Source organism: Pieris rapae, chromosome 16, assembly GCF_905147795.1.
Source record: "Pieris rapae chromosome 16, ilPieRapa1.1, whole genome shotgun sequence".
NCBI lineage: Eukaryota > Metazoa > Arthropoda > Insecta > Lepidoptera > Pieridae > Pieris > Pieris rapae.
In genome coordinates, this window is record NC_059524.1 from 9171635 (window position 1) to 9232582 (window position 60948).

General features: G+C 34.4%; 7 protein-coding genes and 1 long non-coding RNA gene across 8 annotated transcripts; 1 reads left to right on the forward strand and 7 right to left on the reverse strand.

Annotated features, from left to right (window-relative positions):
• Positions 1 to 4713: 4713 nt before the first annotated feature.
• Positions 4714 to 8869, reverse strand: LOC110996831 (carboxypeptidase B). Its single transcript, XM_022264693.2, has 5 exons — positions 8739 to 8869; positions 8104 to 8313; positions 6499 to 6595; positions 5930 to 6241; positions 4714 to 5372 (listed from the first exon to the last, which is right to left on the reverse strand). The coding sequence occupies exons 1-5, from the start codon at positions 8801 to 8803 to the stop codon at positions 4764 to 4766; spliced, it is 1293 nt and encodes a 430-aa protein (XP_022120385.2). The 5' UTR covers positions 8804 to 8869; the 3' UTR covers positions 4714 to 4763.
• Positions 8870 to 10441: 1572 nt separating this feature from the next.
• LOC110996828 (carboxypeptidase B-like) lies at positions 10442 to 13707 on the reverse strand. The gene is made up of 5 exons (XM_045631589.1): positions 13596 to 13707; positions 13116 to 13325; positions 12797 to 12899; positions 11887 to 12198; positions 10442 to 11083 (listed from the first exon to the last, which is right to left on the reverse strand). Exons 1-5 carry the CDS (start codon positions 13658 to 13660, stop codon positions 10487 to 10489), a joined length of 1287 nt encoding a protein of 428 aa, XP_045487545.1. The 5' UTR covers positions 13661 to 13707; the 3' UTR covers positions 10442 to 10486.
• A 1662-nt stretch (positions 13708 to 15369) lies between these two features.
• Positions 15370 to 18754, reverse strand: LOC123689859 (carboxypeptidase B-like). The gene is made up of 5 exons (XM_045631588.1): positions 18615 to 18754; positions 18046 to 18255; positions 17790 to 17892; positions 16873 to 17184; positions 15370 to 16580 (listed from the first exon to the last, which is right to left on the reverse strand). Exons 1-5 carry the CDS (start codon positions 18677 to 18679, stop codon positions 15921 to 15923), a joined length of 1350 nt encoding a protein of 449 aa, XP_045487544.1. The 5' UTR covers positions 18680 to 18754; the 3' UTR covers positions 15370 to 15920.
• Positions 18755 to 24054: 5300 nt separating this feature from the next.
• On the reverse strand, positions 24055 to 30153 carry LOC110996847 (carboxypeptidase B-like). The gene is made up of 6 exons (XM_045631549.1): positions 30035 to 30153; positions 28313 to 28522; positions 27669 to 27768; positions 26749 to 26868; positions 25102 to 25290; positions 24055 to 24725 (listed from the first exon to the last, which is right to left on the reverse strand). The coding sequence occupies exons 1-6, from the start codon at positions 30103 to 30105 to the stop codon at positions 24123 to 24125; spliced, it is 1293 nt and encodes a 430-aa protein (XP_045487505.1). The 5' UTR covers positions 30106 to 30153; the 3' UTR covers positions 24055 to 24122.
• Positions 30154 to 32282: 2129 nt separating this feature from the next.
• LOC110996827 (carboxypeptidase B-like) lies at positions 32283 to 38729 on the forward strand. The gene is made up of 4 exons (XM_045631550.1): positions 32283 to 32401; positions 33157 to 33220; positions 33404 to 33715; positions 38104 to 38729. Exons 1-4 carry the CDS (start codon positions 32343 to 32345, stop codon positions 38695 to 38697), a joined length of 1029 nt encoding a protein of 342 aa, XP_045487506.1. The 5' UTR covers positions 32283 to 32342; the 3' UTR covers positions 38698 to 38729.
• Positions 34321 to 37599, reverse strand: LOC123689855. Its single transcript, XR_006750729.1, has 3 exons — positions 37216 to 37599; positions 35234 to 35543; positions 34321 to 34635 (listed from the first exon to the last, which is right to left on the reverse strand). It is a non-coding gene; the product is annotated as an uncharacterized LOC123689855 (long non-coding RNA).
• Positions 38730 to 42585: 3856 nt separating the features above from the next.
• Positions 42586 to 48333, reverse strand: LOC111000056 (carboxypeptidase B-like). The gene is made up of 5 exons (XM_022269392.2): positions 48200 to 48333; positions 47370 to 47582; positions 46551 to 46629; positions 45824 to 46129; positions 42586 to 44538 (listed from the first exon to the last, which is right to left on the reverse strand). Exons 1-5 carry the CDS (start codon positions 48286 to 48288, stop codon positions 43999 to 44001), a joined length of 1227 nt encoding a protein of 408 aa, XP_022125084.2. The 5' UTR covers positions 48289 to 48333; the 3' UTR covers positions 42586 to 43998.
• Positions 48334 to 49177: 844 nt separating this feature from the next.
• Positions 49178 to 55440, reverse strand: LOC111000057 (carboxypeptidase B). Its single transcript, XM_022269393.2, is given in 6 exon segments — positions 49178 to 49829; positions 50597 to 50785; positions 51764 to 51886; positions 52185 to 52284; positions 54242 to 54451; positions 55325 to 55440. Coding segments are annotated over 6 exon segments (1272 nt in total). The 5' UTR covers positions 55393 to 55440; the 3' UTR covers positions 49178 to 49247.
• Between the last annotated feature and the right edge of the window lie 5508 nt (positions 55441 to 60948).

Here is a 60948-nt window from a genome sequence, read left to right on the forward strand (position 1 = left end):
GTGTGAAGAGGCACCAACCTGCCACCACTGTGTCGGAGACAGCCCGGATGACGCCCAGCATACGCTGAGAGACTGCCCAGCATGGGACGTGGAAAGGGGACCGTTGCTGGATGCACTCCAGGGCGAGGACGCAACACTTCCAAATGTATTGAAGGTTTTAGTGAGCGCGAGAAATGACGGCCCGTGGAAAATATTTTATAATTTCTGCGAGGCGGTCATGAAAATAAAAGAAGAGGCGGAAAGGACCAGGGAGCTTTGTCCCGATGCCCATCCGCGACGGCGAAGAAAACCGCAGGCCCGTCGCATAAACGCGCGACGCGCTCACCAAATTCTCGCCGCCTAAAAAGTGCCTAAGCGGGGAGCAGGGGTCCATGCGTCTAAAAGAAGGGATGATGACCCATCCCTGCAAGTACTGGACCCGATCTCCCCTAGCTATTTGTAAATGCGTATGGCCCGGTCTGTGAAAGATGCTTGCTGTGTCAAGCATCCTCACAAATCAACAATGGGCGGGAAGAGGCGGACGCAACCGCCGCATCGCGTGTTGGGAAGCGGATAAGGCTCTGCTGTTACCGCATCCCGCATAAGGCGATTGTTGGTGGCACCTTGGGGTTTTAGTGGGTATGCACAATGGCGAGTCCCACATAATCCTTCTGAACCAAGCAGTCGCGCCGCGGAAGGGTATGCGCAAAGCATTTCCCCAAGTAAAAAAAAAAAAAAAAAAAAAAAGCGATCTATTCCAGGCAACCCTAGATTTTTTAATCAAGGTGGCATTTGTATTTTGGATGACCTAATAAGCTAAGTAATAATTTTACACTGAAGAATAAAGACGCAAGGAAGAAATGGCTATTAGATGCCTTGTATAATGTATGCAAGGTATCAAAAGGTACATTGGGTAATTCTAGGTTAAGACGAGTAGCAATATTTTTGTTTTTATAACAAGCAAAGATGTCAAACAATGGCGAACCTTATCGGGGCAAACATTAGCGTACCAATAATAATTTTCATTAAAATCTTCCTCTCTGTTAATTACCTGTTCCTAGAATGAACTACGATGATTTGGAAAAACTAGATGTGGTATTAAAACATTTAAAATGTCTTTTATATTTTTTAATCTTATTTCTTTGTAAGACAACGTGTATCGATGAAATTATATAAGAATACATTGCTTCACAAATTTTACACGCATATATTTCATCAATATATTAGAACATAAGCAAGCTAGCAAGAGAAAAATTAAAAAATCAAAAAATATGACGTGACAACGTCTTATAATTCGATAGAGCCGGTCGCACGCACGAAAAAACATAACGCGTGCGGCGTTACCTCGCTCTCCTCGCCAAGGCGTTCCATTTAAGGCTTGAAGTGCAAGCGAGAGCGCACGAACGAGCGACAAAGAGGCACAATCGGCCTCCGCATTCGTTCGTTATATTATTGACATAATTGTATTTATGCGTACGAATAAAAGTCAGTTGATCATTTCAATTGTGATTTCCAATTTAGTTCCTTCGCAATAGAAAAACTAAAATGCTAACTTCAGGGTGCCGGTTTTTTGTGGCAGTGTGCGCGCGCATCGTAACAATTTACTCTGATAATTTTTCCCTAATACGGCAAAAGAAAATCCACTTATACTTATAAATTAGAAAATAGAATATTACCCTTACTTTGTTCGAAATAATTTTATTAAATGTTTAACGTATCCAGTACTTTTAATTCGATGACAAACCGAAGATGGCAAGAATTCATTAAAATTTCTCATTTAAAGACGTCGTCCAAGTGGCACAGATGTACTTTACCATTTCACTTCACTTCTATAACCCGAAATATCTTCCAATTTCATTCTGCAGCTCATCTTAGAGACTAATCTGGGATAAATACCGTTAAAGAAAGTACGAATTAAATACTAATTGGAAACGAGAACATCTGTGTGGAATACTATAAAAAAAGATAGGCCAGTATTTATATTTAATTTTTAGTAAGTAGTATAATTTTAACTTCTACCTATTTAACTTGCGGCCTTTTGGGAGAGTCTGAAACATAATGGCTAGACTGCAATCGGGCCTGAATGATTAGTTTTTTTTAGTTGCTTCTAATAATCTAAATTAATAAAACACTGTTTATTTGATGTCATGATTTAGATATGATCAGTGCCGTCACTCTTATGACGTACTTTAAATGTATGAATCTTGCTTTGCATGCAATATACGAGATAGGTTTGAAATTGCTTGAAAAATATTATAATTTATACTGCGAGTTTAAAATTCAAATGCAATAAGCAAGTTAGATACAACGAGATGACGACGATACGATGACGTTCAAATCAATCTATTCATATGCAATTCTGAATGAATGAATCATGGAATAGTCTTCTCCCACCAATAAATACAACTGAATGTGCATAGGTGACTGGAATTTTATGACAGGACTAAGTATTACTTTGTATTCTTCCTGTAGCAGTCTTCTGTCTGCATATTATTCTTTTTTTATGTTACAGGAGGCAGACGGGCAGGAGGCTCACCTGATGCTAAGTGATACCGCCGACACTCGCACTCCCAAATGGCTCGCAATCGCGTTGCCAGTTTTTAAGAATTGGTGCGCTCTTTTCTTAAAGGGACTTTAGTCGAATTCGATCGGAAATACTTCGGTGGGCAGCTGGTTCCACATAGTGCGAGGTAGAAATTATTTTAAGAAACGCTCAGTTGTGGAACAAGTCCTGGTGATACGGATGGTAGTAGTAGGAGGAGTTGTTGGGAATACTATTTCTTTAGGGTCCTCCAAGGCAAGAGCGTACCAATTCTAGAAAGACCAGGAATATCTGCGTTTACGGCACAAGACGCGATGCAGCAGAATTGCCATCTAAAGTTCTACTATGTAACTACTAAACGAATACATCAACCGTGTATTTTTTCTCGATCTCCCTTTCTCACTCTCTCTCAATAGGTCTTAATCGCTCTCTCCCTTTTCTTCGAAAAAACGCTGCACATTTCGTGACGTTTTAAATGTTTGCCCTCATGCGCTTCAAGAAGTTTTACTTCAAAAAATAAATATAATTCTGCGTTTAATAAAGAAATTTGGTTAAATCAGTGCAATTAAACTTAGCGCTACTCCACAATTATAATTTCTATAACAATTATGGTAATGTTGAAAATTATAAATTCGATTCTACAATATGACGAGGTGTGAATTAATTAAGAACAACAGGATAACTTTGTGAATAGGTAAGATTCGCATTTCCATAATAATACTATGCATGTGGATCGCGGTAATTGAAATTTTCCTTTCGGAAAGTTGAAGAGAAGTTGGCCTGATTTTCTATTAACGTATTAAAGGTATTTCTGAATTGACTTTGCGTTATGCTATGATAATACTCTGAAGGCAGCTCGATATTTTCAATACTTGAATGACTTAAGATAAAATTAAATTGAGAGTTTATAGAAATTTTGTTGAAAATATCTGTTTAATTCCTTCTGTAACCATCAAGACTTACTCCTTAGATGTATACAAATTATGTAATTGATTACATATATTAATATGTATTAATAATTATCTTGGATCATCTGCGAGATAACTTTTGTGTTTTGCCCCAGTCTTCACTGAAGTACAGGCTTCCTACGTTATTTATTTAAGCCTTATTTTTATTATAGAACAGAAACTTTTACTTCTAGAAAGCTCGCCAGTGCATTACCGGTCTATTAAGAATTGGAACGCTCTTTACGCTGGTTCCACTGGTGGTGCGCGGCAAACTGCCATAAGAATCGCTCACTTGTGGAACGACGGACATCGAGGTGGTACGGATGATATTTAGTGGTCAGCTTTGACGTCCGATATTGACCCCATCTGTAGATACTAGTCCGAACAACTCCTCTCAACACTCTCCACGTTAATTCAATAGAAAATTCAGAGAGATTATAGAGAAACATGTCTACGCAATGATTATTTATAAATTTTGTGATGACTCACCGATCTATTTACTTTTTAATGAGTTACTGAAATCAGGATTTTTTTCTTTTTGCAATAGAAATACACACATATCATAAAAAAATAAAAATAAAATAAAATACGTTTATTTTGGAACATAGGAACATAATGTATCACTTATTCCACGTCATTAAATTCGAGCCTGTTGGCATCCCTACTCATCGGCAAAGAAGACAGAGGGTGTTGGCCGAGAGAAAAAGCCGGCGTAAAAAACTCTCGGTACTCTTTTTATCGACTAGTTAACAACATACATCCTATTTCAATTCTGTGAATAACTTATCATTTATATATCTTCCGTTTTAGATCACATGTTTATGGTTTGTAAGAATTATAATTACTAAGTATAAAGCATGATGTGTTTTCCTGTCAGAGGGTGTTCCTAGATGTAAGCTTTTATTGTGACGTTGACAAGCATTTTATAAGTAAATAAGGGGAGCGGTGAGCTTCCGCCCAGAAGGCGGAAGAGCATAGACCATATAGGACGAATTTGCGCTTTACACAGTAGCAAGCGAAGCCCAGACTGAAATTGCGTCTTGCCTTGCCTTGCCGAGTATATTAAGACTTGCACGCTAATTTTGCCTTTCCTTCCTAATGACGAGAAACTTCGAAGATACTTCGGGGAAAGAGTGTTATTATGCGGGAAATATACAGAAGAGAATAGTGTTAACAAAACTCAATATATCTTTATAAACTTCATTTAATTTTTGATTTGCAGTGCAAAGAAATAATGGACCATACTCACTTGTAATAAATCAATTTTACTTCTAGCATTACTGTTTACATTTATATTATTGCAGAAACGGATAGGGTCCATACAGCTGCCTTGCGCGCCTTGCACCAACTACAATGCCATCCCATGTTTCGTCTACCACGTGGCTAATGTACCTTGCACTCAGAGAGAAACCCAAAAGTCCTGGACCAAGACCAGGCAATTCATATGTATACGCCAGAGGAAGACCAATATAGTGCGCGTAATCTTGAGAAGAACCAGATGTAGCATATCCAACCACTAACTTAGAATTTCCAGCTGTGTAATTTGGAAACTCCGGTAATTTCTTAACCTGAATTGCCGTAATCATATTAACAGCTGTTGTCTGCTGAGCAAAAGCGTAGTTTGATAGACTGCCATCGTGACCCCAGGAGTACAGAACCATGCTTCCGTAGCTATGCATGCTAAGGTACATGACCATTCTATTCAGGTTCTCATGAAGGATGTCCCGGATGACCCTTGTTTCTACTTCTGAGAAAGCTTTGCGGCCAGGATAGGTGTTCGCACAAGGATCGGAACTAACACCAACAGTATTCCATAAGAAATCAAAATTGCGGTTTCCGTCAACTCCAGGGCAGCGTTCGCCGTCCTCGTGGTCAGTTGAACGGGTTTTGCGCCAAAAACGAGTCTGTTAATTGAAAATATGAGTGAAATAAAGATTGAACAAAGAGCGGATTGAACAGTGTTAAAATTATTACGATTAAATATAAATGATACATATGTTACTTTTTTTTCCTACCAATAACCAAGCGATACTTTCAATCCGTTTTATCGATCGTGTAAAAGTTTGTAATGAATTAAAATCATCTGCCTTACCTTGTATTGTTATTGAATAATGATATAAATAAATAATAGTCATTATTATTACTATCAGGTTTTATTTCTGTAAACGCACTGTGTTCTGTTGGCCTAGTGGTTGAAACCATGGAGTTACACGCTGAAGCGTGCGACTCTTATCCCTGAGGTCGTAGGTTCGATCCCCGGTTGTGAACCAATTAACTTTCCTCATATAGGATGATATAAAACATCGTGAGGAAACCAGATTGCCGTAGACCCAAAAGGTCGACGCCCTGTGTCAGGCTCAGGTGGCTGATTACCTAGGCTCTTAGATCATGAAACCATACCTAATAAGGTTGTATCGCCACTGATTTGTGTTATTATTTATTAAAAAAAACGCAAACTTACACCATTATGAGTAATAGCATATCCATCCGGATTGGCGACAGGCAAAATGATCCAATCAAACTCTTCAATCATATCAGCATTTGTCACATTCTCTACAAGTTTGTGGATAGCATATGTCGCCACTGGCGGAGTTATCCATTCTCTAGCATGAATTGCTGCCTCAATGAAAACTATTGACTTAGATTCGTCCTCGAAGTTAGTGGAAGATATTTTTAGGTATTTAATGGGACGACCTTCGAATGAATGCGCAGGTGTCTCTAGCTTAACTAGATTGGGATACTGCTCCGCAATTCTGTCCAGGTAAGCGTAGATCTGAAAGGCAAATCAATCAACGAACCTAGTTTATTGATAGAAGAGATGCGTGTTTTTATGTCACTAAGCTAGAAGTATCCAAAGGATTTTCATACACGGCCATACAGTAGGGATAGCTTGCCAGTAACAGAAAATTACTGCGGGCTATTAAAGTTTTAAACTGACTGTGTGACCCAGTGTAATACCGGTGTCAAATACGCCCATATTCAAAACTATGTGAGCAATTATTTCGATTATATTTTATAGTTAACACTAACCACTTCCAAACGCTGGTATCTATCATACGCCATTACTCCCTTTGCAGGAGTATTTTTGCTGTGAGTTTCCATGTCCTCATCATCCAAATCCAGTTGACTGTTGGAATTAAATTTAAAATTATGTAGATTGTGTATGATGTTAATCGTATTACAATGGAATCTAAGGTAAAATCTCTGGGGTAAAATCAGAATTAGAAAATGTTTATTTCAGAACTAGTCTTAGTAGTTATTTACATAAAATAGAATCTTATTCGAATTACGTATAAGTAGTCTGTTTGTCTGATGGTTTTTGCTGTACCAGTTTTTTTTATATTTTTTTACTTATTCTATTCATATTGCGATATTGAGGCATCTTGTTGATAAAGGTAAAAGTATAAGGTAAGTATTTTTTCAATAATTTAGCTGTTACCAGAGTTTATTGCGGGCTAGGATAACAAAGCCACAAAGAACAAACAACTGCGCAGTTTTAACTAATTAAAAAGTTCTTTATAAATCAATTGTTGTTGTTATTCAGAAAGATGGAATGCTATGAGTGACGTGAGAAGACAAGCTATACCACCCAGCCACTTGATTTCTACGCCTTAGGGCTGAATTAATTATTATAATATATCTATTATAATAGGTATATTAAATTTCAAACATGTGAGACGTTACGAATAATAAGACGCGCCTTGAGAAGGTCTTTTGAGAAAATTAGGTGTGCCTTTTTTTATAGAACAGGGGGCAAACGGGCAGGAGGCTCACCTGATGTTAAGTTGAGCCTTGATTGTTTTATCTTTCTGACACCTATATAACATATTAAAATTTTAAAAGAAATAGGCAGTAGTGTATTAACATCGGAGTTACCAATACGATTCATGTAAGATACTTAATGTCTCCGACGACTACATTATCGGGGAATTGTCTACAAAATATTAAAAAAAAAAGCATATTAAAATAGACTTATAATTTTGTTGGATTTAAATAATATACTTATTAATCAGTAAATTATATTAATATAGCTAATTTTTTGAATCTATTACCGAGTGCGTGTTATAAAAATACATTTCAAAACATCGTTTTAATGTATTTAGGCCGTAGATTGAGCTAAAAATTGTTCTTGCATTGACCTTGACCTTGTAATTTTTGTTAATAAATGTAATCTTATAAAAACCGGCTTAGTATATTATAATACACTACCTAATGTTGTTAATCTAAGTATAATTAATGGCTTAACTTATCAATTATCGTCAGATTTCCATTACCAACAATTTAAAAAAAATCTTTTATTTTTTATTTGTATTTTAAATATAACACAAATGATATAAAGACTAGCTTATAATAAATTTGCGTTCATTAATGTTAAAAAAGGTTTTTAATAACGTTGAAGGTAATGATAACTTTATTTTATTGTAATGGCCGGTCCCATCTTGTCTGAGTTATTTATGATTTACTTTGAAGAAATAATCTCCCACTGAAACTTTTATTTAAACGGTTAGTAGTTTTTGAATGTATTCGTCACAAATATACAAATGTTTCTCGTTTAATTAAGTGATAAATGTCGTTGATAATAATATAGATTATAATAAGTACGATATTTAGATCAATAAGACTATATTAACTTACGCCTTCACATCATCTACATGTATCCAGTACTGTATGCCTTCACTTTCCAATGCATTTATAAACTGGTCTTGATGTTCTGGTTTCACAAGAACTAGACCTTCACGGTCTGTGGTAGCCCAGCTAAGAAAGTCCAGGTCAAAGCCGGGAATCATTAACCCGAGAGACTCCAGCTGTTCCACAGATGACGGAGCTACGTAGTAGGACTTCCATCTATAATATCATACATATTATAACTTAAACTATTAATAATTTAAAATGTAAAAAAATGATAAATTTTGAGATATGTAAAGCTTCATAATCGATTGAAATAAATTGGTTATATGAAGGTTAAAAATTATCTATTTAAAGTAGATTACAAGACAAATAATTAAAAAATTGTATCGAATAAGTAGAAAAAATGGGATTTCATTAGTATAGTATAAACTATTTTATAAAATTGTGTGTGGACCTTTGTTGGACCTGAAATAATTCTACAAGACATTTTTGTACATTTCATATTTAATAATGTTTCATATTTGATAATCCATATAATAGTTTGCGGTTGAAGCCTGGTTCATCCAGCTAAACTCCATACAGGCTACCAACAAAGCAAAATTTTACTATACTTTTTCCACAGACGATAAATTAATACATACCCTATATATTCTTCGTGCTTGGCGAAAATACTGGACACCAAACACAAAAGTATTAAAGCGTTCATTGTTCACAATATACAACTAATTTTCATTTGTAAATTTGAAATTATATTCAAAACATGATAAGAAATTATCAAATATTTTTATCTATAAAAGTTTTAAATACGTTTAAATTACCAACTACTTTTATTTATGATTAACACCTCAGTCATCAATATTAAAAAATGCGATAAATTTGAGATTCCATTCAATTCATTAACATAAATGTACTGAGTTAAAATTATGGCTAAATGGCGCTATGGATGATAATAACACAATAATATTTTAATTTATTTAAAGTTACCTATAAGTTACAATATAGTACTTTTAGATAGAACCCATGCAGAAACTCAAACTCATTCTCGAAAGTCAGTCAAATATGTAAGGGTAATAGCGCACTAGCGGCCAGACGCGCGGCCCGGCCGCAGGGGTTGCGATTTGCAACGCGGCCAAAACTGCGGCTACGATAGTCAGTTGCTTATACAGCGCGCTTCAAAATGGACGTTGAGGAAATAGCAGTGCTTTTGTATCTTAGTAAGAAGCAGAAAAGGAAAAGGAAAAAATATTGGGTCCATCCCTTACTACGTGAAAGGCGAACAAAGGGATTATTTCATACTTATTTCACCGACCTTCAGCAATATGATGAAAAGTTCTTTAATTATTTGCGGATGAGCAAGTCTTCATTTGAAGAACTGTTAAGAAAATTAAGTCCATCAATACATAATAAATAATAATCAATAAATCAGTTATAAATCGCTAAACACGCTGTAGTTCCACAATACGCGCGGCCGCCGCGGCTAGTGCCCCCACACTGCTTATTTAACTACAATGCAATTGATCCCAGTGGCCGCAGCGACCAGCGACCGAACACGGGCCGCAAATGCGGCCGCTGGCCGCGTGCGGCCAGGTGCGCGTGCTATATGGCGATTTCATACTATGGTTTCTATCTCGATGGCCGCTGCGGCCTGGCCGCTAGTGCGCTATTGCCCTAAGAGTCATGCTCTACCGCGATATGTACTTAATAATTTATAACTGTATGATACTTAATAATTTATAATTTAATCAATTTTTGTGCGTAAAATTATAAATTTTTAAGTAATTGGTTGTTAAAAAAAAGCTTTTAGGAAGTCACGCGACGTCTTTACGGATGATCCTAACATTGTAGCAAATGGCAAATTAAAGTAAAAAAGATACTGTGAAAATGTTAAGATATTAGTAAGGTAATTTATGTTATAAGTGATAGAGTAAGTGAGAGAGTAATTGAGCATTGCATTTATTACTGTGTTTTTTTAATTAATTCAGAATAAACCCTTAAACAGATTAATGGCGTTTTCTATTCGTTGCCTCGTATTTTTGATTTTTTAACTTTACTTACAAATAAAACACATGTTTGAAGCTGGGTAAGGACTGGCATGAATGGTTTACAACATTAGCTTATATCGAACATAAAATAAAAGGTAGTAAGCTAAGGAAGCTAACAAAAACTAATTTGGCTCATTGAAGGAGATTAAATCTAAGTGATAATTCAATTCAAAAAGTGAAGTCGACCTTTTCATGGATTTTAGTGCCATGTGTGAGACGATGGCTAATCTTAGGTTTGCGTTATTAATTATTCTAACTATTGTAATCCTTTATTGTATACCTAATGTAAATAAAAAAAACTATTTAAATATCATCATTTTAATACAAATTACATACAATTTTCATTATTAACTTCTCACAATTGCTCTTGCTCTCTTCGCGCCTACAGAAATGCCCTCCCAAGTCTCCTCAGCAACTGGCCTGACGTATTTAGGGTCAAGATGGAACCCTTGTATACCTCTTCTAAGTCCAGGTAACTCATAAGTATAAGTCAGAGGAACTCCGATAGAATGGGCATAGTCTTCAGCAGCTCCAGATGCGCCATAACCAATTACGAGCAAGGAATTGCCGACCTTGTATCTTGAAAAGACTGGGAGGGTCTTTGCGTAAATTGCGTCAGCCATTGCAATTCCTACCGTATGTAAGCCTAAAGCATTGTTTGAGAGGCTTCCATCATGTCCCCAAGGGTACAAAATCATGCTTCCATAACTATGAATCGTGATGTACAAAATCATTCTGCTCAAGTTCTCATCAAGAACGTCCCGTACAAGTCTGGTCTCGATTTCTGAGAAGGGTTTAGATCCTCCGTATGTATCTGTGCAGGGGTTGTTGCTGGTTCCTACAGTACCCCAGTGAATATCGAAGTTCCGGTTTCCATCGACTCCGGGACACATAACGCTTAGTGGAGACTGATCAGTCGAACGTGTTTTGCGCCAGAATCGTTCCTGAAATTCTTGATCTCTTTATTCATCCATAACCAAACGTATAATGTACATATTTTTACACCAATATCTATAGTACTTAACTGTATTACTAGCTCCAATAGCTTTGATGTATATATTTTTATTATTAAGATTCCGTGACTTCCATTCGGAACATAAAATTAACTAACATAAATTTAAATATTCGCATATGTAAGGAAAGATATGAAATGAAAGCCTGAGTTAATAAATATTGATGATCATAATATTATTAGCAGATATGGATAGCTACAAAAATGTAAAACATTCGTTTAAAATATTGATAATATTCAATTAATATCAATTAGTTATGTAGCACACGTTTTTATCCGATAAGATTAATTTAAACTATCATAAATCAATTAATTAAACTAATCATACCAGTCAATTAGGTACATATATTTTATCAATATTTTAATATTCCATTTACTAAATGTTGGATTAGTTGATTACTATTCAAAATATGTACATAGAATGTTTAGCCGATCGCCTGATGTAAAGCGCCGCCCATGCACACTAGCAATACCAGGACTCGCAAGTGCTTTACCGGCCTTTAAGAAATTGATAAGCTCTTTTCTTGAGCCGAATTGGTCCGAAAATACTTCAATGGGGAGCTAGTTCCACCTTATGGTTGTGCGTGGCAGGAACTGTTATGGTACGAAGAGATGTTTCATAATTTTTAGTTCACCAGTATTGCTTGCTAAGATACATAGAAAAAGAACAGCACTGGCGCACTATTAGTTTTTCATATCTTATTAAAACTTACATTTAATTGATGTTAAACTTACATTTGTATGAGAAAATTCGTATCCATCTGGGTTAGACACAGGCATGATGATCCAGTCAAAGTTGTCCAAAAGCTCTGGATCAGTTCTGTCTTCAACCAGCTTGTAGATTGCATAAACAGCAGCTGGTGTGGTGATCCATTCTCTGGCGTGCATAGTCGCATCGACAAATATGACGGATTTTGACCTATCTTCAAAGTTGGTGGAAGAAATTTTCAAGTACTTGATAGGACGGCCCTCAAAGGATCTTCCAGCTGTTACTTGCTTGACAATGTTGGGATACTTGGCAGCTACCTCGTCCATGTAATTGTAGATCTATAAAGGAATTATCAGGACTGCAGCCCTTGCTTGTACCTATGTGATTTTAAAAAAATATTCTACCTACCGCTAGCTTACATCAGCCTTCGATCACCATTTAGATGCGAGACTTGAAGTTAGAAGTAGACAGTAGTTGTATAATGTTATTTTAAAACGCTTAATTTTCAATTAATTCAGCCTAGACTTTGCTTTTTACCGTCTACAATCATTTTTGTTAAATATTACACGCACACAGTCGTATTTAATTGCATTTTATTATTAAAATACTGATTACTTTTTCAAGACAATATTTTTTACTTTTCCTATCTATAGATATTGTACATACTGAAATCTTTATTGCTATGAATGCAATTAATACGATTGAATGCAATGTAAGTATTGAAGTGGGTGCCTGCGTCTGAGAATGCTAACGGGCGGCTTATTTTCAGTAAGCTTTAATTAAAAAGTTGGCTTGATGTTTTTCTCGTTGTTAATAAATGTCATCAAATAGAGGAAACAATGAACTACAACAGACTGACTGTATAAATTATGCAATAGATGATCTCTGTCCTATTTAAACGACTATTCAAAATGCCGAGGTTATATTATAACTTACTGCGTCCAATCGAAGATAATTGTCGTAAGGTTTTTCCGGTGTGCTTCTAGCGCGGAACTCTGCATGCCTTGCTTCAATAAGCTCATCTTCAATATCGAGCTGGCTGTTTACAAAAACAATAAAGTGTAATAAAAGATAGCTTTAATACTTTTCTGTGCTTACGTCTTTTTTTCCTCATTTCAAATTTGTATCAGCATATTGATAAACCATCGGAATTGGTTTTCCTCGTCATATGGTGTAATTATTGGAATCGACACTTTTTACATCGTCAAAAATCGCTTCGGAGAAATAAAAATATAATCTAATATAAAAATCTTACGATTTGATATCTTCACTGTGAACTCTATGAGATATTCCTTCTGTCACCAGAACATTTAAGAATTCTTCTTGGTATTGAGGCTTCACCAACGCTACACCTTCACGGTCTACTCTTGGTCTGACGAAGTAGTCTACATCTAATTTGCTCTCCAGAGATCCCAAGATCGACAGCTGTTCTTGAGAAGCAGGAGCCACATAGTACGACTTCCATCTATAAGGTGACGAATAAAAAAAAAAATATTATAAAAGAAATAATGAAATAGACGCGAACAGGATTAGTGGTAAATCCAATAGGTAAAATAGGTATTCATTAAATATTAGGCAGTCTTGTTCTAGTAAGGCATGGAGCAGAACCAATTGTGTGAAATTATACTATTTCTATGCAAATGAGTAGTTCCAACTCTTTAAAAATCACATCTAAATCGACTCCAGAAACACAAAAGTTCTTTGAAACTCAAAATTTACTTTAATTGTCACGTACCCAGAGTATATTTCATGTTTGGCAAATGCCACTGCGCACAAAGACACAAGTATCCATACCTTCATTTTGGAAAGAACTGTTAAATCGAATAATAAGTATTAATTACGAAGGATTAGCTTAATCGATAATTACCAATTAATCTATTAATTAATTTAATCTTCTGTCTTAGGTTTGAATAAATAGAACTGACGAGAGTAAATCAAATCAAATCAAAATATCTTTATTCATGTAGGTAAACATGTACACTTATGAACGTCAAGAAAAACAAATTAAATTAATTGTCAATTTACATTTACAACCAGTTCGCAAGTCAAGGGCGTAGAGCGGGTAAGAAGAACTGGCAAGAAACTTTCCGCCACTCTATTCAATCGCCAAGTTTTTAATACAAATTGTTTGAACTGGAGCAAATCAACCCCAGTAGATTATATTGACAGACGTAGTCACTCCCTTTAACTGTTACCCTACATTCTTTCGTTTCATAGCAATTAACTAAATGATGAGAGTTACGCCCGCAGAGTATTTCCAGACGTAGGCACTTTCTTCAACAGTTACATTGCTACACAGTGTTACACAGCACATACGCACATTATTCACGAATTATTAATACAGGTAAAATAAAGTCCTCTATTATTTAAAGCACTCTGATGACTCAGGAACCTAGATCTAAACTTCGAAGAATTTAAAGTTTTATCTATGAAGAATATTAGAGATTTTTTATTGCAATATATCGACATTTGCAACGATTGATTTGATTTTATTTATGCAATTTAAAAATGTGGTGAAATCTTACATAAACGTATGTGTTTATTAGCCCTTATTGCTATTTTATACGTTTATAACACTTATTTAAGTTACAAAAAAACTTTATTCTAATACATAAATTAAACTTAATCTAGAACTTGCTTTCATTATTTTCAAATCTTAGCTCTTCTTGTCCAAGTTGTGCCTCCTATTCTTTTTATATCGTCTGCTTATCTTTTGCTCTGTCTTCCTCTTTTCCTTTTTCCATCGCGTGGTTGCCATTATGTAATTATTACAACAAATATTGTGGACATAATGAAATAATAAGTTAAGTGCCTAAAATTCGTGAATAACTTAAATAGTGAAACCATCAGCTGTTGAGATAAACGATCATTAATTAGGAAAATTTACTACCCAAACGAACTAAATTCCGTCAGGAAGTAACAAAGTGTGAAAATCTATCTATTTACAATAATTAAGAGAAAATAACCCAAATCTGTACAAGATGTTTGTCAAATTTCAATTGATTAATTAAGATCAGCGCCATCTCTTGTAACTTGACTGTACTACAAGCAGAACAAGAAACGTTATCGATAAATAATCACCACGCAAATGAAATCAATAGTCCAGTAAAAGGTCACTAGAGGTCACTACCAGTACTGTAAACAACACTAACTAGTAATTCAAAACAATCCTACAAATTATGGGGGAAATTATGAATGTGCTTGGCCACATCCAAAATATGTGTGTCTGTATTGGTGTATACACGTAATAAGTGAAACTTGTTTATGAACTTATTTTTCAAAAAATGATCTACTAAATGCAATTTTACAGAAATTGGATAAATAAAGTTAAATTAGATAAAGTTTAACAAAAGGTTTTTACTATCATAGACATGAATATAAATAATACAATTATTTAGTTGCGGTACGCCAATTCAAATCACTAACGGCCTGTCCCCAGTTTAATTTAATATTGATTTGGTTTTTTTTAATTTCTTTATCTTTGAATGGTAACAAATTAAACAATAATATCTTATTCATTCTCATTTACTTACAAACTACAGTATGTGAGAACTATGACAATATAGACCAAGTGCTCTTTAAAATAAGACTAATACAATATTATTTACAACAATTATATAAACAGTTAAAATGCAATTTAAATTATACAGGTAATTAAAGAAAAATCACTAGTGAATTTTCATTGCACTGTGTATATGATTTATGAAATAAATAATCTTTCAACCATTTGATTAAGTTTTTACAGAATTTCATTAATTGTAATAGAATTATTACTATCATGGTTATCGTTGAAGTTGCGCGAAACGGAATAATTTTAAGCGTAACCGAAAAATTGTTATTTTGTTTTGCTACGCCACTCAATTTTACGAAAACATTATTTTATTTCTTCGCTTTGTAACTAACAATGTTAGATAAAACTAATTATATTTAGCGGCTATCAAACCTACGACCTCAAGGATGTAAGTCGCACACTGAAGCCACACTGCACTTTGGTTTATTACACACGTAAATAAATAAAATGTTTACATATCATTTATTTAATAAAATTACACAAATTTCATTATTTACTTCTCACAATTGCTCTTGCTCTCTTCGCGCCTACAGAAATGCCCTCCCAAGTCTCCTCAGCAACTGGCCTGATGTATTGAGGGTCAAGATGGAACCCTTTCAAATGATCATCATTAGCAAAATCATCATCATCATCTTCATCATCATCATCATCATCATCATAATCATGTTCAATTCCGGGTAACTCGTAAGTATAAGTTAGAGGCACTCCGATAGAATGGGCATAGTCTTCAGCAGCTCCAGATGAGCCATAACCAATTACGAGCAGGGAATTGCCGACTGTATATCTTGGAAAGACTGGGAGGGTCTTTGCGTAAATTGCGTCAGCCATTGCAACTCCTACCGTATGTAAGCCTAAAGCATTGTTTGAGAGACTTCCATCATGACCCCAAGGGTACAAAATCATGCTTCCGTAACTATGAATCGTGATATACAAAATCATTCTGCTCAAGTTTTCCTTAAGCACGTCCCGAACGACTCTTGTCTCGTTTTCGGAGAAGGGTTTAGTTCCTGGGTAAATGTCTGCGCAGTTGTGGTCGCTGGTTCCGACGGTACCCCAGTGGAAATCGAAGTTCCGGTTTCCATCGACTCCGCGACATAGAAAGCTTATTAGATTTCTATCAAACGAACGCGTTTTGCGCCAGAATCGTTCCTAAAAAAAATAATTTCATTATTGAAGTGAAAATATGTAATAATATCTACGTAGTACTGAAATATATTGCTAACTCGAATTAATCTAATATATAGATTTTTGTGTCAAGAATATGTTTTTTATTTTTCAGAATAGTTAGTAAACGGACAGGAGCCTCATCTGAAGTTAAGCAATACCGAGCATGGAAACTCTTAATGCCAAGGCTTGCAAGTGCGTTTGCAGCCTTGTGCTTTTTAAGAAAACGGAAGTTACCTAGATTAAAAAAATAATATTAGCGCATTTTATAACTTACATTTGTATGAGAATATTCGTATCCGTCTGGGTTAGACATAGGCATGATGATCCAGTCAAAATGGTCCAAAAGCTCTGGATCAGTTCTATTTTCAACCAGCTTGTGGATTGCATACAGAGCAGCTGGTGTGGTGATCCATTCTCTGGCGTGCATAGTCGCATCGACAAATATGACGGATTTTGACGTATCTTCGAAATTAGTGGAAGAAATTTTCAAGTACTTGATAGGACGGCCCTCAAACGATCTTCCAGCTGTTACTTGCTTCACAATGTTGGGATGGTTTGCGGCTACCTCGTCCATGTAATTGTAGATCTGTAAAGGAATTATCAGGACGGGAGCTCTTGCTCGTACCTCATATGTAAAATTACTATACCGCTAATGCAAGTTTACATTAGCCCTTTACATAGACTTCTGTTTGCGTAACAATTAGTTTTAAAATGCTGCCTTTTTTTAATAAGTACAACCCATGTGATGTTTATTTTTGGAAATAAAAATCACCCGTATAGATAAGATACGTGATTTTGATTGCATTTCAATAGGTATCTATAGATAGGCATCTCCATTTCTATGAGTTGTTGTTGAAATATGAAATACTTACGGCCGTTCACCATTATTCCATAAGATTTATTCTAATGTTAATACTTTGCTAATGCGATACAATTTACTAACGATAGTATGAAAAAAACTTGAGAATTATTTTTTTACTCAATTGGATCGGAAGAGATTTCAATCTTTACTAAGCCCATTATGTAAGCTTTAATTCAAAAATTTGGCTTGATTTTTATCTCGTTGTTGATAAATGTTATCAAAAAGTGGAAGCAATTAACTACAATAGACAAACTGACTATATAAATTATGTAATAGATGATCTCTATTTAAACGTCTATTCAAAATGCTGAGATTATATTATAACTTACTGCGTCCAATCGAAGATAATTGTCGTAAGGTTTTTCCGGTGTGCTTCTAGCGCGGAACTCTGCATGCCTTGCTTCAATAAGCTCATCTTCAATATCGAGCTGGCTGTTTACAAAAACAATAAAATCTTATCATATCCTTTAATTTTCAATTTGTATCAGCACTACTATCACGAATATATATGGGTTTCTGCGTCATTTAGCGTTATTGTTTGAAACTTCACTTTAGAAAAAAATATAATGTAATTTAAAATCTTACGATTTGATATCTTTACTGTGAACTCTATGAGATATTCCTTCTTTCACCAGAATATTTAAGAATTCTTCTTGGTATCGAGGCTTCACCAACGCTACACCTTCACGGTCTACTCTTGGTCTGACGAAGTAGTCTACATCTAATTTGCTCTCCAGAGATCCCAAGATTGACAGCTGTTCTTGAGTAGCTGGAGCCACATAGTACGACTTCCATCTATAATGTGATATTTATAAAAAAATTGTATCATTGCAATTTGCCGATTGACGAGGTACGTACGTACATGGCGAATACCCCGTGGGGTCCGGGCAAAACAAAATTTGTTAAGATGTTATCAACAAAATTATGAAAATCAAGCGGTGTAAATACAATTATATTTAAAAACATCAGGCAGTCTATTAAAGCATGGGGCAGAAGCATTTGTGTGAAATTATACTTTATCTTGATAAATGAGTAGTTCCAACACATCAATTACAAAAATCACCTCTTAACCGACCTCTAAACCAAAAACTAGAAAGTTCTTTCCAAATCATGAAATTTTATGATATTTGATTAAAGTATTAATAGTTACGTACCCAGTGTATATTTCATGTTTGGCAAATGCCACTGCGCACAAAGACACAAGTATCCATACCTTCATTTTGGAAGGAACTGTGAAAAAGATTAAAATGTATTAATAAGGAAGAATAGGACCAGATTGATAATTACGATAATTAAATTAATCTTCTTATCTAAATTAAAGAGAACTGCTATAAATTTTAAATTTACTGTATACCTAGAATAGCATTTCGAAGAATTTGATTATTATATCTGTATTTCCAAGGATATCAGAGATTTTTATTGCAGTTTCTTATAATAATTTATTTTATTATAAATATATATTAGAAAATATTGATTCAATTTATTTGCCTAATTTTAACATTTGGTAACATGTTACAAACAACATATAACATAATGAAATAGCATTTGGCAAGACACATAGTAAGAAAAGAATGAAAAAAATGTAAAATATATGTACAGACTGGTTTCTGGAATGAATGAGAAGCAAAAGGCAAATAAGGCGCTGGGAAGACGACAAAAGAAGGTAATAGAATTGTATAGAATAGCGAAGGACAGATGAATATAACAACAGTTGGAGGAAGCCTTTGTCAAATGACCACAAAAATATTGACAGAGATTCATATTTCACAATTTTATCTTATTTATTCAGAATCTCATGAATCTTATAACCCAAAAAGAAAAAAAAATCTCTGATATTACGCAAATTCCAAAAAAAAAAATCTACAAAATTAAAGTTAATTTAGTTAGTTAACAGAATTCCTAACAATCTCATGCAAGGCAATCACCGTTCATTTTCATCAGGTACCCTCAATGAACTGGAATATTAATGAATATTTTTGTTTATTAATCCTGGACCACGTACAGAACATTATAGGGGTTGGATTTTAAAATCGGTAGCATGAATCTGATGATACTAAGAATGTAGGAGTCTCGGAGGATCTTGATTGGAACACCTCCGTGTGAGTTGCAGTAATGTATGCTGCCGTAGTTGCGTCTAAGTATTTAATTTTTTTTTAATTTTGTACAATATACTGAAATTTGTAAACAATACGCCATTTTCAACTTTTCTATTGGTTACTAGATGATATTCGGCATTAAAAATCGATTTTTTAATTAATAAAAAAGTTTTTGAGTAAGAAAAATCGATGATAATAAATAATTGTTTTTTTATTTATTTATATATTATTTCCTCATTTTTAAATGTTAAAGTTATAGAATCATCAAAAAAACGAATTATTATGTAGTTCGGTTAGGGTAGTATATTAATATTTTTTTTAAATAACATTTTATGAAAGCCTCCGCAGCTTCAGTCTCTACGGCTTGCAAAATGCCTGTGCTTTGTTACGCAAGGGTGGGGTAGCTGCATTTCCCGCAGCGCTGAGCTGTCCAAAAAAACCTATAATTAATATTATTTGGCTAGGTTAGGTTAGTATATTAATATTTTTTACTCCAATACCTCTTCAAAGCATCGGATTTATTCGATTATATGACTTCGAGGACGATGGGCCCGGTTAATGTTATTTAAGTTTATTTATTTATTTCGTCATTCTACAGCTAACATAAATTACATATAATTACAAACTATTTGTTTACTGAAAATATAGCCAAAGATCATAACACATCATACATTTTACTACAAAAAGGTTCAAAGATTTACGAAAGCCTGAACAAGTCAAGGCCCAAATAGTGGTCATTGCATGTCCGGGCTGCGCGATACAAAACTGAATTTTTCGCATAGTTAGTGTTGATGTCAGGAACATGAAACAAAGCAAGATTACAAATCTGGTAGGAACAAGGAAGGGCAACTTTTCTAGAAGGGAGCTGCATTTTATTTGCGATGACGTAGTAGTAATAAATCATATTGTTTTCGTCGAGATTCTAAAGTATTAATATTAAAATGTTCACACGCGTCTTTATAGGTATTAAACTTATTAAAGTTCCTATAGGAGATAAGTCTTTTTGGATCTTTTCTATTTTTCTTTGTGTGCAGAGTAACTAGGTGACCAAACCGAGCAGCCATATTCGAGAATACTTCTTACGTATCTATAGTATAGCGCTTTCATTAAGTCAACATCATGAAAATGTTCACTGACACGTCTTACAAAGCCAAGCTGCTTATAGTAGTAGGGGAGCCCAAGAGGGGATTTCGGGATTTACTCAAGCGCGGCAGATTAATATACAGGGGGATACCTTGTACCCGGTTAAGTACCTCCACCAAATATGAGGCCCATATATAAGGCCGCCCGTGAAGGATACAGGATCAGATTAGTAAAAAAAAATTGATCATCAGACATTCTCGAGCGCGTCAGATTAAGGTAGTGTGAGTTAATCACATCCTAAAAAGTGTATATTCCACTAATCTGACAATTTGAGAGTGACGTAAAGAGAGGGGAGGGCAGCAAAGTTGTAAAAAAAAAACGTCATCTTGACATTCTCGAGCGTAGCTAATTTTTTTTTTATTTTGAATGAAATAATTCAAGAATATTGAAAAATATATAATCTGACGATTTCCGCAAGCCGAAATAACAAAATTTCGTCGATAAAGTTCGTGCGATAAACGCGTGCAGCTGCGTGATGCCTACATTTCCTTCTCCGCGTTTCCCTCAAAATTAGATTTCATGTGAATTTGAACCGATTCGGACCGATAGATTTTGAGAAATTTTGAAAAATCTAAAAAAATAACAATTTGTTTTTTTTAAAGTGTTTTTTTGCAATAACTTTTAAACGGCTTTATCCATCAACTTCAAAAAACTAATCCATCTTTAAGCTTGAAAAACGACGTCGATCACCACCAAACTGGTCAAAATCGGTTGATTCGTTCGAGAGATATCGTGAACGAAAAAAACCGAAACAAGTGTTTCTATCACATAACTTCGACATTTCATATCGGATTATCGTTTTTGATGAAATTAAATAATTAGAACTTAAAAAATGCGTCGATCGCCGTCAACCGCGGGAAAATTGCTTGATCCATTCAAAAGTTATTGGGGTTTGAAAATTTCAAAAATAGTGTTCTATGAAACTTCTATCAGACTTTCGAGCTGGGAGAACTCAAACGCATAGAAATATTATTTCTTTGAACTCAGCGAGCTCATAAGTACAATTTTAAGCGCCCAGGAATGGAATTGCAGGGATGGCCTTTAGGGTGAACCGTTTTTCTAATATTTTTTTTGTCAGATCAGGCAAATCCCTCTAGATAATCGTCAGATTATGAGACAGTACGTTTAGAATATAAATCTGAACCATATATATCTTAATCTGACGCGCTCGAGTATTTCAAAATGGCGAATTTTTTTTGCACATTATAATAATGGCTGCGAGTTTGCGTCAGATCGAAATCGTCAGATTATTGAATGAGAGCTTTTTTTTTGGTGCACTTAACACCCCCTTAGAAAACCTGACGCGCTCGATTAAATTTTTTTTTTTCATTTTTAACCCTTACGTACAACCACCCCCATCATGCAAATGATCAGATTAACATACGTACATTAATAAAAAATACGTAGGACATTGATGCTATCAATATCTGACGCGCTCGAGTATGTCCATGTAACAGTTTTTTTTTACATATTTAAACATCTATAGCCGCTTTCCCCACCGATGAAAAGGTATATATCATATAACATTTTTTTCTTCTTATCATCTAAACTTTGCAACCCAATAGGTCTCCACGACGCTCGAGTAAATCCCCATTTAGCATCGTGGGCTCCCCTACCATAGGCTTTGTCAACAATTGTGTCAATATGGTTATTATACGTAATTTTATAGTCTAGCCTTACACCTAAATCACGAACAGAATCTACTTCTTTAACGGGTTTGTTAATAATATTATAAGTAAAGTTAATTTTGTTTTTTTTTTCTGTTGAATGTTATCTTCACACATTTTGAAGTATTAACCGATATTCAATTTTGTGTATAATAGTTACAAAGGTTATTTAAGTTAGTCTGGATTTTGTGACAGTCTTCTTCTTTATTTATTTTTAAGTACATATATATTTTTATCATCCGGGAATATAAGGTAATTAGAATCTTTAATGCTGCTTTTTATGTCACAATAGGTAATATGTGACAGTTTTTTTTATGTAAATAACTGTTTCTGGTACGTGAAATTAGTTGGGGGTGGTAACTATACACTAACAAACATACTCTCTACATTACAAAACATGTTCACTCCACCTAACCCACTTATATTAGGAAATAAAATTTAATGGGTTTGTGATTTATGTGAACACTAGTTTAGCGTTTACACTAAATTTATACCTAGAACTTATTTAATGTTGTTTATTTGTAAGTATCGTTGTAGGTGTTTCTATTCTAATTTTTGTAACATAATTTTCTACTGTCACCATGCGATATTTCTTAACCTCGATGATCGTTGATCACTTACCACAGCCTCTCAAAGATAAACAGTAGATTTTGTGTAGAACAGACGTCAGGAGGATCATTTGAAAAGAAGAAAATAGTTCTGATCTAGATGATTACAGTTTTGCTTTGATATCTACAGAAACCGCATAGAGGAACTACGTAAACGATGTTTGTGCAAATTATTTTTTTTAATTTAGTAAAACGTGATAAAAACGCTGATTAGTTTTACTCTTTAATTTTTTTTATAGAACAGGAGGCCAACGGGCAGGATGTTAAGTGACTTTTTTAATTACTAAACCTATTTATCTATAAAAAATATATTAATGTATATTGGTTGTTGATCAGGAATCTGGCTGAAGATTTTACGCTTAAAAAAAATCTGGATTGGAATCCTCAAACTATCAGGTACTATCGAACTTAATTTTTGTTTACGCTCTGCTGGTAAGTTCTTTGCTAACTTCACAGACACTGCCTACACTTTCACTTCTTCCATGTTTTTTTTTTTTTTATAGAACAGGGGGCAAACGGGCAGGAGGCTCACCTGATGTTAAGTGATACCGCCGCCCATGGACACTCTCAATGCCAGTATTGAGAGTGTCCATGGGCATTTAATTTAATTTAAGTATTTCATCACACCTATGTAATGAAATACTTCCATGGGTTGCTGTCCTGTTCCATGGGGTGGCTACTTTTCTACTACTTTAATCTACTTTCGATTTAAGCGTGGTAGAATTATATTAAATTGGTTCCAAAAAATGCACTGCAATCCGTATATTGCGTATAAAAATCTGTTATAATTAGTATTCATTAATACACGTTAATTGTCAATTTCTTCAAACACTGAGTTGCTTTATATGTTGATGGCTCTCTGGATGTCTGTCGAATAGCTCTAATAGCACTAATGTAAAGTCACTGCTTACGTACAAAAAGACGTTAATTAGCTTACTCATTCTTAAAAAAACATCCTCATTATCTTAATTATAGGTTCATTAATAAAAAATAAACTTAATAAAATATTTTATATACAGTTCTTTTTTCATTTTAATGTATCAATAGTGTGTGTTAAAAATGTGATTAAAAATTACCACACACAGAATTATTAATTTTTATTTTTCTTGGTTAACAATCTATTGTACAAACAAATAAACAGAAAAAAATTATCGCGCCATGGCTGCGTCACGCCTTTCGATCAGATAACGGGCACCAGCTTTAATACCTTCCCAAGTCTCCATACCAGCTTGGTAGATGAAGGCAGGGTCTACCAGGAAACCGTTCAACGTATTCTGGTTCCTATAAGCAGGCATTTCATAGGTGTATGATAGGAGATTTCCTAGAGATTGAACGTAGTCACTGGAACCACCAGAAGCACCATAGTTGAGAAGGTCAACGATGTTTCCTACTCTGTAGTTTCGATTATCTCTCCATTTAACAGCATCAATTCGCTGAGCCATTCGGACTCCAACCATGTTAAGGGTGAGAGCGTTTGGAGGGAGCTGTCTGTTTCCAAATCCATAGAGGATCATGCTGCCAAAGCTGTGGAGGTCAATAAAAAGCTCCAAGCGGTTTCTGACTTCGTTTAGGACGTTCCTGACGGCCGCTGTTTCTGGTTCGGAGAAGGGTCCAGTACCGTGGTATGTGTCGCTGCAGGGAGAAGAGCTGGAAGCTGTTCCCCACTGGTGATCGAAATTCCTGTTCAAGTCGACACCAGGGCAGAAGGACCATCCGGAATTTTGGCGACGGTTCTTACGCCACATACGAGTCTGAAAGAACACAAAATTAACGTACAAAGTTAAATTTAGTCTACGATAGAATACAGAAATCACGTTTCTCAAACTTTCCTTCCTCATATCTCATTATTTTAATGGCTACAATAAATGCAAAGAAACGATAACTGAAGATTTACATACACGTAGTCTAAAGGTTCGATTTCTAGAGATAATAAAAGTGGCTATCAATTAACTTTTCAACTAATCAATTAACAGAGGTGTTTGCGGATGACACACAAAAGTCGTTTTTTGTTTAAGACTTTCTTCTATTGTAAGAACAATAATTGCTCACCTTGAAAGACTCCATAATCCAGAATCATGTACATTAAATTAAATATTTTATTTAAATACGACTGATTGTGTTACTTACATTCGTGTGCGTGAATTCATAACCATCAGGATTGGCAATAGGCATGATAATCCAGTCAATGTTGTTCACCAGGCTTCGGTCTTGCACGTCTATGACAAGTTTCTCAATGGCGTACAGAGTACCAGGAAGGGTAACCCACTCACGAGCATGCAGCAAAGACATCAAGAACACCACGGGTTTGTTTCTAGACTGAGTTTTAAAAAATAGGTTCTCTTATCTATTCAACGGATGAATGTTATTAATATAATATTCAACATGGTATTAAAATAGTTTCTATTGATTAGTTCTATTAAGTCTTAATTAAAGAATTAATATAGTATTGGCATGTATGTATTTCTGTAATAAATAAATAAAATAAAATAATAAAGAAATATTGTTTATATAAAAATCATTAATTGTTTTACAAGTCATTTAATGTTGTCTATTGTTCTATCTATATTTGTTTGTTTACAACACAGGGTTTTATCTAGTGTCCCCCACTATTAGGCTTGGCTTTAGATTGATCTACCATATAATTGTGTACTTTTTAAATAAATAAACATTCAATAATAAGAATATCAAAACCCTTTTTTTTATTCTGTCCTATTACCTAAAATGTACATACGTAATTTGGTATGAAATGAATTGATTGTAACGATTTCATCAGGGTTTTGTTATTACAAAACTATTAACAAAAAATACTCCATTGAGTCTGTTTAATAAAGGAGTGATAATACAGTTCATCAGTTACTAGACATGTAGTATAACGAAATAATATTTCATATACATATTTATGATTGAATGATTGACTGCACGTGACATTATTTAATAAAGTTACGATTTTACTGATATATTTTATTTATCCAAGCTTAATCGATAGCGATTTATAGTAATCCCGTTACATGTTATCGTATTAAAATTATCACCTGTAACGTTCAGAAAACGTTTTCTTTGATAGCGGAGCTAATTACATGTTCTAAAACTCAAGGATTATTACGATAATTTATTGTATATAATATATACACATTATATTATAAATATAATAATCAATTTTTAACAAATTTCAAAATAACTAGATCTTAGAATAGATGTACAGTTTAGGAGTTTTTTTTTGACATTTATATTGAAATATGTTACGATTTTAACATTCGTAATGCAAATTGTAAATAATAATAGTTGTTAATTCACGAGATACACTTGAGGTGACTTTCTACCCTTATATAATTAGTTTATTGATAGCGTCTAACCTTGTATTAGATTCAGGTTAAATATTAATCATTCCGGTATTTTTTTTTATAGAACAGGGAGCCAACGGGCAGAAGGCTCACCTGATGTTAAGTGATACCGCCGCCCATGGACACTCTCGATGCTAGTGGGCTCGCGAGTGCGTTGCCGGCCTTTCAAGAATTTGTAAGCTCTTGTGTATAGAAGGCGTAATGCTAACAAAACTGCGGTTTGGTTTTTATAACCATAATACTTATCGAAAGTAACTTGGTTTAACTTTTACAATGATTTACACTGGCTTAAGTAACGGTGATAACATACCGAGTTTAAGTTGCTAACTAAACGGCTTTATTATGGAAGATATGTCGACTTATTCTATTTGATTCTAAGTAGCAATAAGTCGTTGTAAATTTTAACTGCCTGTGGCATGTTGTTTTAAGTTACCTGGAAGTTGTCTGAGGATATTCTTAAGTATCTGATGTCACGGCCCTGCGCAGTTTTTCCTGCGGTAGCGATTCGAACATTTGCGTAGGAGTTTGCAACTGTTTGTAGGTAGTTGTTTACCTGTAAATTATATACATTTTTGATCAATGGCCTCAAATTTTGTCTTTATATATAGTCTAGAACACCCCGATATTGTTAATACATTAAAAGTTAATTATTGAAAAAACACAGGTACATCTGAAATATGTTATGCAATTAAAGGAAAATGCATAAAAATATGTCGGAGTTATACGTAAGTAGTGTTTAATACAATTATTGTGGATTTGCTAAATTCCCTTTTTTGTCGTCATCAACACTCTTAATCCTCTCGAGGCCTCCCTTGTGCAGGGCAACAACCCAACCCAAATATTACAAATATTTTTTTATTAAACCATTTGAATTTGATCTTAAATAAATTAAAAATTAAAAAAAATGTACTAACATGACAAATACCAAACCAAACAACTAGACCCTTCTTTCGCATCATATACTTTTCAAGGATCTCTTAAAGGGCCTCTTAAAGACCTGCTGCCCAAAGGCTCGAAATTGGTAAGGCCTTTGATGATAATAGTTCCATTTTGGTTCTTAATATAATAAATAAAATTACTAAAAAGAAACATTTTAGTTCGCATAACCGCCACGCCGCCGGTTCTTCCCGCCCTGAATAGTTACTTATAATAACGTAAATAAACAGTAAATTCCATAGTTATCCAGATGTTTATGACCTTTCATTATTGAATAAACTTGTGTTGTATTAGGTTATTGATTAACGGGCAATTAATACAAATATACCCGCCACCGCAAGTTGTCTACTTTATAAGTAATAATTTAATTAATTCAACTCTGAAGTTAAGTTTAAAATCTTAAACTCGGATACCTACAACATCGTATCTGTGAATAACATCGTACGGTAGAGTTGGACTTGATCTGTTGCTTCTCGCAGCTGCTGCAGACAGCAGTTGATCTTCTAGGTCTAATTGTCTGAAAGAAAATTGTTATAGCTTTAGTCCGACATAATTAGTTTGTTACAGAAATGATTATAATGAAAAATAACCGTATTATCAACAATTTTTAGTTGTTTATAATTTGGGAGCATTATTTTATCAAGAATTAGTTTGATTCTGAATTTAAATTAAAACTTATTGAAAGCCTCTTCGGGCCATTTATTTTGTAAAAACAAATGTTTCATTTTAAAATCTAAATAATATAGTATTTTTATGTTTTGTTAATGTTTTTATAAATGATTCTTGGACTGAGATTGCATCCGTTTCTTCAATCATTTGTATTTTATAGGTAATTAGGTGATCAGCTTCTGACTTCCTTATGACACCGGTTTCCTTATGATGTTTGCCTATGCCGTAGCAGTAAGTGCTAATTGTGCCCATAGAAGATACAGAATGCACGACCATGGATAAGGGTTGCACGCCCAAGGTACTTGGTAAAAGATGCTCTTTTGTTTTTCCATCGTAAGTGGATTTTATTCTTTAAAAAAAATATATATATCAGAATCCATAAGTTGACTTACTCCTTAATGTTGTCAGACTTGACCTCATAAGCGATGTTCGCTCTGATCATCTCCTTCTGGAAGTCCTCTTTCAAGTCTCCCGGGACCAGAATCAAGCTATCCTGTCCGGTGATTGTGGGGTGCCACTTGTCCAAGAAGAAACGCTCTACCACTTCGTTTAAGTATGATCCTTGGTTTTCATTTGCAACTCTGACTTCATACAAAACGTGCCTGTAACACAATATTATTATTGAAAAAATAACTAAGTTCAAATTCAAAATGATTTATTTATTCATGGTTACAAAATGTTCGCTTGTGAAGTCAAATCAAGGGAGTGTGAATTGACAAGTATTTTTGTTTTACTAAAAGTTTGTAAAGCTGCAACAATTAGGTACACCATGTTGCACCAGACATTTTAAAGTTATTAATATTATAAAATAAAAAAACAATGATTTATTCTCTTTCAGCAGTCGGCATGGTGTTATAATAGCACGCTTACATTCTCGTGGGAACTACAATCGATAGTCGAAATAACTGACATCCCGACATCTGTTCACGAGTATGGCGCATGGCCAGCCATTGGGCCCCTCGAAATATTTTAGGAAGAGAGACAACCCTAAACAATGGCTATATAATGATGTATATACAGGGCGTCCCACGGCGATGCCACACGGAGGGAAAGTACCTTAAATATTAATGATAGGATATTTTACTGAAAGAAGACATCGTTTAATTTTTAATAATAAGTAGAACTGTATTCACAGATTTTTAAAAAATTTCCTACCTCAACCGGGAATCGAACCCGCCAAATGTGACAGTAAAATTACATGTATTTTATAATAGCGTTTGAATGGGCTACTCATAAGCATTATTTTTTCCTTAGTAACCTAGCATATTAAATGAAACTAAAAACATAAAATTTTACATTTTATTAAAAAAAAAAATTATCAAATGCTCAAAATGTGATCCGTTCTGTTGTATACAAATTCTCACTCTTTTAATAATTTCTCTCCCTCTCGATTTACTTATTTTTGCATGGTGGATGTTTGAAATAATACGTCTAAGTTCATTTTGTAACTCCTGCACACTGTTGTACCGGTTCCTGTAAACTAAATATTTTTTTTTTAATGACCATTTTCCTTCCTGGATCGGCACTTTTGGACAAATTAGATGGCCACCGAGATCCCCAGATCTAACCCCACTTGATTTTTTTTATGGGGTTACGTAAAATATTTAGTTTACAGGAACCGGTACAACAGTGTGCAGGTGCAAAATGAACTTAGACGTTTTATTTCAAACATCCACCATGCAAAAATAAGTAAATCGACAGGGAGAGAAATTATTAAAAGAGTGAGAATTTGTATACAACAGAACGGATCACATTTTGAGCATTTGATAATTTTTTTTTTTTATAAAATGTAAAATTTTATGTTTTTAGTTTCATTTAATATGCTAGGTTACTAAGGAAAAAATAATGCTTATGAGTAGCCCATTCAAACGCTATTATAAAATACATGTAATTTTACTGTCACATTTGGCGGGTTCGATTCCCGGTTGAGGTAGAAATTTTTTTAAAAATCTGTGAATGCAGTTCTACTTATTATTAAAAATTAAACGATGTCTTCTTTCAGTAAAATATCCTATCATTAATATTTAAGGTACTTTCCCTCCATGTGGCATCGCCGTGGGACGCCCTGTATAGTATTTCTTGGTAAGATATTTTTATTATTAACTGGTACTTACCCCAAGTATTCCTCATGTTTAGAATAAACTAAACATGGGGACACCAGGAAAAGAAAAAATATCTTATACATTTTGACCAATTTGATTTTGGTCTGTGAACTGTGATACTATCACTAAACCTGCAAATATATCAACATTATTATCTATATTCCCTTACGATTAAATTATTTAATCTGCTCCGAATTAATGAAATGATAACGGGTTTTTAGATAGCTTTAGTTAAAGATTAGTTAATGAAGCTAAATTAAAGTACAAACTTATTGGATATCCATACATATAACTTATTTACTCCTGATACCCAAAAAAAAAATAACTTTTTTGCATTTTGTGCATATAGTATTAAAAAATACTTACCGCTGAGTGCTTCTTTGTCGTATATCTTGTAGTAACTAGTAGTAAAATAAAATCCCTTTGTAGCAAATTCCATACTGACTAGTTTAGATGAAGTTATGAGAAATGTGCTCGGCTCTTATAAAAGAAAGAAAGAGGAATTTTCAAATACTGCAAATAACAGAAAAAGTAAAGTTATATGTCTTCTAGTCGAGCGCCTTTTTCAAGATGAAATAAAAAACTAAGTTGAGCATTGCATACAGACTCGAGTCATAAACTAATATTTGTTAGCACGGCTAATAAATAGAGTTATTAGATTTTTTTTTCGTGGGGAAATGCGTTACGTATACCCTCCCGCGGCACGGTTGCCTGGTGGTGAAAGGTTATGTGAGACTCGCCACTGAGCATACCCACTAAAACCCCACGGCGCAACCAACAATCGCCCGAGGCAGGACACGGTATCACCTTGGCCTGCCGCATCCAGCCGGCCAACTCACGGTCCTCTGCGGCCACGAATGATGTCGAATGTATGTCCTTGGCTCAGCAAGGGCCATTCACATCGGCCAATTCGCCCTGTTTTTTATTGAAGCTGGGGGAGGCCGGGTACAAGCCTAACGTTAACCAACCTTTTTTTTTTTTTTTATATAGAACAGGGGCAAACGGGCAGGAGGCTCACCTGATGTTAAGTGATACCGCCGCCCATGGACACCCTCAATGCCAGAGGGCTCGCGAGTGCGTTGCCGGCCTTTTACCTAAAAAGTAAGTTGAAAAACTACTTTTATATGCACTTGTCGCCCTCCTAAATGATGAGTTTTTGGACCTCACGCAAAAGCTCCTAAGATGTAGAAATGACATATAACCTTGAGTTCGTAATTTAAAATTACAGAGTGTCGAAGGAACGCATTGTTAAATATATACTCTGACAGAATTGTGGTATCTAGTATCGATTATGACGATAAAAATGCAACAATCCTATTCGTTATGTAATATCATTTGTGATTGAATACTATTAACGGTGGACCTGTTACTTTGTTGATCATCCAATTTAGGCGAGTAAGAGGCCATTATATCTTTTTAGGTTTAAAATTTCGTGGTTTTTTCGACCACGAAAAACGGACCGGCGCTGTCACAAAGACTAAATGGTTAGATTAACGAAGCGAAACTGTATAGAAAATTTAAATTATTTACATATCAAATAAAAGTAATCATTATTATCATATCTCTCTATCCATATTATAATTCTATCATATCAGCTCATCTACCATATCGTATTATCTAATCTCACAAGCACCATAATATGTATTTAAAATTTTCTTTTCAAATAAGAATAAATCTTAAGTTATGTATAACTTTAATCAATGCAATTTATTAATTGTAATTCATTTATTGTAATTAATAATAATATAATTGGGCGATTTTACCATCTTTAGTCTGGTTGGTTGTGCACTATCCAGATATTGAAGGAGGTTTTCATGTATCAAGCTGTCAATGTCAACAATTTTTTTTATAGAAAAAGGGGCAAACGGACAGGAGGCTCACCTGATGCTAAGTGACACTGCCGCCCATGGAGACTCAATGCCAGAGGACTCGCGAGTGCGTTGCCGGCATTTTAAGAATTCCTTTCTAGAAGGACTCTATGTCGAATCTGCCTAGTGGCTTAAACGTGCGCCTATCCATCTTGAGGTCGAGCGTTATTATGGCGGCTTTTCTTTCTCGCACATGAAACACTCGCTTGTACGATGAAGGAGAACACAGCCTTTGACACTGTCTATTAGGCAATATTTTTTGGTCCTAAAAGGTTTTAGCACCGCTAGATTATTATTTTAAATATAGTATACTGTTTCAAATCCAATGCAATATAGAAGGATAAATTTATCATTATTTATAGTTACAACATGACATCGTTAAAATTATAAAATGATTATATTTATGGTTTTATTTCTGCACTTGTCTACAGTTTAATTTTAGATGTATAATCATGAGGGTTATAATATTGTGCCTTTTTAGTGTGATCTTTGCGAAAGGTGAAGAAATTGGGTATGTATTTTCTAGATTCTTAAATAATATGTTACATTAAAAAAACTTTATAAACGACGAAAAGGTAAAGACACAAAAATGATAATAAAACTTTACAATATAACGAAAATTAAATTATTTAAATGCTTGTTAAATACAAGAATGGTGGAATGGTGCCCTAGACATATAACGAGAAGTAAAGCTAGACAACATCGTAAATGGGAAGATGATATTAAAAAGGTGGCAGGAGCCACATGGAAGAGGAAAGCAAGAGATAGATCTTTGTGGAGAACACTAACTTGGGGAGGCCTATGCTGAAAAGCAAAACAATCAAGAAACCCGTGTCTAATAGGAAATAATATGATAATATTTACATTTACCTTAACTAAATTTCGTTAATAAGTACAAGTAGTATATAAAGTAGAAATAAGATAAATGTAACTTACAAGATTGTCAATAAAGGCTATATTTATTTATTTAAATACAAGCCAGTTGTGTTTTCCTAACGGAATTCTAAAGCACTGTTTTCTTGTCACAAAATAAATTTCATTTATATAATAAGTATCATATAAAACATGTTTATACAAAGCGCGCATACCTACTACCTTTAATCATAAACTATAGCGATCAAGAAGAGGCAAAAGGGACTTACTTGGGGGTACTGGGTTTGATTCAGAAAAAGAAAGAAAAGAAGAATTTGTTTTTGAAGAAAAATTTGTAAAGCTACGTTATTATTACTAATTTCTAGCATGTTTAATCAATGTAATTTATTCCAGATTATGGACTAATTCTAATATCAACAGCCGTTTATCCTATGATGTATATCACACAACGGAAGAGGTAATTATTTAATTAACAAAGATTTGTCCTCTATCAGCAGGAGGCATGGTGAAATAGGAGCACGCACTTACATTCTGGCAACTACATGCAACATATAGAGTCAAGTCAGCGCTGGACCCAAGATCTATAGAATTCTAATATAATGTTTCATAGAAAACAGCTTAACACAAAATTACATTTCAGATTGACAACTATTTGAAAGAAATAGCTGAAACTTACCCAAATGTCGCGAAACTGGAAACGCCATCAAATTCCTTCGAAGGTCGTCCGATTAATATACTTAAAGTATCCACAACAAATTTTGAAGACAAATCAAAGCCTATAATTTTGATTGACGGAGGCATGCATGGAAGGGAATGGCTCACCATACCTCCTGTGACATACGCCATTCACAAACTCGTCGAAAATGTGACGGAGCCTGATTTGCTGGATAAGTTTGACTGGATATTTTTGCCAATGGCAAATCCTGATAGCTATAACTTTTCCATTGTTTCGGTGAGTACAAATATATTAAATAAAATATGATACTAATGGTAGTCTACTCTCGCTAGGTTCAAGCATAGAATATCTAAGACTCATTATTTCTGTTATAAGTTTGAGTCTTTCCTCCAATTTTTTTCCCTTTAGAGTTAGACTCTTGAGCCGTGGGGCTAAGGGCACAGGCACTATTAAAGATTGAAATTGACGCCATCTATATAATACCGGTGACACAGCGAGGGAATGCTGCCAGCGTATCATTATAGAATTGTAATTGTAAATACTGTATGTGTTAGGGTTTCCATTAACACAGGAATAAGAGGACGGTAAGACTGATACTATTATATATACATTGCCTTTCCGTTACTGACACAATATACAACTGTATAACAAATAGTTATACAGTTGTATATTGTGTCAAAACACGCACCAAAACACTCACGAAATATTATATTATCGAGGGCGTAATTAATTAATAAAATTGGCAAATAACCCAACAACAAAAGAGAGTAAAAAGTCAAATCAAACGCGGCGATTCAAAGATTATGCGCTACCCTCAACAAAATTTATAACAAAAAGTATATCTATAGTAAGAAATTAACAAATAAAATGACTAAACATAACCAAATTAAATTACACAACGAATAACCACAAATTCAACAACAATAGTAACGTCCTACATCTAATGCGAGCGTCGAACAAGTCCACCCGACCATACAGCGCGCCGTGCTTATATAGCCTGAAAACCAGTTTAGTCCAGTATACCCCACTGCTACACGTCACTTGACTTTTTACAGCTTATTCGGCCTCTCCTGACGACGGTGCGTCCTCGCCCGTGTGATGATAGGCAGGTTGGCATGTTGAAACTTGACCTGCTGATGACTCTTGTATCACGTGCGGTGGTTGCGGTGAAGGACTATCGTCATCATCAGCGCCACCTAAAAATTACATCATTTTTGTTATTATAACGTTAAATTAACATAACTTCATCGAAAGTCAGAGCGCATCCATTACTTTCGACACAACATTAGTAAAATAACTAATTGTGTAGCACACAATATCAATTGAAATAAGAGCGCATCCATTATTTCATTTTTTTTATTTTTTTTACATAGCAAGAGCGTCTCCATTGCTTTCAACAGTAAGAGTGACTCCATTACTGTACATCACAATAAGCAAGAGCGACTCCATTGCTTTAACAGTAAGAGCGACTCCATTACTGTACATCACACTAAGCAAGAGCGACTCCATTGCTTTAACAGTAAGAGCGACTCCATTACTGTACATCACACTAAGCAAGAGCGACTCCATTGCTTTAACAGTAAGAGCGACTCCATTACTGTACATCACACTAAGCAAGAGCGAATCCATTGCTATTGATATTAAGAGCGACTCCATTACTATCACACAAGACTCCCGCAGGTCTTTACCAAAATAGGTACTACCTATATGATAAGCAGTCCTAATGAAATGACAGTTTTCACAAACATTTATCAACATACATAAGTTTTGAAAAGGCAAGTAAAAATTACTTACTCTCAAAGAATGCGGCACACACATCAGGGGTCCATTCCCCGCGCCAGGGCAACATGTATTCCGCGGCAGCTTTACCATAAGAACCAGCGACTAATTTTAGTTCATATCTGTCCTGCGACAACGTCGCTAAAACCACATATGGTCCGCGCATACAGGAGTCTAGCTTACCAACAGCTTGGCACAAATGCAAAATCGCCGCCATTGAAATGCACACCCTTGCGAGTCAACCTCGCAATGCACGATGTCTTCATATCTTGACCATGGCTAATGACTCGGCATCCGATCGATCTCGATACTCGATCTCCGTAGTCTGAAAGTTATTTTTTTTTTTAAATTAATGGAAAAGCCTGTCTGGGTCCCTTACCCTTACCCCCATCTCTGACACATCATGTAATGTACCTAAACCCTCTTCTATTGTTTTACTAGGTAATAATACGTCATATACACAATTACAACACACAAGGGCTCTGCCTAATCTATATAAAATCGTAACGTATTTGATATAATTCGTTGATATACAACCTGTGCATTACCTAATTCTTATGGCATCTTTATGTACTCATAATGACCCTCAGGTGTTACGAATCTCGGGAGTGGTGTCGATTTTTTATTTAATTTTATCTGGTGAAAGCCAGTAGCCATATCAAGGCAAATATAATAGGTAGCTTTATCTAGCCAATCATTATGGTCCTCAATTAACGGAAGCGGGTATTCCAACTGTCTTTGAGTTTTAAGTTTAAAGTCGACACAAAGCCTATCTGAATCGCTTTTTTTTTACAAATCTCTATCTCTAATTATTTATTGATTTAACACATCTTTTATGATATCTCTAACGCGTAATTTTTCATCATACGACATTTCATAAGGGCGGTAAATTATAACTAATTTAGCCTACCGCTCGACTCGGAACGCTATCGAACAAAACAGTCCTCCGTTTTATGTCCTACCTTCTTACAAAATGTGCAAATAATTTTGATATTAGAAAACTGCCTTTTTCTAAACTTGAATTGTTTGTAGATTGGGTCTCTGGTGCGGTTTCATACTTAGTTTTTTTTAGGACACAAAATTTGTATATGACCAATTTCCCCAGATGAAAAACAGTTAATATTACTGACTGACTGACTGAAAATTATCTCGTTTTCGGGAATTATTTCGCAAATTTTAGTTACATAAATTACAAAAATCCGCCACATATGAATAGGCATGCAAATGTCATCTTATATTTTATTTATTTGATCTATTGAATAACAAGACTAGTTATCAAATCCCACATTTAGAAAAACACATTTAGAAAAATGACAGCGTAGAGCTAGTTAGACACCAATATTTGTAAAAATTCCTATCCAAAAAATACAACGATTTAAACGTTAGGCTTATTTTTCTTGTATTTAATAACATCTGAAGTGATGTTCCCCGCGTTAATTTCAAATCTATGATCTAGGTAGTCGCCTACACTATAAAAACACCTTGCCTTTAAGAACCCAATCACCTTCCTCTTGAAAACATTTGTCCTTTTAACGTGATTTTGTATTATAGAGCGCGGTTCTAGGGGCTTGGTATATAATGAAAGGAATTTATCTAAGCCTACCGATGATAAATTAGCACTAGTCGCGGCGGCGCGAACTTGTGGGTCCTTAATACCCCAAATAACTACTGCGACAATTAACTCTTCACTCATTCCTCGTACAACACGCAATACGTGAGATAACTATCAGAGTCTGTTGTCATTACGTCGAATAAAATATTTGCTATGTCTACTCGCTACGGAAAAAGCTATTTAAATTCTCTCAACTATGATCATTACTAAGCCACTCATTTAGCCACACTTTAGCATCCCCTTTCAAACAATATCCAATCAGAGATAAGCACTCACGGTCATCCCAATAATTAGACAACCGCTCACAGTCTTCCTCCTCACATCATATATCGAAATATTTGAAAGACGGGTCAAAATTAGAAATATAAATGGAGTTAAATCTTACCAGAATTGTGCTCAACGCACTTACTAGTTTGTCGGTCACCTGATTAAGTACCAGATCAGTGCTTGACTCGCATGCGCTGCTTGAACTTGGCACCGGAGCGTTCGCAGTACCATTGTGCGAACCGTCAGTACCAGGTGGTAACGAGTGTCGCTTACGGAAGAAAGCAGCAAACGCGATGGTGTTGCGTATGTCGATGCAAAGGGCCGATCTCCTCGCGGTGGTGTTGCTGAGCACAGTTGTGGTGACACCACCGGTGGACATATCTCAGTCGCTTGACGGTTTAATATCGACTGTAACGTTTCTTCAAGCCCAGAGACGGGCACACCGTCTTTTTTTACGTGTTCACCGCCTACCCTCCATTATTTTTATTAAACGTATATCACTCGCGTTTCAAACTGAATCTAAAATAAAATCACGTGGGCGTTAATTTAAACTAATCAGAAATGAGAACGAATCCCACTACTGAAGTAAGAAATTAACAAATAAAATGACTAAACATAACCAAATTAAATTACACAACGAATAACCACAAATTCAACAACAATAGTAACGTCCTACATCTAATGCGAGCGTCGAACAAGTCCACCCGACCATACAGCGCGCCGTGCTTATATAGCCTGAAAACCAGTTTAGTCCAGTATACCCCACTGCTACACGTCACTTGACTTTTTACAGCTTATTCTATTGCAATCAAATAACAATCAAAACATTCTGTTATATTACCAGCATACAACTCAAAGCTGTTCGGATGTATATATTAATTTATCACGAGGCAAGTGTGATTCACGGTATTATCACACAATTTTATATTATTAATCTATATCGAAGAATAAAAAAATATTGTAATATTTCTTGCACCGATTCTTTTATATTTCCTTCGCTTTTCAGAGTGTCGTGTGGCAGAAGACGCGTTCGAATGATAACCACCCCTTGAGTTTAGTATGTCTCGGTGCAGACATGGACAGAAATTTCGAGTTCGCTTGGAGATCAATTGGCCCCGACGGTTTACCGTGCACTCCACTTTACCCTGGCAACAGACCGTTCTCAGAAATTGAAACGAGAAACCTCAGAGACATCATCCATGAAAACCTTAACAGACTGCGAATGTATATCTCGTTTGATAGCTTTGGTTCCAAAGTCCTCTACCCGTGGGGACATGAACCAACCTTGTCAACCCAAGCTCTTGGTCTACATACTGTTGGGGTAGCCATGGCAGAAGCAATGAATAAATATGCTGAAGACAATGACCATCCATTTCCACTTGGTTACTCAGTTGGAAGTGAGGCTATCATGAGAGGGTATAGTGTAGGAGGAATGTCCACTGACTATGCACATTCTGTTGGAGTGTTTTTATCATATAAGATAGAAGTTCACGGTTTTTTCGGTGGATACTTTCAAGCGCCCAGGTATATCATCCCAACAGTTCTTGAGAATTGGGAGGGTATAGTTGCTGGAGCTCGCAGGGCATCAACATTGTTTTAGTTACTTTAACATTAAATTAATACTGACATTAATACGTTTCTCATTTCAAAAATACCTATTAATCAATAGACTTGCTAATATAAACTTCTTACTGCAGTGCTTCATAGCTTTACGTACTTGTTCATAGAATTTATCTAATTCATCGTCATATGCTTCGGAAGTGGGTGATGGGTCAAAAAGTCCCTCGGAAAAGTCACTTGCGATGTTGAAATATATATTATCATTTTTTTTTTCAATTCAATTTGATTTTTTTTTCAAAATTGAAATATTGTCGCAAGTAATAGAGACTAATGGAAGAATTTGGAGGACGCCTTCACTCGTTAAAACATAAATTACATGGACTTAGTGTAACTATAGTGTATTGGAATGAAGGCTATATATATTTTTTATTTTTATCTTATTAAAATACAAAAATAAAAAACCAATACTTATGAACGTCAACAGAAACGATATGAAACTGATTCTAAATTTACATTTACTACCGGTTCGCCAGTCAAGGGCGTAGAGCGAGCATGTGGCAAATAACTCTCCGTCATTCTTTGTAAAGGCCAAGTTTTGGGTCCATACAAATTCTTTGTAAGGAAGAGCAGCAATAAATATTTGAACTGGAGCAAATCAATCCAAAGGATAAGGATCATTTAAATAATCATTAAGTTTATAAAAAGCCTTATTGATCGATAACTGCCAATCTATGATATTGACTGAGGTGTTATGTCACTGCCTGCGGTAGAATTTCCTATCAACACTGCGTGATATATATACTATAGGTATCATTTATAACTATCGGAGTTGGCTTCGAACTGATATATAAATCAATTGTGTGTTAAACCTAGCGTTGGAACATTCGCCAGGGGGTTAAAGTTTCAAACGATAAAGACACGATTGCATAACTGCAAATCGATAATTCAACTTTTCTGGTAATTTGTCTTGTAAAGAAGTTTTAACAAGAGATTTCTTAAACATTACAAGGTTGGCTTTTAAACAACTGCATATTACAGGTCTAGACAATATTGTGTGTAATTTTTTTTCAAGCACGACATATCACGCGTAGACTTAAAGCATATATATTTAAAAAAAATCTAAATTATAAAAACGCCACAATGTTATGTATGTAACGTTATAATATATTGTGTATAACTAATTAGTAATCTTTCGGTTCAAAGATAATTTATTTCTCGAAGAAATTTATTCATTTCATGACAAAATTTAGAGTAGGTTAGATAATATGCACATCGTGTTACGAATATAACTTAATACATTTAATTATATTAATATACAATTACAAACTAAAAATATATCTAATAACTAACCTTAAAATTTAATTATTAAAAAATATTATTAAAAGGAGTCCCTTTAGGCAAGGTTCCGAAGATACTAGCAGCGTTCCCTCTTTGAATAGCTAGACTAATTCTTTGTGCGAGGTAGCTGCCAGCTCTTCGTTCTCCTGTGATGTCGACTAATCTTTTTGATAATTCCCTAAAAAGCTTTAATGCGCTAGGACCCCACGGACCAAGGGTCTCGACACCGAATGGGACAAAATCATATTCAGAGCCTAGACCCCTGTATTTGCAGACTTTAGCTTTTTCAGCCGCATCACAAGCCGCACCAGCTCTCTTGTTAGTTCCATGAAGATTGGAAGGGGCCAGTGTGTCTGAACAGGTGGCATCCCATACCAAAACAAGTATGTTACGAATTAATTTGAAAATATTCTATGTAAAATAAAATAATTACACAAGTTTTTTGTAATAATATTCACATATTTTTTCTATGAAACTCTCTCACTTTTACGATTTTTATTGACACATATTTTGTAGAATATGTTTATGGTGTTGTTTGTTATTTTGTAGTTATGTTTGTTGTTATTTATGTCTTTTCAAAGTTATTTGAATTTTTAAAAAGGTTTTATTTTTAAATTTATTATTAATTTATTAAATATTGGTGCTCGTTGATATTTCATATTAAGTATTCCGTTATTATTACTTGGTTGTATTGAACAATAAGATTAACATTTCCTAATGAATACTTGATTTTTGTGTAAAGAATAGATTTATTTATACTATATGGTCTAAGCTTAGACCATATACACATATACTAGATAACACAGACAACGCTAGAAGCCGCGGGTCTGTATTATATTAGTACTTGATTCTCAAAACGTAACGTTTTTTTCTTTTGCCTCTTGAAACGGAGACCACATTCCCATAGTCTAATCATATATATGTACCAGGCAACTAGTAATCTAAGTCGGCAGCTGTGCTGAGCAGTAGAGCGTAGAATGGCTTATGCGGCGCTGGCTTCAAACTTGCCTGATTTATCTGACATCTTCAATCGTCGTTTGTTGCACGACCAGAGTGCAGTGCACTAAGAAGATTGTTAATAAATTGTTTATTTACAAAAGTGATGCATTCAGATTGATTAATTATTAAAACTGAGCCATATCATAACAGGCATGCAAATGTCAATTAAGTTAAATAAATTATCAGAGGATTAGTATTATGAGGCACTCCGGTATGGACCTAACTATAACTAATGTTGATGAAACCGCAAAGACTTCTGTGCCTTTATTAAATTATTATATACTAGAAGAAATCAATAAAAATAATATTGTTTTTTCATATATGATAATATGTGGGCTGATTTCATCAAGGTTCTCTCGGTATGTCATGTTACAAATTTGCCTTACGGTCACTGCATAAAATGAAACATCTGTTCTCTAGTTCTTAGTAAATATTTATTGTTCAATACATACACTATCCTTACATTACTACGAAATATACGTAAAATAATTATGTTTTATTAAATAAACTCATAACCTCATTCTGCGGACATAATTAATCATGTCGATAGTGACGGAAACAACACGTGGAACACACTAGTTCCGACCTCTGATTTCGCTTCGCACAACTGCTAAAGATATCACCTTGGGATGGATATATACGACGACGAAGAAACCTAGTTCTTAAAGAACTCTTACTGTTTGTTTGTCTCTTACGGTCATTTACTACACCCAATATTTATCACTCTCGAATCTAATAGATAATTCGAAACAGCCGCAACTTTATTCACATCGAAAGTTGAGAACAGTAACATTATTGAATCGCTGCAAGAATACTAATGGACGAAAAGAATTTTCAATGAATTCGAAATTACCACTGCATCCAAAAACAATAGCTGATGTTTTTCTTTGCGTCCAATCTTCTAATTGCATTTCGTGCTTTGCTTCGAGAAAATTGAAAAACAATAGTGGTCTTTTTTAATTTTCGAACCTGCTATCGATAAAAATATTAATACATTACAAAAATTAATAAAGTTTAGGATTTCAAAGAATTTTTATAAGTACCCTGTTATCCTATAACTTCATTCTTAACTACCTTTAGTCCCTTCGATCGAACCCCTTCAAACTCTCTCTGTCCATGGCTTTCTTTCTCTTCTTTCGCTTTTATTTCTTAGAAGAACAGAATCCATCTAATTTTGGTTATATGTAATACTAGAAAATCTCATAAGAATCCCATTAGGTTCACCGAACAAATGTGATATTATAAGCGATTTTACAATACCTGATTCTTTCAATATCCACAGAAGCTTACAAGATTGATAGTCCAATATTGAATTTGTTTCTGACCTTAGACGGTGAATCTCATTTTGATGCGATCTGTTTAAACTAATATTTGCATTATTTGTATTCGCGGTTTGATACATTTCTTTCTTATTTATTTTTCTTTGAAGGATGATTTGTCACTTATACTTATAAAATAACTAAAAAACCACGTGTACACGTGCATTACAAGTTTTATTTCTTTGGCGTAGCAAGATTTTTTATATCTTTTCCCTTATTCTACGTTTGTAGAAAAAACGACACTAACGATAGGAAAAAAAAGTATTTAAATAAAAAAAATATCTAGTTAAAGTTTATTTAAATATCACAAGAAAAATATTTTTACGAAATTAATTAATTAATGAAATGGACATTTATTCAGGTTTTTGACGCGTGTCGTAAATATTAATCTGAACATTTTTCACTTACAAGCTAAAACAAGTATAACTTGTAATAAAAATGTCACATCTCATTTATCGAGCTCAAATTACAGGCATATAAGGGTGTTTGTGAACTTACCAGAGCACTTTATCGCAGAGCAAAAAAATCAGTGTTGCAGCACACACAATGGTTCTATAGTTCCTGATAGTTGTTAGAAAGAGTTAATGAAATACTAATAATATTTAAGAATTATATATTTCATGCTTTTAAATCGTAAAATGCTCTGCTAGCTTCCCGATCAAAACAAAGAATTTCTTCTAGATTTCTATAAATAAGTTCTCATTAAAACAACAAATTCAATTGTAATAGTTCGCTATTACTTGAATCCAAAAATATTGAGAAAACGAAATAATGAGCATTTTCAAAGGTTTAACTAAATAAAAAAAAACAATATGTACAAGTCTGGAGAGCTGAAGAGACAGGACGACTGCCCAGACCAGAACTCTATTTTTTAAAAATTAAAAAAAAAATCCTTTAGGTCTAGACATGGGAACTCCGCGGTTTCTATTAGATCTATTAGAACTCTCCGTTTTCTCTTAGGATAACATACCTCTATATGATGAAAATTGGCTTAAAAAACGATTTAATAAAAGTATGGGCTTAAAAGTCCAGAACTATTTCTAAAACTCTCATTTTTTGTGCTCTGCTGGAAAGTGCTCTGCTAACTTCACATAAATGATAGAAGGATGATAGAAATAAAATAGACTCAGACGAATTAATCGTAATAATTATTAAATAATTTTTAATGAAATACATTTTTTAATAGGGTTTTCAGAAGTCTTCCTAAGGCTTAATTAAACTTGGGAACTCTGTGGTTTGACCCTTCTGTATAAAGGTAACCACTTCAACTTCGACAGTTTAGTTCAAAAAGTTTTTAGCTGTGATTTTCAGCTTTGGTTTAAAAGTCAGTGTAATTTCTATAAATTTTCTAATCGCCCCGATACGCCTAACTGCAGGGGCGAATCTGTTTAAGAGCTTTTTTGAGCTGGAGCCCAGGGCCCCGTGGATACAAAGGCCCCCACTGTAAACAATGGGCGATAGGCGTTTTTATTTAAAAAAAATAACTATATATGATATTTAAAGCAAAAGCATATTTAATATTTTTATTGTTCTTTTTATAGTACTGGACACATTTACAACTCATTCACATATATTTCGTCCATGGTGCTAGTATCAAAAAAAAACTTTAATAAGTATGTGGTTTCACGTGAGCTTGAACCTCAGTTAAGTCGGAACACTAGGAAATAAAGATACGCCACTGTTTTTTATTCTAAAAAACTTTCTGCTGCAACAGCTATACCTCTCCAAACCTTATCTACAACGGTTTTAATATTTTCTACTTGCACATCTTGATCTTGCACATCGATATTAAAAGCATATAACACACCATTCAACGTTAGATAATCTGTACTAGTACCAGATGCACGATCACCAAATGCCAAAGAACCAATGTCCAGATTGTAGTCACCACCCACGGCATCCACCATTTGTGTACCCAGAAGATAGTGCTGGCGAAACATGCCACTTGCCGCGCGTTCATACTGCCATGGGTAGGCAATGAAGCCACCTGTATTTTGCAAGGAAATGTATAGTTGTATACGTTCGCTGTACTTCATGTGTAGTGTTCTGATAAAACGTGTTTCCGGTTCCGAAAATGGCTCCGTACCAGCGTATAAATGGCTGCAGGGGCTCGTGCTAGAGTCAGATATTCGCCAGTCAATGTCGAAATTACGATTGATGTTGACGCCAGGACAGATGGTGCCAAGATTGCTGCGCACGCTTCGATTTTTCGTCCAAAGACGAAGCTGTAATTTTATTTGATCAGTAAGCTTTCGAATTAAATAACAAAATATGATTATTTCATCAAAGAGAATTTCTTATAAATAACAAACTGTTATATTAACTACTTTTTTATTATTAACTGTTTCTTGTTGGCCTAGTTATATCTTCAGCGTGCGAATTTTATCCCTGAAGTTGTAGGTGCAATCCCCGGCTGTGCACCAACGGACTTTCTATGTAATTATCACCTAATTATCATTTGCTCGAACGCAAAATAAGAGAAGGAAAACATTGTAAGGAAATCGGCTTGCAGGCACCTTATGCTAATAATCTTGTCAATTAGATTTGCAAATGATCATGAAACAGATACATAAATCTGAGACCCAGACCTCAAAAGGTTGAAGCGCCTATTAACTAGTTTTAGTTGGGAGTCACTAATATATTATTCTTGTTGCCTCAGACTTCATTATGTTTATTAATATTTTTTATTTGAAGGTCACTTGTGCCTGACATTCGTACTCCATGTTGATATTAAACAAGTTATGAAAGTACCGACTGTGAATCTTAACCATCCAGGGCTCCACCCAATTGCATACAGAAATAGTTTAAATCGGTCCAGCCGTTTAAGAGAAGTTCAGAGACATACACACTAGTAGAATTATACATATATATAGATCTTTTAAGTTAGATCAAACTGCACACAGTGTGCAATTTTAATTTAAATAAGTGAAGTAGTTTAGTTTAGTGTCCATAGCGGACAAACAACGTGACGTATAATTTATATATATTTAGATTTAAACTGTAAAAGATGCCGCTAAGATGAAAGGGCATAATTCAAAATCTATGATAAACATAAAATTCCTGGGACGTGGAAGAATTCTTCATTAAGTAAACATTTAATTTCTTTTACGTAGTATTAATCTAAAAACGCCTTTGTTGAAGAGCCTGCCGTTGAGAGGAAAGTTTGCATAATCTTCACTAGTTCAAGAGAGATCTGTTCATGAAATTTTAATCTAAAGTTTAGCGTCTTTATAAGTATTGCAGTTAAGTGATATGAAATGTTACAAAATAATAGAACCTAAAGTTATAATTTTTTTGTAGGAATCCTTGAAAATGCATTTCGTTTTCAAATATAGAAAATTTGTAGGCAATATAAGTAAATAGTAAATATTTTACTGTAGACGTAATCATAAAAAAAAAATCTCTCCCGGGTCCTAGTTTTAAAATTAGTGTAAATAAAATATAAATTATTAAACCAAACAGACAATCATTATATAGATAACAATATATAAATATATCTATGGTACTTACATTTGTGTGTGTATATTCGTAACCATCTGGATTTACCACTGGAATAATTATCCAGTCCAAACCATCCAGGAATCGTCTTTGCTGAATCACTTTGTCCACAACGTTTAACGCGGCAGGGATAGTTATCCACTCACGTGGATTTATTCCAGCTTCTATGATAACCACTGAGTTATTTCGAGTAGGATTGCCTATTTTGAAGTAGACGAGGGGTCTACTTTCGTCAGTTTTCCCAATTTCTACTAATTTAATTTCTACATCAGTTGAGTTTTCGTATGAACTTTCAATTGCTTTCATGTAGTCAATGATCTGGAAAACACATAAATTTACTAAATTATGATTATATGAATAATTATAAGCCTGGTGGTTAAGCATACAAATGTCAGATGTCATTGTAAATTTCAGGCTCAGAAGACAGAAATCATACAAGATGTGTTTATGATAGATGCAGGATTGCGTCGTTTAATTTCGTTCCATCAAATTTTACCGATGTATAAAAAAATATATATATATAATTTTTGAAGAGATAGCTTGTAACAAATACTGTAGACTTACGAAAATATGTTATATAAGAATTTGTCGTTTTCGTTTTGGTTGTTGTTGATTATTTCGATTTTTTTTTCTTATTTCCTGTTTGCTTTATCAACTAGTAAATAATAGTATGTTTATTTTATCATGTAAACGATTAAATAAGCATATTTCAACCTGTATTGAAATGAAATATATTAACCTTATCATATCTATAGTATCCGTCAAAGTCGAATGATGAATTGCCATTTTTGAACTCTTCTTCTGTTTCCAATAAGTACCTGAAATTGTCAATGTATGATTTAAGAATATGAATCTAGATACTAATTTATTTTCAAACATAGCGTACTAGCATTAGATATGGTTTGTTAGGCACCTTATTTACGTTGCTAAACAACTTCCCAAACCTTTTTCAATATCCAGCATTTGATACTTGATTTGTTTATCTTTTCTTTTTAATTAATAGACCATCACATTCTCTCCATCCAAGGTACCTTAATGACACTAAGTAGCACGGGCCACAAGGTGACTGCAGTACTCTATACGCGAACGTACTTATATTAGTCATAAGAAATAAAAGTGGGATACTGGTTTCATATAGTGGTGGCGCACGGTAAAAACTGCCTTCAGAAACCCTTATTTGTGGAAAGACGGACGTCGAGATATTTTATACTCTGCCTTGACGTCCGATAATGAAACTCAGTCCAGGTATTAATCCTAACAACTCCGCTGAATACTGTCTATGTTTAATGCTGTTGAAGATGCAGAGATACCCACATCTTAACTCGTAAGTATTTAGAAAAACAAATTCTCGCTATACCTACTATTTTATAGGTATACATAAGGAGAAACTATGACATACTTTTTATATTATAGGTCTGATTCTGTAGCAAACATATATATATATATACTTATTTTCTATACTTTCTAATCTCAAAACCAATAACAGCGATACGTAGTACATAATGATGCCTTACTACTGTGAAGTAAGTTCATATTTATTAATGATAAAAATAATTACTCAAAAACGTCATTAATTGCAATCTCTTTCTCTACTCCTAGTTCCTTTAATTTGTCTTCAAACCACAATCTATGTGACGGCGGGACCATAGCCTTGCCCACAACTCCATATTTCTGAGATGGCTTCCTCCAAAAGTCTATTCCATCACTCTTTAGGAGGTGAAGGTTTTTCTGCTGTTCTTCTGTCTTTAAGTCTATGTTATATACTTGAAATCTAAAATAAATAACAACAGGTGTTAGAATCAATCTTTTGTCATCATTGAAAGGACTACTCTGCGTATAAAACAGGGGGGCAAACTGGCAGGAGGCTGATCTGATGTTCAGGGATGCCGCCGCCCGCACTGATCGCAGGGCTCGCGAGTACGCTGCCGGCCTCTTAAGAGTTGGTACATCAGTACCTTCTCTTTTCTGAATTTGATGATATTTTATAGATAACTCATAAGATGTCTATACTATAGTATAGAACGGACAGGACAGACTTCTAACAGCCACCGTGGACACCTGCAAGTGGTAGGCATAAAGCTACTTTGCTGACTAAACAGAAACTCAAAATAGTTTTATATATAGGTAACCAAGTACAGTCATAATCTAAATTTACTTTTACAACCAATTCGCAAGTCAACTCTCCGCCACTCTTTTTAATCGCTAAGTTTTGAGTCATACAAATTGTTTGAACTAAAGCAAATCATTCCTAAGGATTAGGATTATTTAAATAATCGTCAAATCTATAAAAACCTTTATGGATTAATTTATGTTTACCGAGTGCTTTTTATTTATTTAGCGAAGGCCTTGGAGGATATAGCATTTTTAAGAAAATTAATTCCCACTCACCCCTTATACTCTTCATGTTTCCCACAAACACATAACACAATATTAAATACTATAAAAATATACAACATTTTTGTTTTTCCTTTACTCATACTTTATTGTTCTTTCACTGTTAACAACTTATCATATAATCATAATCCAGTGATAATATATTTTAATCTTAAATATTAAGTTCCTCGGGTTCGAGTAATAAATTTCAAGCATTATCATTAATATTTATCAATACTAGCTACTGCCTTTTGCTTGAACGATAAACATTTTCTTCTAAAATGTATATTTTGTCCGATTATTTGAAATAAGTACAATTTTAATAGTATGTTTGTTTTGTTAAAAAGTTAAGATGATTATTTATAAACTACAAAAGACTTTCCTCCAACATCGTTTTGTTACCTTGTGCACATAATGACCCTCTTGGATCGTGGGATTCAAGTGCATAGCTAATTAAAGATATAAGTTAGCACCTGGTAGACAGCATCCTTGACCCCAGAACTAGTCCTATCCTTGCTTAACGAATAAGTATCACAATACACCGTGGAAACACCAGCATTGGTTGTTCAATTTAACACAAACCAAATCCTCTAAATTCAAACTCAAACCTTTACTGCATTTCTTATTTTAATATTTTACACGTGAAACTTAAAAAATTATTGCAATATTAAGGACCTTGTTCAGGCACAGCAATGTTGTGAGAGGGCATGCTCCACCATAGTTTAAACATTTCTATTCTTGCTAAATACATTATTTATTTGCTTTGGCTTCACATTGCGAAAAGGAGGATACTTAACATTATTAATTTTATTTTTTTCTATTATTATGTACAACTAGTATCAAGATACTTTTTATAAGATATACTCAACTAATTTATTGAAATAGGAATCATTGAGTATGTCATGAAACTATAAAGATTTAAATAAAATCCATTTGTTATTTAATAAAATCACCATTTTGACACGTGATACCGGAGAAATAAAAGTCATCAAAATTATTTAATTGATATAATTTAATAAATGTGATAAGGAAAAACAATGCGTGAAAACTAATTACAATGTAATTAGTTTCTGAGTACGAATCTAGCTCCAGTTTTGATACCCTCCCAAGTTTCGATTCCAGCTTGTTCAATGAAGTCAGGATCTACGAGGAAGCCTAGGACATGAAAGCCTATTCTGGAAGCTGGAAGCTCAAAGGTTTAAGATAGAGGAATGCCAATGGACTGGGCGTAGTCGTTGGTGGTACCTGAACTCTTGTACATAATCATAGCTGAATTACCCACTCTATAGTCTCTGTTATGGGCAACTTTAACTGCGTCAATAGCTTGAGCCATGTTCACGCCGGCAAGATGAAGAGTCAAGGCATTTGGTGGTAATTCTTCTGAGCCGTAACCGTAGAGGATCATGCTACCATAGCTGTGGAGGTCTATGAACAGCTGGGTGCGGTTGCCGTATTGGTCAAAGACGGTTTTGACGGCTTGGGTTTCCGGCTCGGAGAATGCGCTTCTACCGTGGAAGACTTCGGTGCAGACGACGTCACTAGACCACTGACCCCAATTGTAGTCAAAGTTCCTATTTAGATCTACGCCAGAGCAAATGTCAAGGGGCATGTAGCCGGTGGCTCGGTTCTTACGCCAGAATCTTTCCTAAAAGTAAATCAAATAAATTTTGTTATTTATTCTTTATTCCAGAAATATATTATTTATATATACATTGATAGGGATATATAGGATAGGATGGGATATAATATACTAAGTACAGTATTAATTTATTATTATTCCTTCCTTATATATTCCTCAATCTTATTTTACTTATTTATCAATAAAATACATCTGTCGAATCAGAGTTAAATTTTTGCCTTAAGGCCTGTATTGACTTTGATTAGTGTATTGAAGTAATTAGTACACTCCTGCACTAATCAATCAATTGATGTATTTTATTGATTCCCGTCCAAATTAATTTTTAGTAAAGGAATCAATAAACGACCTATGAAATGACAAAAGTGCATAGATAGCGATAGTACATTCTTTAATCAAAAATATATTCTACTAAAATAAATCGACTTTTTGTTCCTCCCATACAAAACGCTAATTTCATATGAAATGGAATTTGTTGATTGTCGCATTAACTTAATCACTGTAACCATGGGCTATAAATCCTTTTCGCCACTCGAGTGTTATTATTTGTTACGAGAAAATAATGGCGATGACGTCTATATGGCCTTGATGTTTAGAAATCGCTACTTTAAAGCGTTCTGTTTTCAAAATTGGTCTATTGTTTTTGGTAATATTTCAAGGATTTCATATCCTACTCAAGAATGAACTAATAAAGAACACGAATCTTGAACCTCGGAAACGGGAAACTTCTACTGTCGGTACCCCTGAATTTAATAATAACTAAGTTAGCAACATACTTCTCCATGAGAAGCGACATATCCATCAGGGTTGGCTACTGGCAGGATTATCCAATCAATTTGGTTCACCAGATCAGCATCAGTTATGTCGGTAACAAGTTTCTGGATGGCGTATAGACTGGCTGGCAGAGTCACCCACTCACGGGCGTGTAGTAAGGATTGGATGAATACTACTGGCTTATTGGTGTCCTGGAATTATAAAACTATTTAATAATCGATTTTATAATAAATCTTCAAATAAAGCAAACATAATTAGTTTTTCATAAAATTAAAATTTATTTTGCAATTATTTTATTTTTGTGCATAGTAACTAATAACTGTAGTGCAATGTTAGCCTCATCCCTGAGGTCGTAGGTTCAAGCCCCGGCTGTGCACTAGAACGTTGAACGAAAACATCGTCAGGAAACTGCCTTGCCATAGACACAAAACAGTCGACTTGCTTGCCTATTACATTGACAATGTTTTTATTTATATAATAGGGGGCCAAACGAGCCTACTAAAACACCACATAGACACCCATTTTAGTGGGTGCGTTGCCAGCCTTTAAGGGAAGAGTACGCTCGAATTTTGAATTGCTGGAGGTTGTATCTCTCAGGGAAGACCCCAGCCGGTAGTCGACAACAGTTCGCTAGTTCGCAAAAGAAAATGCCTTGTGAAACGGACTGTGGAAGATTCCCAGTCACCAAGGTGGTGTTGGTGAAATTTAGTATTCATACGATGATCATAAAATAAACAGAAAACTGAGGCCCACACCTAAAACGTTGTAGTGCAATTGTTTTATTTTTCATTACTAATAATTACGAAAAACATTGTTGTCAGACATAGAAGATTGATAGATTAACAATTACATAATACGCCCTTAGATAGTACATTTTTTTTTATTTATTTATAAAAACAAAACAAACAAAATACCCTGCCTTAACAGGTAATACTAAATTGACACGACTGAACCATAATAATACACTTAACAGACGAAACACACAAAAAAATTTATGAAATTACAAAATAAAAAATACAAAGAGCGTAGAAATTCTTAAAAGGCCGGCAACGCACTCGCGAGCCCTCTAGCATCGAGAGTGTCCATGGGCGGCGGTATCACTTAACATCAGGTTTTGCGTTTGCCCACTGTTCTATAAAAAAAAACACGAAATACAAATTTTTCCCCACCTGGAAGTTGGTAGTCGAGATCTTGAGGTACCGGATGGGTCGGTTTTCGAAGCTTTGCCCCGCTGTTACTAAAGTGACGAGCGTTGGAAACCTCACAGTTAATGCCTGGAGGTACTCATCCACCTAAAAAATATATTTTTAGAAGAAAATTGAGTTTCAGTAGAAGCGAATATTATATAATAAATGAATTCTTTTCATTGCTTTACAGCAAATAGTACACCAATTAGTAGTAGTAGTAGTATTTCCGAACCAATTCGACTTCTGCTCAAGAAAAAAGCGTATCACTTCTTAAAAGGCCGGTAGTGCCCTTGCAGGCCTTCTTGCAGTGTTCCATTAGCAGCGGTATGGTATTTAATGCAACTTAACTTTTACTTTGCTGAGCGTAAATAACGAAGTTCATGAATTCCACTTTTGACCTTACCTCTTCCAAAGTATGAATCTTATCGAAGGTCAAACTCCCACTGGTAGACCTGCTGTTCACAGCAGATTTGCTTAGCTTTTCGTGTTCAGCGTCCAAGTACCTTTAAAAATCATAATAATCTTTAGTGTAGTACTAAAAATTTTCATTTAACATCGAGTTAACCTTAAAACTTAGTTTAATTTAAAAAAATAACTTAAAAGTAACGCAATCCCAACCGTTCGGCACAAATTTTACGCCCGAACCAAATAATGAATACTCAATCACATTGAAAACAATCTAAGATCAGACCGTGACAGTGGATCGATCTCCTATCTGCATCCCAATAACCAAACCCTATGAAGACAATCCATTTTTGGCGACGGATAGAATGCAAAATCTCTTTACACTCATATTTGATAATCAATATAAATCAAATAAAGTAAGTAAAACCGTACAAATAATATTAAAATATACACGTCTATGTTTAAAACATATCAAATAGCTTTTTAGTTAAAATCTTAAGATAGCATATTGGCACAGTTGAACTGTCATTTTCATACAAAGGTATACACCAATCCGACCTACCATGGATAGCTTGTATCGACAAACAACTATTACAATCCGTCAATTGTTATTGGCACCCTTTTATTAACATTTGGATTAAGATGTCAATCTCAGATGGTCAATAATGGATTGGGTTATTGGGTTTGGGCGTTAGTAATTTCCAAATTTCTTTTTAAAATAACGAACGAAATCTGCCAACAAATGAGACACATGCTGATAAAAAAACAAACCAAATCTGTATGAATCACAAGGTCGAACAAAGATAAATTAAACGCTTCACTTCTTTGTACAAATTAAACGAACCTTTCGCTTAATTCACTTAAGACGGAGCAGTCTTGAATTTAAACTGTCTACAGATTGTTACAATCAGTTGGCGCTAAATAAAACTATAATGTCACAATCATAAATCTTAAGTCACAACACGTACAAAGTTTCAACACAAACACCTAAAAAAGAGAAGAAATACAATTTTAAACATAATTGGCATTGACAAGACAAGCAAGACCTCCAGTAATAAAGATCACGAGGCGGAAATTGACAGTAAAATATTTTGTTGTGTCACAGGTTTACATAGTAAAAGGTTGGTTTCGTTATTATTATTATTACAATTATTTACTATTTTATATAAATATGGTAAGATTAAGGTTACATTAGCTCCTACGCGTACCTACGCTACGTCAAAATCAAAGCATGCAGCATAATATTTAACATTTAATTCGTAAGTTTATAGTATATATAAGTATTCCGAAATTTTAAGTCGTGATAAATACATCAAACAAAACAATAAAAACTTCTTGTACACCATCTAAAAGGCAAACCCAGTATGCTTTATACTTAATAACTGTAACTAACTTAATGTTATTATAAACAATGAAATATGTGATTAAAAAAGCGAGAGATATAAATGATAAGGTATAACAAAATTTTGGAATAGAAATATCTCTGCTAACTGTGAGCAAGAGATGCGGAATGGACAAATTTCTTGGTAAATTTATTACCTAACTGACACATTTTAGGAAAGCAGGGTTAGAAGCTATGTCGATTGTGAGGAAGAGAATGGCAAAGATTTTTATGGAAACGAATGAAAATATACTAATATCCTTATATTTACATATATTTATTTTTACAAAACAAAAAAAAATAAAGATCAAGAAATCAAATCATGTTCTTGAATATTCCTACTGTTGTTATTAATCTGTGAGTTGATGTTAACTGAAGTATCATGAATAAAGTGAAATTCGTAACGAATTCAGGAGATAAAATGTACTTTCATTCTTTACTTTTCCTTTCATGTCACTTTGATGTTAGTTTTTGATCTATAATGACAATCATTAACCAAAAAAAATCAACAAAAAAATACTTTAATAAGTTAAGTCTGTTCTGAGATTATAGTCTCCCATAAAAATCTAATAAGATTTTTATATACGGGTCTTGACTCTAATCCATTACAAATTTGTTGATATATCTTTTTCATTTTTGTTTCTTCCTCGGAACTCCTTCACTGGTATACTTACGGCTTAACATCCTCCACCTCTATAGAATACTTCAAGTCATGGAACAGCAAAGTGGCTTCGACTAAGGCACGTTGTTGCTTCGGGACCAGCACTATAGCATCATTGCCCGGCGCTGCTCGCTGCCAGAAGTCCAAACTGTTTACAACCTCTAAATTGTGCAACAACAGCGCTTGGTTTTCCGTTTCCACTGATATACGATACACGGCATGTCTGCAATGAAGACGTTAAACATCTAATATTTGTATCAACATATAGGTGCTGGGGGCGAATGCTTATACCGTGGTTTGCGAAGTGCGCCAAAACATCTCTCGCCTTTACATATGCCGATAACGAAATGTCTATCATATCAGCAATACAATGCGCAGAGGAGATGAGAACTCGGAGAAACTGACATACCAGACAAAACAGACATAGTGACGTAACACAGAAAAAAGAGTTCACGTGGCCGTTAACCAACCAGATGGAACGATCAAGAGAAGGCGCATAGTCATCAAGACTATAAGGGAGGCGCAGGACATATACCGATGGAACCAGAGTGTCTGCTCCGAATGTTTCCTTTTTAAGACAGAATTAGGCACGATAAAAAAATAGAAACAAAAACAACTGACTTCTGAGAAACATTGACGTTTTACGCCCTTGATAGAGAACTGGTTGTGAATGTAAGTAAATATATTCTTTAAAAACAAAAACAAAACAAAAATATCTTTATTCATATGGGTCACGTCAAAAAAATTAAATTGATTGTGTATTTACATTTATGGCCAGTTCTCAAATCAGGCAACCATGTAATGGTGTTCCATAATATGACATCTTGAGTAATCAAGAACAATAAAATAAATTAAAAACATAGATTTGTCCAAGGAGGCATGGTGAAATAGGAGCACGCACTTGTGGGAACAACACGCAAATACGTAGTAGAAACAACTAATATCACTATCACCATACACGAATTCAAGTACGACCACTCACCACAAGTAGCACCCGTTCACGAGTATGACACATGGCCAGCCATCGGCCCCCTCGCCATATTTAAGAGAGAATCTTTAATTATCCTGTATACTATCAATTAAATACTAAACTTACCCTTCATACAACTCATATTTAGCGAGAGCAACACCGAAAACAAGGAAAATGATAGCGTAACGCAACATTTTTGTTTTCTATCTGTTACTATATTAAATGAAATTTATAATTTTGTAAAATATTTGATTATCTTAATCCGTTATAATTCACAGATAAATAAAACGTGATCGATATAATGATTATTCTTAAAAAAATAGGGTTATCTCGGGATAATTAATATCTATTATTTTGGATTAATTCGTTGAGTAAATGTAATTAGATAATCTAATACAGTATTTAATTGTTCAGTAATAAATTTGCCTCTATAGTATTAACCATGTCCATGCATGCGTTTCATTGATTTGCTTGAGAGAAAACATTGCCGGGGTTCCAGATGTTTTCCTTCAACGTTCAAGCAAATGTTAAATGCGCACATAGACAAATAATCCATAGGTGCACAGCCGGGGATCGAACCTACGACCTCAGGGATGAGAGTCGCACGCTGGAGCCACTAAGCCAACAGTGTACGTTAGACTTTCAACAGTTACACAACACAAATTAACTATTGACTTTCAATACTAAGATGTTTAGGATTTATAATTTTATTTAGTGTGGGGGAGGGGTATACCTGGAATAATTTTAGCTAAGTTTTCTACTGATATTATATTTCATGTTACATACTATGTTGTTGCCTACTTCAGTTATGTTTACCATTATAATGGCTTTATCACTTGAAAATAATTAAAAGAAACGACAAAGTTCTGGAAGTTGTTATATTTTAAGGAAAGTATAGAAGCTATATAAGCAAGTACTTTAGTATTGAATCCCAAGAATATAAACAATACGATGATGGTTTTTAGACGCTAATTGCAACGGTTTAATTGACTGCTGTGACTTATTGTCGCTTTTACTCTTTCACAAATCACACCCCTTCTTCACAAAACAAGGCAAACCCAACTATTTAATTCCTCGGTCTAGTATATACTATTTACGGTACGTCATATTATAACATGGTATACCTTAATATTATGACACAACTTACCAGCAAAGAAAATGAAACTAAAAATGTTATAAAAATCTGGTATCCTTTAAAAGATAAATTAGCTTTGTTTTTTTTTGTAATAACTTTATAATAATGATTAATGCTTTGTGTTTTTTGTTTATAAATGTGTATTACGTTTTCGGCAATCGTTTAAAATTGTTTACGTATTTACATAAGTAGCTGTAAACAAATAAATAATACAAAAATGAATAATACATAAAAGTAAGGTCTTTAACAAATAACACGCAAATCTGCAAGTATGTAAACCCCTAGCACAAGTTCGTCTACTTAGGACATCAAAATATCCTAAAAGTAACGAGATAAAATGTATTATACTGTCTAAGTAGGCGCATTTTAAATGTATGTTTGTGTTGCACTCGACATAGGCCCTCCATTGTTGACCCCTGCATAACGATGCACTCAGCTTACAAGCCGACTTTTATATTACACCGCACACTAATGAGGATACTATCTAAAATAGACTGTTTTGTGTATGATCCTCGTGTGGAGATGTTAAAAAAATACAGCATTTTGTATTGGGCTACGTGGTTTTGAAAAACATTATTATTACATAAACGTACACGACATTTACAAGATAATCTATATAAAAATATAACTATAATTGATACGACATATTTAATTTCGTTCACTAATAGTTATATGCAAAGATATAAAACTTTTTAAATTGTTATCTGAAGTTTGGAAGAGCCAAAAACGTAACATGATAAATTTTTACTTAAATAGCATTATGTAATAATTTAAACTTAGTAAATAATTATTGTACCACAAAGAATGGTTCGGGCGTTCGATATATAATCTTATACTAGAATAAGTCCTGAGTACATACCACGTTGTACTGATCCTTACTAGGAAGAAAGGCACGTCATAATAACGACAGCCGTAAGGATATGGAGGAATTGTTAGTTTGGGAACAAAGAGAGGTAAGACTGATATACCTTGCCTTACAATAATAGTTCACACGCACAAAACACTCACTATAAAAAGTCAAAATTTATTTATTCATATAGGTAACATCATGTACACTTATGAACGTCAAAAAAAAAGAAATATTAAATGAATCTAATTTTACATTTACTGCCAGTTCTCAAATAAAGGGCGTAGAGCGGAAGAGAAGAACTGGCTATAAACCCTCCGCCACTCTTTTTAATCGCCAAGTTTTTTTTTACAAAATATTTGGAACCCTTATGACCCTCATAAAGTATTATAAAATAGAAATTATCTATTTCGAACACTGCTTTTAAACGTGTGTGTTTGTTAACTCGCAGTAATATAACACACATTTTCCCTAGTCTTAATCTTAGCAGATAAAGCGACACGCGGGGATATGGATACACTTCGAAAAGATTCAAATTACATCCCCAAGCAGGCGCTTGATTGGAATCCGTAAGGAAAGCGGAAGACTGACGGGTCAACGCATACCTGGTTTCATAAAGCTGCAGATGAGGCTAAGAGAGCACTGTGACACCCTTTGTCCACCACAAGTGCTTTAATTCAAGTTTTATTCTTAATCAAAAACTAAACAAATTAACAATGATTACCCAACTTAGACTATTAGTCAGGAACAATGTTTAAAAATGGCGCCATCATCATTTCGTCGCCATGAGTCGGTACTCAAAAAAACTCTTAAATAATTTTCACTTCATCAAAAATTCTATTTTCATCGTGTTGAGCAAAACACTGCAATAATAGAATATTAAAGTAGCCGAGCCGTGGTAAACCTTATTACACTTTAAACTTATAAAAGTTTTGAAAAATAAAAAGGAAAGCCGGCATTATAACAGGATATTAAACCATTAGCGCGTTCAAGAGTTTCCGAAGAAAACAATTCCTTCTCACTAAGTTTCTATCACACCGAATTGTATGCACAATTTATCATTGATTTTTCCGACCCTATTCGAGTCGCATACAGTTTGGGTTTAAAAATCAGTAAATTTTAACTGCCCTATTCGTCTCTAGCTTAGTAAGTTTGGCTGCATGTGAGCTCTGAGGTCTCGGTCCTTCGTACGCCGACGCAGTGAATTCATGTGACCAAGCATCGAGTCGGTTCAGAACTATTGGTTATTGGTTGGGTGAGTTTCCACACTTCTCTCAATATCTATAACTAAACCAACATTCCAAAGCACAGAAGCCTCCTGGGCACTACGCAGGCTTCACGGGGCAACCTCACTGTTCCGAGGAATTCTGCAAGTTGCCACAGCCTCGCATTCCAGACTACGTGGGTGACTGTTGGTTTGGTTTAGAACTAATATATTTAATTATTTATTGAAATTGTCATAATATTCACATAAATTGTATAATAAAGGCTGTCGAAGTGATATCTGTGGAAGTATTAATAACTAGCAGCTTCGTACGATTATCAAACTTAAAAAGTTAATTTACTCCCATACAGGGTGTATGTGTGTGTAAAGTTATAAACAAAGCTGTTCTATCGTGTTGGACAAAACACAGGAATTAAATGTTCAAATTCAATTTACAATGTCAGACCTTTGCTAACGATATTTCATGTTCTTTTATTTTGTACCAGCTAAATAAATTTATTTTCAGAAGCACCGCCTTGGCCTGGACCCGAGAGCAGACATGTCAAACATGTCTTTCGATGAAGTGACGATATTTCTCCTTTATATAAGTAATTTATAAACGTTAAAAAATTATAAAATACCTATCATCTTCAGCAAGCTTTTTCAATATCCTATTGCCACCGATATAATTATTTCTAATAATAATAATAAAACGTTATTTGCAAAGAAATTAGTAGATTAATCACTTATAAAGATCCGCACAATCAGCCATATGAAAAGGCATTCAAATGTCATATTAATTACTTATCATTAGCATAATAAGAACAGTTAATTATAATTGTTGTCAAAAATGTTCTAAATCTTATGAGAATCAACGAATGTACCCTTAATCCATACAAAACAACACTCAGAATTCGTATCGGTGTAAGAAAAGTCGTATTTTATTCTCAACTCGTTCGCTATTTCTTCAAACGACATATTCATATTTAAATTTATGACAAAACTTGGACTGGGCGTAGGAATAACTCAGACTATTGTAATAGTTTGTTAACTCGAAACTTTAACGTTTTGTAATACGTTCTTTGAATAATAAAAGGAATTTACCGAAATGAAGTTTTAATTCGTATTCGCCGTGTTGTAATCCGATAAGTGGCTTTCTAAAATATTTCTGCTCGAAATTCACATTCGCGCTACAAGCATTTATGAGTGGCGGAATATATAACAAATAGTACTAGTAGTCCCATGTAGCGAGTGGCGGACTCGTGTTAGATATAGCGGTCGAAACGTATTGGAATCAACTCATAGTATTACTCGTCGGTTTCCTCGCTTTACCTTCACATACGGACGTATTGATTGACTAGTTTGTATGTCTGGCCATAAAGCTTAGGTAGATGTACTGATAATGTTGGACGATTATAACGTCCGTGTTCTATGACTAACATCTAAAACAACAGTCAAGTATCCTTCATATACATATTTTGAGTTTCAAACTCAAAATATCTTTATTCATACAGGCAACCAAGTACACTTATGAACGTCAAAAGAAAAGGTTTTAAATAGATTCTGAATTTACTACCAGTTCGCAAGTCAAGGGCGAGTGCGAGCAAGAAGAACTGGAAGTGAAAACTCTCCGCCACTCGTTTCAATTTTTTTTATAGAACACACGGGCAGGAGGCTCACCTGATGTTGTGATACCGCCGCCCATTGGCACTCTCAATGCCAGAGGGCTCGCCAGTGCGTTGCCGGCCGTTTTAAAGAATTGGTAAAATCGACAGGTTTTGAGTCATACAATTGTTTGAATTAGAGAAAATCAATCCCAAGTCAAATTTATAAAAAATACTTTATTGATTTATTTACGTTTAACAAGAGTCTTGAATTTATTCAGTGATCATTTGTTATTTCGCTTGGGAGTTTGTAAAACGAATACAATTAGATACCGTTTAAGGAGTAGTTTATCTTCTGGAGCCTGGTTGCTCATACATCATTCGTCAAAAAAAAATATCTATAAAAAAAATAGTTTTTATTGAGTTATTATTACTGCAATTAAAATTCCTTCCAAGAACAAAAATGTTGAATTTTACACGTGTATAAAATTCTAATTGCGTTGCCATATCAGTAACGAATGTTAATAAATAACTTTAAAAATTCCTAGTTTATCAAGACGGAATAAGGCTGTGTTTTAACCATATCAATTGGCTAATAAATCAAAATATTTTTCCATAGTGATTAAAACGTACGTTAAAACTTCAATTTTGCTTTAGTTTTCCTCACTTTATGGGCAATTAAAAGTTGTTCGTACCTTAAAAACTTCGGGAGGTAGCTGGTTCTTATTATACCCAAAAACAAGACGGCTAATAAGCTACTCAAAACATATGTAACATACCTTAGGAACCGCAAATGGTTGTTGCAGCATTGTATATAAATCGTTATAAATAATAAACAATTATAAATCACCACACAAATGTATCGAAACACCTCACAGAACTTCAATACGAGCCGTAAATAAAAACCATATTAATTATATGTTCACCAAAGATAATTACTGAATGTACTACGTCAACAAT

Coding starts and splice junctions, on each gene's coding strand:
- LOC110996831 (XM_022264693.2), bottom strand. CDS start 8,803: ATGAACGCTTTAATACTTTTGTGTTTGGTGTCCAGTATTTTCGCCAAG. Junction 6,242..6,498: donor GATACCAGCGTTTGGAAGTG/GTTAGTGTTAAC, acceptor TTTGCCTTTCAG/ATCTACGCTTACCTGGACAG. Junction 5,373..5,929: donor ATGCTATTACTCATAATGGT/GTAAGTTTGCGT, acceptor TTCAATTAACAG/ACTCGTTTTTGGCGCAAAAC.
- LOC110996828 (XM_045631589.1), bottom strand. CDS start 13,660: ATGAAGGTATGGATACTTGTGTCTTTGTGCGCAGTGGCATTTGCCAAA. Junction 13,326..13,595: donor AAACATGAAATATACTCTGG/GTACGTGACAAT, acceptor GTCACCTTATAG/ATGGAAGTCGTACTATGTGG. Junction 11,084..11,886: donor ACGAATTTTCTCATACAAAT/GTAAGTTTAACA, acceptor CAAGAATTTCAG/GAACGATTCTGGCGCAAAAC.
- LOC123689859 (XM_045631588.1), bottom strand. CDS start 18,679: ATGAAGGTATGGATACTTGTGTCTTTGTGCGCAGTGGCATTTGCCAAA. Junction 18,256..18,614: donor AAACATGAAATATACACTGG/GTACGTAACTAT, acceptor ATCACATTATAG/ATGGAAGTCGTACTATGTGG. Junction 17,893..18,045: donor CACAGTAAAGATATCAAATC/GTAAGATTTTAA, acceptor TTTTGTAAACAG/CCAGCTCGATATTGAAGATG.
- LOC110996847 (XM_045631549.1), bottom strand. CDS start 30,105: ATGTATAAGATATTTTTTCTTTTCCTGGTGTCCCCATGTTTAGTTTAT. Junction 25,291..26,748: donor TATCCTCAGACAACTTCCAG/GTAACTTAAAAC, acceptor TTTAAAACTCAG/TCTAGAAACAAACCCGTGGT. Junction 24,726..25,101: donor ATGAATTCACGCACACGAAT/GTAAGTAACACA, acceptor GTGTTCTTTCAG/ACTCGTATGTGGCGTAAGAA.
- LOC110996827 (XM_045631550.1), top strand. CDS start 32,343: ATGAGGGTTATAATATTGTGCCTTTTTAGTGTGATCTTTGCGAAAGGT. Junction 33,221..33,403: donor TATATCACACAACGGAAGAG/GTAATTATTTAA, acceptor ATTACATTTCAG/ATTGACAACTATTTGAAAGA. Junction 33,716..38,103: donor ATAACTTTTCCATTGTTTCG/GTGAGTACAAAT, acceptor TTCGCTTTTCAG/AGTGTCGTGTGGCAGAAGAC.
- LOC111000056 (XM_022269392.2), bottom strand. CDS start 48,288: ATGAGTAAAGGAAAAACAAAAATGTTGTATATTTTTATAGTATTTAAT. Junction 46,630..47,369: donor GCAATTAATGACGTTTTTGA/GTAATTATTTTT, acceptor TGACAATTTCAG/GTACTTATTGGAAACAGAAG. Junction 44,539..45,823: donor ACGAATATACACACACAAAT/GTAAGTACCATA, acceptor ATAAAATTACAG/CTTCGTCTTTGGACGAAAAA.